The 72,089-nt window shown below is 37.3% G+C and overlaps 2 protein-coding genes across 2 annotated transcripts; both read left to right on the forward strand.

The window, feature by feature from the left end:
* Positions 1-11,903: 11,903 nt before the first annotated feature.
* On the forward strand, positions 11,904-13,336 carry LOC120430475 (uncharacterized). Its single transcript, XM_039595572.1, has 2 exons — positions 11,904-12,971; positions 13,100-13,336. Exons 1-2 carry the CDS (start codon positions 11,904-11,906, stop codon positions 13,334-13,336), a joined length of 1,305 nt encoding a protein of 434 aa, XP_039451506.1.
* A 9,301-nt stretch (positions 13,337-22,637) lies between these two features.
* LOC120430476 (general odorant-binding protein 45-like) lies at positions 22,638-23,678 on the forward strand. The gene has a single exon (XM_039595573.1). The coding sequence runs from the start codon at positions 22,638-22,640 to the stop codon at positions 23,676-23,678; it is 1,041 nt and encodes a 346-aa protein (XP_039451507.1).
* Positions 23,679-72,089: the final 48,411 nt, after the last annotated feature.

Genomic DNA, 72,089 nt, shown 5'->3' on the forward strand with positions numbered 1-72,089 from the left:
TTTTATTTTTAAAACCACTGCAACTTCACAAGGATTGGACTTAGGACAGTGATCAATATGGATTTTTGTACGAAAAAAACATATCCCCAAACATACTTTATAATATTAACAATATACGGATTTTGGGGAATTCAAATTTAATAAATCAGCAATTTTCCCTTTACCATTTTTTTCTGATTAGTCCTCATCAATACTTGCAAGTTTGCCAATGACACCAAACCGATCAGCAAATTCCTTCAAAAGATACAGATTTTCAAATATTTACTATCTTTTTTTCGCTTTCAAATTTGTATGGAGAGTGACTAACAATGTTTTATTTTGTCATTGAGAAAGCCCTCCAAAAGAATGATCTAATTGAAAAATATATAAATGAAATCAATTTCCGGTTTTGGTGGAGAATTGCTCATGTCAAAGTGAGTTATCGTCCCGCCCGTGTGGATCAATCGGACCGCGCACTAGACTCACAATCCAGAGGTTGCTGGTTCGAATCCCGCGGCGGGTGCTCTAAAATTCTTAGTGTAAATATGGGTATCCGGCGACGTCGCTCCGTGCCGTACTCAAATACTTAGGAGCCCAGGGCGGCGAAGTTTTTGTAGTAAAAAGGCAGGCACTAGTGGTTGGTACTAGCAATAGTGGCCGACAGCTATAAAGTCAACTTCGTTTTTTAAAGTGAGATAGACCCTAACAAGGTAGAGATTTTACTCACACAAAATCACAATATACACCCAAAGGAAAAATATATCTCAAAATCTGCAACAGTGGATTTGCTGCAGAAAATGTCATATTCCTAGATCATTTTTGCCCGCGTGTAAACATTTCAGCGATCTGCAGTTCTCACCAACACATATAACGCTGGCCCGTCCCTTAGCAACACTCCAAACAGAATCATATGTTGGTGCTCTTTCACTTACCTTTCATCAAGCGTCCATGGCGCGGTGGTAGTGTGTCGGATCAATAACCAAGAAGTTAGTGGTTCAATCCTCGTTCTGTTAAGGGTTTTTTTTTGTGAAATACAACCAAAAAGCCGTTGGTAATGTCGATAATTGTCGGTAACGGGCAAAAATGTCATACCCCTATATCGCAAAAAATGCATGAGGACAGTTTTCATGCAGATTCTGATATACTTTCATACCGCCATGCATCACAATCATGCGACCGCCGTTTGGGTGTAGCAGAAGGTTACTACGGTGTAAAGGTAGAAAAAGTATTTTTATCTGTTGCATTGCAACTGTTAACATTAATTTAATTAAATTTAACAAATGAATTTCAACAAAGCCCAAATGCCATCAGCATTTTGGCCATAATCCTTCCATCAATAGACTGCCAGAGGACATGACTTTCTGAAACTGGAAAAATGATGATGAATGTGCGCTACCCTTCGGAAACACGCACTTCATAACGCACCACCCCCTCCCGACCGCCCCATCCCCCTCCTACATAGGAAAGTGTGATAATATCCGAGAAAATCGGATTATGGTCGAGGGAAAGCCAGGTCTGAGAAAACAAAACAAAAAAGATTGACTTGGGTATGGCTTTTGCTCGCAAGTTATGCGAGATGGAATTGCTGGGAAAAAGAAAATAACGTTGGTTTGGCTAAGGAGGGGATCATCTGGAGTGGAATTAAAGATTTCTGCAAACCGAGAGGAATTGTTTGTTTATTCAAGATGTTATTTTAGGAAATGATACTGTGTGGGATATTTCTGGAGATTGATCTTCTGGGAAAAGTTCATTGTAAGAAATTCATTCTTTTATGGTATGGATGGAACATGTTCCGGATATTATTTTTTATTTAAAATAGAAAAAAAAACTGCAATTTTGTTGGTGTTGCTCTATGAAATGTCAGATTCTGCCAATCTGAGCACATTATCTTGTGCAAACAAATTGATCAAATCTATGTCAGCAAATATTTTTTGTTTTTTGTTCAGTCGTGTGCACCAAACAAATCAAACCGATGCAATCACATAAATTCCTTTCAATGTGAAATCGACCATAAGTTCCACAAACCAGAATATCGTTGACTGCGAAAAAAAAAACCGTATGAATCGTCCAGGCGCAATATGGGGTTTGTCAATTCAGCGTTGAAATATTTGGTAAAGTGACAGGCCTCGGTGTTGTGGTGGCATGCATATTTTTTCCGCTTCAATTTCTACCAGATATAACCCATCAAAGTCAAATGAACCTTTTCTTGGGTAAATTTATGGATTTATTTTTTAACAAATTTTCAAAGTGTTTTTTATAACTGTAAAACATTTTGAGCATCATATGGGAAGATTAATAAAAATAATGTGATCTGATTGTCTATGATCAAATCAATCCAAATACGAAGATAAAAAAGCTACTCTATAATCTCGTAAAGCTGCAAAACTCATGGGCAAATAAATTTGCACCCAAATATCGACTTTTTTCCGCCAACTCAACCCGCTGGGGAGTGGGGAAATATTTGCGGTGCTTTCCAACTTTCCCAGCAAAAATATAGTTTTCGTGTTTCCGGTTCCAGTGTCCTGGAAAACAGATGTTGCGCTTTCATTGCCACTCAAACTGGGGGAGTAAAAAAAAACAACAATTGAACCTGTTTTTCCTAGTGTCGCAAAAGTGATGCTTGCACAAAAAACAACTGCAATCGAGGGGTTTTCCACAACGAGCTTTTTTACTTTAATTGTTACCAGTTCAGGGAACTGTTTTGTGACCGCGTCGTGTTTGCACAATCGAAACCAGTCACTAATTTATGAGCGGTTTTACAGTGCCTCTGGGAAAATTGCTCTCCCACTACCACACCTGCTCCTCCCGAATGTAGGCAACATGTCATGTGGAATTGTTTCAAAATTTTCGATTGAGTTTGAAAAGGGGAATTGTACGAAAGTGCACTCTATTCATCGATTGATGAACCTTAGTGGATTCGAGTTTTGAAAATACATGATCGTTGAATTAAATTGATTTTACCACAAAAATGAGTTAGTACAAAAGAGAAGTAATTTCTACAAACAACACAAAACTGATTCGAAACCGATCTGCAGAAAAGTACTGTCGTATTTTTTTAATAAAATGTTTAAAACCTGTAATTATTGAGCATATTTTTTCTTACTTCGAATAGCTCAACAGCTGCTGTTTACAGCTAAAGTGACAAATATCTTTTTTTTCACTACTGAATACTTCAGTGTCTTGTAGTTCTTCTGCTATATTTGCACTAAAAGACATTGACTAATTTCCAGTGAAAAATTGAAAAGACAAGTTGTTTCCAGCGAACAAGCCTGAGTTTTATTTATAAATATTGCGGAAACGTTAGCAGCTACAAAAGATTGGTGTTGGAAAAGTGAAAAATGCAATGCAATGATTATTCAAAACATAACTATTTTCAATAGCAACATGCTTATCACTAAGCTTCTCATGTTCAACTAAAAGTTTTATCGTGCAATTTTCATTTGAAAAATATCATCAACTCAGCCTACTCAAATCTCATCAATATTGAATCCCCTTCTACAATCCAGTCTAACCTTATTATCCTTTCAGTAGAACCCAATAAAATCTGCTTTATGTCCTAACAATAAACCTCAATTTCTCAATTTGTGCTATCCCTACCGGAAAACAAAACTATTTTCAGCCCGTATTCCATCCCCTCTGGAAATAAAGATCTTCACAATTTTCCTCCCAGGCAGAAGATCCAACGATGACCCTCCAAAACCCAATTATGACAAACCGACGCAATCAAAAACGTCGTCTTTGCCGTTTTCCTTCTGGCGATGACAATAAATCTCATCAATGAGTGTGTGCGAGGAGAGAGTGTGGCGTGTCATAAAAATAACACACACACCACACAATTTTGGCTTGAGGTGTCCGGATCAACCGTCGGGAGTTTTTCCCCAGGAGAGATTTTATTTTCCTGGGGCGGACAGGTCCATATGCTGAGGTGGCTGCATTTTTCCTATTTTTATGGACTCAGTTTAATAGAGTGGAAGTGAAGACAGGAGGATTGTTCGAGTATTGAGAGTGTCCATGAGAATAAAAAAAATCATTGAAAAAGAACGCAGCATTTTACTTTCATTCAAAGACATCTTTTCATTCCATTAGCTTTTCATTGCTACTCAACATAAACTTATCACCTCCGAAGTGGTTTAGTAGGAAATTATGAAATAGCTATTAAATACCTGAAAGAAAAGGAAAAAATTCCGTTGAGTTACGATTTTAATAACCAATAGGTAGGATTTATAAAAAAAATAGTATTCACTGCAGAACCACTTGCAAAAGATGATGTGTTCAGCACGAGTGGTTATAGGGGAAATATACCCATTTTAATCATTCTAAGCCGTGCGACCAATTCTCATCACTTTTGCCATTTTCCGCTATTGAATTAACATTTTCAGATGTATCAACCATGGAGAGCTGCTTGCTCACTTTTATTTTAGCTATTTATTACTTTGGAACAGTCAAAAACACTTTATGAAAACTGTAATTCATGATCAAAGTGCTGATAGGCCGATAATAGAAATAGGCTGAAAAGGATATAGTTCCCCTAGCACCTATATGGTTTTTGAGGAAAAGTAGGTGTATAATACGCGATCGAATAAAACACCGAGTTAGAATCAACAACGAATAACATTTATTGCACTATTTACAATGCACGGGGCACAGCATCGAGCTGTCCCCGTGGAGAGATGTTCTCTCTGCGACGGTTGAAACGATCTGAATCAGCTGTAGCAGATCAGCTGATTCTGTTCCTCTGACGATACGGTGCGAAACAGAGGAGAAACCCTCGGAGACGCAAAGTATTGTCTCGGGCTTCAATACAGCAGACGATCATACTGCTGTTCATCGTGATCTCCACTTTCTTCCTAAATCGTCAATATGTGCAACACTATGGGCAAGGGTCAAGTACATAAATGGTCAAATATACAAACAGTTAACATAGGCGTTAACATACTCCCCGCCGAATTCATAATGAATTCAAATCGCATTAACATGGTTCTTCGTATCTGTTGCAGAATCGCCCCGTCTTAACTTGGCAGGAACAATGTGGTCGTTCGGAGATGTGTTGGATGTTATTCTCGTGAAGTCTTCGTCGTCCTGAACACGTGCACACGATGTGCCACGTAGACCTCTTGAGATGACGTCATGGTTGGTAGTACGAATTTCGATCGGCTTGTTGACTGCGAGAAGACCTACCCGCCATGACACGTGCGCCGACGTGCCACGTGAATGTGGATCTTGGCCGGGATCTCCCCGCCGTGCTGGCCGGAACAGGTGGTGATGATGATGGTTAGCCACTCCGAGGTGAATAGCCTTCAGCGGTCCGGGGTCGTCGAGATGAGCTGTGAAAAGAGCAACCTGTACATGTTGCGAATAAAGGAACAAAAGGGTACTTAACTTTGGTCAAGTCCCAGCCGCGGGGTTCGAGGAACCCACACGGCGAGGCCTTGTTCCTCTTTACAGGTGCTCCAGGAACTGCTCGATTCCCTCGAGCTTGGGCCAGGAGTCCCTCGACTGGCGTGTTTCCTCCGGAAAATGGCGACTGCGCTGGACTTGCGACTCCATTTTGATCGCAGAGAAAGGGGATGTGGCCGATTCCGTGATGCAATCGTCTCTCGGACGAGGTCGGTTGAATCGGTGCGTGCGGTTGACCGGAAGGCTGCCGAATTCCACTTTTCCGCCGTATTCTTTCGGCATGTCCACCGAATCGGCCTTCGGCGGTCCAAAAGAGCGACTTGTAGGAGGGAGTGGAAGATCAATCCGCTGGTTCTCTCGATGAAAATGGCGATTCCAGGCACAGTTGACTTGGCGATTGACGATGGCGCACGGACTGGTTGTCCCGCTGTCAGACTCGGACGAACGGAACCATCCGGGCCAGGAACTTCACTGCGCGGCACTCGCTCACCCGTCTTGAACTGCTTCATCGGCTACTGGTTGTTGGTTGGCGGGAAACGCACCCTCAGCTGCTCGAATCCCTGGCGCGGATTGCAGCTGACCAACGCACTTGGCTCGTCGTCGGCGGTGTCGAAAACTGCTACGTTCCCTCGTTGGCAAAATGGAGCGATCTCCATTACAGTTCCACAGATCCAGGAAGCGATGGCGCTCGCGAATTGTTCTCGCTCACAATTGTTGGTTTGGACTGTATCACATTCTGGCACTGATTCGTTGCTATCCGGTTCGATCGGATCAAAAATGTATAATACGCGATCGAATAAAACACCGAGTTAGAATCAACAACGAATAACATTTATTGCACTATTTACAATGCACGGGGCACAGCATCGAGCTGTCCCCGTGGAGAGATGTTCTCTCTGCGACGGTTGAAACGATCTGAATCAGCTGTAGCAGATCAGCTGATTCTGTTCCTCTGACGATACGGTGCGAAACAGAGGAGAAACCCTCGGAGACGCAAAGTATTGTCTCGGGCTTCAATACAGCAGACGATCATACTGCTGTTCATCGTGATCTCCACTTTCTTTTTAATTCGTCGAGATGTGCAACACTATGGGTAAGGGTCAAGTACATAAATGGTCAAATATACAAACAGTTAACATAGGCGTTAACAGTAGGCCTTAACGCCACACTAGATCTAGAAATGTCCTTAAAATGGTTTTAGTCGTCTAATGTTTCTTATTTTCATAACGAAAATTTGGTTCCCAAAAATGAACACTGAACAGATTTTCTCCTATTTTTTTTATTGGTTTATGTACATTTTCCGAAAACGGTAAACTGTTCACAAATTTTCACATCTTGTTCGGAATTCTTTTAATGAACTACTATCATTTTTATGTATGGTATGTAAATTTGTGTGAGTTCGAATCCCTCCTGATTCTTGAAGGTTTTTTTTGATCATATTCAAAGTTCAATTCCTGATTCCAAATTTCAAGGGAACCGACCGGGATTTGATTCCTGAACCATCTGCTTTCGAGGCAGAAGCCGCAACCATTAAGCCACGGAGCCGGTTCTTATTTTTGATTGAAAAAGATATTGACCATTTTCAGATTTTTTTTTTAAATATTTGGGACAAACCTCCTCCCATGTTTAATTTTTGTTTTTTTTTATTTCATATGGAATTGCTGTATATTTACTGTGAGGCTCTTCTTACATCCTCCATGAATTCATAATTTTAGGAAAAATATTTTTAAAGAAAGAGATATGAAATTTGTAAATTTTGACAGCAAGCTGAGAAAACGCAAGGCAAGTTTGTGCATAGTAAAGCTACGTGTTAAGTTTTCGCGACAAAAAAAAACTGGATTTCCTTCTGATTTTTAGAACAAAGTACTGGATGTTGTAGGCTTTTCTGAAAAAATACCATCACAGATAAGCCATTTAAAGTTAGCAATTCATAGACATATTTTTTGTTGCTATGATTCTTACTAAAACAATAACTCGCCTTCAAGGTATCGATACCACTTACTTCAAACCTGCCATCCTGATCCTTTCCGGAGAAGCAAAAGACTTGAGCAAGAAAAAATGGCTCAATTTCCTAAGGCTTTGTTAGCAAAGTAGAATCAAAATTCCACAAAAGTGATATTGAAAAGTCTCCTTTTCCCCAGACAACCTCAGAATAACAAAGGAGACCGAAACCCTCCTCTGATACCGTATTAGCATGAAATCGGCCTTCCCTCCGTGGGTGGCTGGTGGTCCTTGCCAAGCTCAATAACGCACAGCAGTTTTTCCCACATCGATTGAGTGGCCACTTGAGGTGCAGCACACACACGCACGCACACACTATCACATCTGGGAAAAGTCAATCAAAAAGGAATTTTGCTCGAGCCTGTGATCCTACTCTGGGAGAAAAACCCCCTGGCCAAAACGAAAAGCGATCTTGAAACAACAAGTGAAGGCGGGGGGACAAGACAATATTGTTGTATGAGCGATTTTCTTTGGACACATCGCCTCCCCGTCCTCGACCTCCGTCCTGCTGGGACCAAATAAAAAGAGAAGTTAAATGTGACCCTTGGGAGGGCGGGAGCCAACCACCAACCGAGAGCCAAATAAGCTGGAAGTGACTTCAAACAGTGCCATCATATTTGTTCGGTTTTTCCGGCAAATGCTTCTTTTTCCCACAATTTTGCCCTCCCCCCCCATTTCATTCCACCTTCAATAGGAGTGTCGAGAGTGATTTTATTTCCTCGCCAAACGAGGGGACATTTAGACTTTTTTTTTGACAGCTGTATTGGGGGGTTCAAACGGCTTCACTGGAAAAGGACTTAAACATCAGGAAGAGGTCGGATGAAGATGATGATGTTATTGCCCGCAGCTGGTCAGTATTAAGCGGCAATAACATTGGAGAAATGGACTGCCACGTGTCGTTGACCGTTTTGTACGGTTTTGATCAACTTGTTTATCCGGGTTGGAATGATTAAAAAAAAGTGGGTTTGGTTTTATCATTTGTTAATTTATATGATTCAAAACACCTGTATAATATGATTTAATAAGGAAAATCCTTGAATTGAAGAGTAGTAAAAAAAAAATACAGTTTTATACACCCAACCGGCGGTCGCATGATTGTGATGCATGGCGGCATGAAAGTAGATCAGAATCTGCATGAAATCTGTCCTCATGCATTTTTTGCGATATAGGGGTATGACATTTTTGCCCGTTACCGACAATTATCGACATTACCGACGGCAGATTGTTTGTATTGCAGAAAAAAATCTTAACAGAACGAGGATTGAACCATCAACTTCTGGGTTGCTGATCCGACACGGTGAGTGACAGAACGCGAACATAATGTTCTCTCTAGAGTGTTGCTCGGGGACGCGCCAGCATTCTATGTGTTGGTGAGAACTGCAGATCGCTGACGTGTTTACACGCGGGCAAAAATGATTCATGGGCTTGCTGCAAAAAATGTAATAAAATATAACATTTTCTGCAGCAAATCCACTGTTGCAGATTTTGAGATATATTTTTCGTTTGGGTGTATAAGATCGCTAGACCATTAAAAATCGACTCACAAGAGAATTACAAGGAAAATTACTGTAAAACAGATATAAAGTGCAAAGAAGATTTCGGAAGCCATTCAACTTGGTTATGCCATAACAATTTGAAAATTTCTCCTACAAGCAGAGAAATCTGATGTAATATATGTTTTTAAACATTGAATGTTTCAAAAACTGTCAACATTATTTTCTCGTTTGGGAAACAATATTCTCAATTTTGTCGAAAACTTACATCGAAATAAAAAAAAATATCCCAGTTTGCAAGCATTTCAATGATTATTAATTCAACAACGCAGAGTTACCCGATTACTATCAGTGTATGTAGTGCGTCCATCCCGGGACGGTTTTTCCAAAACCGGGAATTCCCGAATCCCGGGATTTTTTATATTTTGTCCCGGGAATTCCCGAAATTGAAAAAAAAAACAAATTTTGGTCTGGAATTCAGTTTTGATTGTGGAAATATATGAAAAGTTGAATACTTGGTAATCGATAAGAATGTTAAAGCATTTCAATTTGTACTTGGAATATATCAGCATTAATTTGGCTTATTAGGGAAATTTGTTAAAATTTTAGATTACAGATCCGCAAAATGCTTAGCGCTATAAATATTTTCTATTTAATTTTATTTTTAAAGACTTGGTATTATATTTGCGTTGTTGTTGTTATTAATTCATTTATTGCTGGCAGCTTTAACCTTCTTGGTCATTCGCTGTCCTATATTAACGTATATTTAAAAATATATCATGTTTAATATTTTTTTGCAAAACACCGGCATCTGGAGCAAATCAAAACAAAAATATCGAATTAAAACAGCGGTTTAAGTATTTGAATGTTTAGCATGATTTTTTTTAATTGATTTCAGACAAAACAGGAACAGATCAAAACAATTAAAACACCGATTTTCAAATTTATTGTTATAAAATCTCCTGTACTTATTCAGACTGAAGTTCCGATTTCCCCAGTTGGCGGTAGTGACCTAAAAATAAAATATGTTTTATGTAAAACATGAGATTCAAAACTTTTCAAAAATTTTAAAGTTAAAAATTCTTGTTTTTTTATAGACAGTTCCAAAGGAATATTTGAGGAATGTTTTAAGCTTTTGTAGTCATGTCATTTAAAAAAAAAAAACATACATATCAATACGAAACTAATTTAAGTTTAATCACACTGGAATAAAAAAATGTGGTTTATTTAAAATCCAAAGCAGAACAACGATCAACAAAAAAAAATTCATGTATTTTAAGCTATTAGAAAACTGCTGTCCTTGTTCAAATGGAAGTGCAGATTATCACCAAATAACAGTATTGAGCGAATTCTATGATGTTATGCTTGAAAACATACCAAATAGAATGAAAACATAGATTTTATTTCTGTTTCCCAAAATTTCCCGGGATCCCGGGAATTCCCGGGATTCGATAAATATTTTTCCCGTTTCCCGGGAATTTCTAAACCCGGGAAAATTGGACGCCCTAAGTGTATGACTATAACAATCAGATGTGTTTGACTATTACCTCTAAATATCTGCACCAAAACCAGAAATACCTGCTTATATTATTATTCGTAACTTATAAGCAGCATGATATCAACCACGCTTTCTCACAAATCAATCAATTTTCCTCGTTGGTCACACTTTCTTTCATGCAAGAGTTTCCGGTGACACCTCCGTAACACCACCACCTTGACCTTCACCGGAACTGCAAGGGGAGGTCTCGGTCTCGTCACCAACGGTGACATCGTCGTTCGGGGCAGAATCCCCGTCGTCGTGTCGTCCACCGGGAGACCGGTTAATATATTCTGAGGACGTATTTTCTCCCGGAAATCGTTGAGGATGTGGACGTGTGAGGATGGGTTGTTTGTGTTTGTGTTTGGTTGTAAATCGTGGCCCCAGTAGTGGTGCCAGCTTCAATGAAGTTGAGGTCTGTTTTATGAAATTTCCCTATACACTTTGTTGTTCTCGACGGAGGTTCAGACTTTGATGGGCCACATAAAAGGAAAGTGTTGGCTTGGGTGATGTTAATGTTGTAGAAACTCTATTTTTTTCTTATCTTCCAGCAAACTCATGAAAGCTAGTTTGTTGTGGCAAATGTCTGGTTGTGATTAGTAGAATGGACTCTAAAAGATGGTTCGAAAGTGTCAAAGTGATAAATTTGGAGTGCACTGAGTCAAAGTAACACACATTGTATAATCTACTACATTGCCTCTAGCTGTGTAGTTTCACGTTTCTTGAAAATAAATCTATAATTTTGCCAGCTGTAAAAGGTTTAGGTACGTTTTTGGCCAAAAATGACCTCTAGAGAAATCAACATATTGTTAAAATATATGTTGGAAAAACTTCAAATGTCAATACGACTAACAAGTAACACTGAAGCGTGATTAAAACTTAAACGTGTTCTTAAGTTTAAATCATTGTATTATTCTGCATTAGATAAAGAAGCGAAAAATAACAACAAGTCAGTCTTACGCCTCATTTTTCCTTATTATGGGGCACTTGTGATCCATCCATCCAGTGCCTGGAGGACATTTTTCTTACAACCTGTTAGATTAACAGTAGAAAGGACAAGCAAAAACAGGTGAGTCAAGGCCGTTCCCTTTTAAAATTATAGTATTTTATTGCAAAATAAAAATTGCAAACAGTTGTCCGATCCCAGGATTGTTGAATAATGTATTTCTTAAGATCGATTGACGTTGATCTATCAAATGCAGGAAGGACATTTTCCAGGAGTGATTTAGATGACATGGCATTTTTGTAAATTATAGTATTGATAGCGAAATTAAAACTGACACCATGATTGAAGTCTTGCTCTTTGCTGTCTAATTATGGGACACTTCTAATCTATCTTTCAAATCCAAGGAGGACATTTTTCCGGCAGCGATTGAGGTGATTTAATAGCGAAATAACAAATCGCGTTTTCTATCGAAAAACAGTTGCAAAATCCCAGGGTTGGATGAATAATGAATTTCTGAAGATTTCTGAGCTTCAGTCTAACTCAAGCCACGATGAGTTACAAACGTTTCGCGACTAGGCTCTGGCTCTGGTGCAAGTCTCGGGTGACCGCCTATCATGGTGTGTTGACCAAAGACTTTAATTACTCTTCGGATTTCTTCTTTGGAATGGACTTTCTGATGGTGACGGCCGGAATACGATTTCGCTCGGACAATGTGAACCTCCAACGCTGCTGGAACATCTACCGTTGGCTCATCTATTTCCCATTGATTGTCGCTCTTTGGAATACGTATCTCGGCGTAAAACGTGGGGAAAGCTTCGTAAATTTGCTGAACAGCATGCAAGCAATTCTTAGCGTAGTGATCAGTTCAGTGCGATGGGCTCTCATTGTTTGGCAATACGAACCGTTAATGGAGATCAAGCGATACTTGAATGGGATGCATTCCGGAAGGAATCTGGAGCAGTCGCTTGGAATCCGCAGTGCAGTTTTTTACAATATTCGAAAAATAGTGATTGGGGCAATTGGGTTCATGTGTGCATTCACTGGCACTATTCCAGCTCTTGACATTTCAAATCATCACTATTTGAAGTTGCCGTTTGATGTTCGGGAGAGTTTTCCGAGCGTTCAGTTCATATTTGAGAAGTCATATTTCATATGGATTTTCGGATTACTAATGTTGATTGTACTAGTGTATCTACTCTTCTTCATGATCCTTACAGCACTGACAGCGGAAGCAAAAATAACTGCATTGGCGTTTTCAGCAGTATTTGACAGCACCAGGAAAAGAGTTGATTTGAAACTGCAATTGGAACCCGGCAACTCTCGCCAATTTGAATCAAAGACAAAGTACTACTTCTGGAAGTTTCTCCAAGAAGAAGTAGGCAAATGTGTCCAGCAGCACGTTGAGTTCCTCGCGATGAAAAACAAAATTAAACTGTTGCTAAATGCCAGCTTCTTGGTAATTTACTACTTGACCACGCTCAGCCTAGCCAGTGGAGCAATTTATCTGTCCCAGATGACATCCGTTACGGTCTTCTCGCTGCATACGTTATCCTACTGTCTCTGGATTGCCTTCGAATGTGGTACATTGACGCAATTAGTGGATCTGTTGACTGATGCGGTAAGTTTTGCATTGATTCCTTCTTCCATGCAAAGTGTTTTATTATGGTTATGTTCATTGCATAACCTCAATAACTTAAAAATAAATCGATTTCCAGAGCAAATTCTCTTTTTCCAAACACTAAACAGAACGAATCCATCGGATGGGCGGTGTACGAACTCGCATGGCCTACGGAACTGCAGTACGACGAGCGGTTCCAGGTGGAATGTCGGTCCGTGCGCGAAGCAATGGCGATCGTCATGACGGTTTCCCAACAACCGTTGGGATTGGACTGCTTCGGGTTGTTTGAATTTAACCTAGAACAGTTCTACGAGCTGCTCAATATGGCGTACAGTTTTTACACGTTCCTGAGGGATTTTGTGTGAACAGTGAGGAGTAATGAATTTTGTGTAAATATAAGTTTGATTAAAACTTTTCAATTTTGAGGATATTGTTAACTTAGTTTAAAATTCACAGTTGACTTAACGTAAGTAAATTTAAGAGACAAAAATCTATTTAGTTCATGTCAAATGTCTTTTAAGGCGTGGTAAAGACTTGACAACATTTATAAATAAGATACAAGACACAAGATACAATTAAGTTAGTTTGCAAATACTAGTTTTATGGTAACAAAAATGTAAAAAAATTGCACTGTGAATACAATTCAAACCAATGCACTCGTGTGGTAGGGCCTTAGGCCGAGTAAAAAAAGTCGTGTGATGATTTCAGATGACATCATACCTTGATAGATTTTTTTTTAAATCAACGGCAACGAATCATTGCAATGCTCAAGTTTTAAGTATTTTTTATTTTTGTTATCAAACATTTTCTACGATGAAGTTTAAACAGTAATTTATCCCGCCCGTATGGATCAACCGGACCGCGCACTGGACTCACAACCCAGAGGTTGCGGGTTAGAATCCAGCGGCGGGCGCTCTAAAATTCTAAGTGTAAATATGGGTATCCGGCGCCGTCGCTCCGTGCCGTACTCAAACACTTATAAGGAGCCCAGGGCGGCGAAGTCCTTGTAGTTAAAAGGAATACACTAGTGGTTGGTACTTGCAATGGTGGCCGACAGTTATAAAGTCAACGTCTTTTTTTATATTGTTTGCAAGAAATCAATATTTTCTTACAAAATGTGGATGGCAGTATTTGAGAATGGATTTGTTAAGGTTTTTTTTTAAATTTTCTGTAGATTCATTTTTGGCCCAGATACTAGTGCACTTCACATTTCTATTGTTTAAAGAATTAGACAGATTTGAGTCATTTGACTAACAGTTATGATGAAATTTAACCGTTGTTGATTTTGGCAGATGGTTTACTGATCTAAGTAGGGGAGCTGGGGGTAAGATGGCCAGGCGGGGTAAGACGGCCACCTCACCGATTTAATAAGTATACTAATGAATATTACTAAAATGTTTAATATGTTTGGCAAAGGTGACTCCATATGCATTTTTTAGCATGAGGAACAGTATTCCTCATGCTAAAAAATGCATATGGAGTCACCTTTGCCAAACATATTGTTTGAAATAGTATGAAAATAGCTCAAAATAAACAAATAATTTTTGAACTTGAAACTGGATGTAATTTTCATGAATAACAACTTAGGCATTTTTGTTAGATAACAATATGTTTTCCTGTCTTCAATATTTTTTCATGTTAAATTGAAGTTTTCCCTAGATTATGTCTCTCGGAAAAGTTTAAAAATTGCGATGAGCTATTTGTAAAAAATGTTTTAAAAAATAATGTATTTGGGGGCAAGACGGCCACCTCCTCCGGGGGTAAGACGGCCATCCGTAATTTGTAAATTTTTATTTGATATAGGTTATATTTTTGAATATCAAGTCATATTTGTAGATAAGGAAAAGCATTTTCAATGAAACTATCCATTTTTGATCAAAATGCTGTTAACTACCGTTTGGACAACATTCTTTACTGTGATAAAGCAAAACTCATTGAATAGTATGAAATCCTATCAAACTTTTCATAAAAATTGCTAATTTAATATTGTTAACATAATTTTGATTTACTTATTCTAATCGAAATACACAAACTAATTATTTTGCATCAAATAGTGTTTGTTTTATAGTAAAAATTCACCTTTTTCATAAAATGTGGTCGCAATAATATGAAATTCACTGAGCCAAAATATATATTTTTTTAAACAGCATTTTTCTTCACATTTGAAACTTGATTTTTTTCAACCAAAATAGTTATGATGTTCAGAGAAGTCTGTTAAACCAACCATGTAGGTATTTGGATGGATTTAGCAAAGTTATTAAGTTAATTTATAGCACTGGCCGTCTTACCCCACATGGGTGGCCGTCTTACCCCGCGTATTTCATATAAATATACGATTTCAATTATTTTTTTAAAATTGCTGAAAAGTATTGAAAATTGGTTTTTAGACCATCTGATTTATGTCATTTCTATAATGGACTACTAGTAGTACAATATGTACGTAATTTGAGATCAAAATAATATGTTGTGTTAATTTTATGAGACTTCTTCCTTAGGGTGGCCGTCTTACCCCCACCTCCCCTAAAGTGATTTTGAACTATTTTCTATTTACTAACATCGGTGCAAAAGGTGCACGTCATACGTTGGCTTGTCTCCTAGGAAGATCATGGGATCTGACGATCGGGATCAGATTTGGCTATGATTTTTGAAAATTTAGCTGTTTGTTGAAGATGTTCTTTTTCTGTGTGAGTGCTTTCCATCATTTGCTGATGATTATATTTCCCTGTATTATTATATTATAAACCACTCTCCTATCCCTTTTCCCCTTTCCCATTTTCAATCCCAATTTCCCGAATTGCCCTTCCCACAAAAAATTTAGTTATTTGTCAAATTAACACTTACACACCACACCTAACTGATTCCGAGCGCTTAGTACGGTATGTCCACGCATCCTTCCTTCATAAATGATTCTGTGAAATGTGGTCTGCTTACCGAATCTATCTTAGCTGTTAATACTACGCAGTAGGCCTGATTGCTTTGATTTTTGCTATACATTTCCTGGCCTCGAATGTACTGCAAGCATTAATATTGACAAGAAAAGACTTTGGGCGTAATCTAACCGCACGTTCTTCCAGGATGCTTTCTTTGTACTGGCTGCGCTTGAAAGACAAAGATGACAGACACTTTAACAACCGAATATAGGCAAACAGAATTGGGTAAAAGTCCAGTTATACCAAAAACCAACAATTTTCAATTAATTTTGTTAAATTTTTATATCTTATCGTTTTTTCGGTATACTTATGTTATGCCAGTGAATCGGTTGCTTTGGGAGACCTCAGCCTGACTGAGTAATTTAAGCTCTTACTTCATTTTACAAAGATCAAAGAAATGAAAGGAAAACATAATACCATTGTGGGCAACAACATACGATGCATCAACAACTTTGACTTTTAAAGTTGGTTTGAATTTCAATATTTCTGTCGACAAACTTTTTCCTGAGTTCTATTACAATGTAAACTCAAGGAAGATTACTTCAAACGAGCAAATTGAGCTTCACGCTTCGTTACACCTGAAGGAGGCAGCCATTTGAGGATTTAACGGCGGTTAAGTTGCAGCATGCAGCTCAGTCTGTACGGCAAGCAAAGAGCTGAGCTCTAAGATGTACCTTAAGCTTTCAAAGAATATGCTTTACTAAGAGTTCAGGTGAATTGGTTATGTAGCGCGGCAAGACTAAATTGATCTTAAAATGGAACAAGCAGAAACTTGTTTCGAGTGGTACCTGAAATTTAACAGGTTTATTTTTTTTCTCTAAGCTTTAATCCAATTTCTATGTACAATTATTTTGTACATCACATGTGTGATAAACTCTACCACTACTCGTTTATTAATTATGTACTCACAGCTAAACTTAATCCTTCTCACGTTAGTCTTTTATAAGCAGCAAACATCAGCAAGATCCTCCTCAACCAGCCAAAAGTGCAAAGTTGCTTCTGGGTTGAGAGCAAACATCAGCTTAATTTAAAGTTGTTAGCAGCAGCAGCAGAGGAGACGAATTTTCCGAGCAAACACGAGAGCTCAGTAGAAAGAAGATCCAGCTCGTCACGGAAAGTGCACAGTTTCAGCTTAGGAGAAAAGAAGAAGAAAGAAGCTTGCCAGTACTTTGCCCGTGGGCAAGCTTAGTTTGCCGAGTTCCATCATTAATTCATCCTTCGTTAATTACTCTCACTATCACATTCCACCTCACTCTCTGACGCACCCACGAGTGACGTATCTTGGAACAGTTTGGAAATTCTGTGAAATGGGATGACTTCGTAACGTAATCGGAAGTGTGCACGGTGCATAGCTTTGGATTCCGATGAATTTCAGACGCAGTCTACCTCCAGGCGTAATGCTAGCTAGTGGCGTAATCTGTTGCCGAAAATTGCACAAATCTCCTCTCTTTGACGGTAGCTGCTGCAAGTGCAAGGAAAACTTTACTTTCGCAGCTTGGATTGCACTCGCTTTGGCTTGATCTATTGTGCAGTTTAATTGAAATCTTGGTTTTTGCTCGCGCGCTGCGTTTTAATTCTAGAAAGCCAACAGACTCTCGAATGAATGAATGCAACTTCCCAACAAAGCCGGAAGAGTCTGGCGCCTGTGGTGGAATTGTTTGGTGTGTGTCTTATCAACGCTGCCACGTGGGGCAATGGAGGGGGACACGTGGCACGTTTGAGGTCACAGAGCGGAGTGCAGTGATAGAAGCTGACACAGGGTAGATGGGGTGGTGCTGGGCGTAAACGGGATTGTGCTGGACGAAGGATAATTACTGACCGGGCTGATTTATGGTTCGGTTGCCAGTATTATACGGGGAACATGTTATGTTGGACCGGAAGTGGAACCGCTTGTTAGATGACCGTTGGCGGCCTGCTCAGTTGCGCAGTTTGAAAGTAAATTAGAATGATGCGTTGAAGTGAATAATATCAGGTTGTGCTGGTATGGTAGATGTAAATGAGTGCAAATTTCACCATAACAAAAATCTTGTTAATGCCGAATTAGTTCGAATCAAAGATTTAAAATTTGGTTTTAGAATATATTTTAACAGGTGTTTTTAACCTGCAGATTATTGTGTCTAAGTTGTCTTTAAACTATTTTTTTTGCATCCCAAAAAGATTGCGCTGGCACATCATTTTTTGAATTCCAAAGTGACTTTGATAGTAAGTTACGATAGTTTAACGTAACTAGAATTAAAAATTTCTAGTAATGTTTCATTTTAACTTAGTTTTTAACTATGCATAAATTAAATAAAATATCAAATATATTGACATAAGAAACGTTTCAGAAGCATGACTCAACAAATTTTCACATTAACTATGAAAAAAGTTGTAATGAAAATGCCAAGAAATTTAACGATACCTACATTTGAATGCTGTTTCTAAAACAATTTATTCTTTGAATAAAAAGATAATGAAATTTCACAAGCTTCGTTAAAATTGTTCAATGAAATAAAAAAAAGAAAGCTGTCTCTAAAAAGAAAATCGTGACACTTTCAGATTATTTCCATGATCCTACCAAGCAAACGTAGACCAATACAACTGGTGATCTTTTCCCTTCTGGAATCGATTGCTTAGTAAAGGGAAGGTAGTGAATCGTCACAAACTGGACCTTATCAAGACACCTTAGAAAGACAACCTATGGAATGTTAACATCAACCTTAACATGTTAACATTAAGTTGATTAATAAACTGTCACTGAATTCGCTTTGTAAATGCCGGCCCCGATACTCTTCACGGGTGTTCCCCCACACAGCAAAAAATCCGATGGTAAAATCGCATGCAAAAGCATGCACATCACCTTCGTCAAAATAAACACTTAATATTACACACTGCATGTACAATTTTTGCAAACACACAAAAAAGTTGCAACCGACGGGATTCAAACCCAGCACCAACAGTTAGGACTGGCGCCTTAGCCCACTCGGCCATTAGACCGATGTAAAGCTGTAAGGATAAACGCATATATGAGCTTGACATTTCGGTCAAGTAGGTTTCCCATACTGATGGGCTACATATTTCAGGATGTAATATTACACAGAATTTCATAAAATAATGCAACATTTATTTTACACCCAGGCCTTTTACACGCAGCTGGATTACTACTTTTTTAGCTGTGCAGGAACAGGGAAAAAATTACTTTTTACCAAGCAAAGTTTTCTCAATTTTTTGTTAACAAACCTATAACATTTTACAACATTTATTAATAAAATACTCCTTGAGGAACTGTGGTCATCTTCTCTGAAAAGATCATTTTAATTCTTGGCCATTCTGTTTATTTTTATTTCGTATGCTGTACTTTGCAAAAAAAAATCTGAATTTTAACTTGAATATTTAGACAAATTTAATTATTTGAACAAAATAAAACCCACGTTATTCTCTTTTGAATAACAGAATTTATTATTTAACTGCACAGTTCAAGCAAAAAAAAATGTTTTGTTTAATTTACGAGAGAAAACCTGTAAATTACATTCAACTGTGTTTGACATTTTTGGTAAAATTTCAAAAAGTCTGATTTTTTTGAATATTTATGCAAATCTCTACCTTGTTCTTCAATCATATTTTTAATTTCGCTGCCATTTTCCATTAGTCAACTCTCAAAATTGTGAGACATGTCATTTTATGAGGGATTAAATGTTCTTTTTGAATCTGCAATAACCCAGATAAGTTTTTTTTTCATTTAGAAAAAAATAAATAAAAATTACGTGTTTTTTGTGAACTTGACGGGTTACTTTTTAGGGGGTACCATTGTTCTACAAAGTTGTAGAGCACAATAACAAAAATTTTGGTGTTTAAAAATAAGGGGTATGAATGAATTCTTCACGAGTTATCTGAATTTTACAGAAAGGTTTTTTGAAAAAGTGATAAATTTTACCATTTTTAACCAGTTTTTTTACTTTTTCACCGCTAAAATTCAAACGAGTGCTTTTGAAAGTATTTTTCCGAAAAGTTCAGCAAATTTTGTACAAGAATGACCCTTTAGACGTTTGTTGTGGCTCGTGCATCACTCGTGCACTGCATTGTTTTGTCCATTGTAACGCTTCCAAAACATCAGCTGTCGTCTTCATTACAAGTATTTTTTGAATGATTTTATGGTGTTTTATTATCTACTTGCCATTTTAATTGATAATTTTTTTCACAGATAATGAAATATCAACACTTGATGTTATGTGTCCTCTTCCCTTGCTAAGGTTGACAGTGTTATCTAGCAAACCAGTCACCGTAACTAAACTTTATCAACTTTCAGCAGTAACAACTTCAAACAACATCTGGTGATGATGTAGTCGCCACTTTTTCACTCTGCCACAACATTAACATACTGTTTATGCTAACGAATTCAGCTCCAGTGTCCTTTCAACTCCCCACGTGTGCACTATTGCGATTTTTTTCTGTTTTCACTGCCACGTGCATGCTCTTTGTGTTCGTGCTTCAAATTTGCATAGTTAATAGCCTTTGCAGACACCTTCGCTTTGTTATGCTGAAGGCGAAAAAGTAGCCATTTAAAATTACAACCCGAGTAAAAATGTCCAACATTGGCTCCAGTTATTAGTCGAAATTGTCTCAATTTGTCCACCCGTTTCACACCAGCACCAGGTCGTCCGTCAAAACCATTGCCATAAATCTCCCCAGCAATGGGAGACATTTTCCTTCCACCAACCTCCCTCCCCCCTACGTAAATGTAATTCCAGATTTATGGTGTTGAATTGTTCACGGCGTCCTCCCGCCACCCAAATATAAAAGGACACACTCACAACTGGAAAGGAATCCTGACGGTGACGAGGTGTAATAAATTAGAGAGCAGGTCGTAATTTCTCAGCTGGAAAATGTTCCCGTTTTGTCACACGCGAATTGGCGGTTGGACCAGGACAGGTGGTTAAATGGACGGTTTTCAGGTGGTGGCTTTTTGACAAAGGGAAAACTTTATCCTTTTCTGACTAACCAACCAACCACAGTTTCACAGGTTGCGGATGAACGAATGATTTGGGTGGGGAGAAAACTATTGAATGGATTCCCTTCCCTCTCCCACGTGAGACAAAGCTGCGGTTTGGAAGTTCTATCACCTGTATTCAAATCCGAACGGTATCAGAAATGTGGCATTTTTTGTGGACACTAACTCTGAAAATAATTTTCTATTCAATCAACTTTTCGATTCTTTAAGATGACCGTTTGTAGGTGTAGGTTTACCTATCTAGTAAAAACTATAGAATAATATGCTTTTTAAAGTTGTTGCTGCAGTAGGATAAAACTCTTTTCAAGTACCGTAAACCGGGGTGACTTTGATAGGATTTCAATTTGTTTTTGGAATATTTTCCAACAGGAAAGGTTTTTCTCAAGATTATTATTTCTAAAACATGTACTGGGGTACGCCACACCAAGTCCATGCACTATTTTGGAAAAAAGTTGTTTCAATAGTGTTTAGAAAAATAGTTACGTTAAAAATTCTTAGTTTAAATTCCGGGGTGACTTTGATAGTCATAGTTTTTCTTATTAAAATCATATTTAAGATGTTCAAACTTTATTTGTACGTTAAATGTACCATCACTAAAGTAGCTGATATAGTTTTAAGAAAAAAAAATCCATGTTTATATTTAGTTAACTAAGTTTATAAGCTTTTCAACAAAATACATATAAATTTTAGGTAAAATTTAGGTAAAAAGTCGGAATTTTGCCAGAAATTTGTTAAAACTAGTTTTGTTTATAAAACTATCGATTTAAATTGCATTTCATACTGAATTCGAAGCACGAATCACAAGTTTTTACATTTTACATGAAATTTGTTCAACTGAAATTGCCTATAAATTTGGAGATTTTTTTTAGTTGTGTTTCAAAACATATATTATTTACTATTTACAAACTTATTTAACCTTCTCCTAATGGATGATTGTCCAAAGAATCCTAAAATGCATTCCGCTGGCCAATTCAAAATTATGTTCATTGAGAAAATCATGACACTTCGAGAAGTTTAAAATAATGACTTTCATCAACATTTTCTTAACTATAGTTAACTAACTTTTTAAACTTTCCAAAATTTTATGAAAAGTTCTTTTTGAGGTACTTTGAACACTTCTCTACCACGGTCAGTATGATTCTAAACCATTCCGTACGTATTTAAATTGTACTCTTCATTTTGCGGAAAAATCGCAAACCTATCAAAGTCACCCCGGCTATCAAAGTCACCCCGTTTTACGGTACTCTTCCAAACTCCTGATTGAGTCTAGCAGAGAATTGCATAATGCCACGGTAAAACTGCTTGCTCAAAAGTAATTGAATGCAATTGAATTGAAAATTGCACAAAATATCACAAAATTATTCACAACTTAGAAAATGTGGTTCAATCAAGTGTGCTTTTTCCAGATTTTCTCGATTTCTCAACTTAAACGGCTACACTGCATTCTTCTGATAGTTCTGTTATAAAACTAAAACTTTACGCAACACACTGAATCGACCAATAACCCTTAGCGAAAGCTGGTTGAACCATTACTTTGACAAAAATTAGTGTTTGGTATATTTACGAAACGATCAAGTTACACTGATACCGGGAAGTTTAAAAGAAATCATTTTTATAATACGGAAGAAGCCTATTTAAACCCAAAACATCAACCAATCACGCACACACTAAACTTCCGCAGCACTATAAACTCTCCCATTCCCATAACCACCGTCAGTTGTGCACCACACGCCACAGTTACATGGGGCTATGACTTGGTTGGTCGTACTGCCATGCCTAGCGGTCGTCACTGCACTTGGCGTACGGCACAACGCAGTGTTCAAAAGCATCCACCAGGCAAACTTGGAGTGTCAGCGATACCTGAACGGCACCAACAACGAGACTTGCGGGTCACGCTGTGAACTGCTCGTTTTGCGCGGCTGGAGTGACGAAACCGGACTGGTGTGTGATTCCTACCAGCGCTACTTCCGGCCCACCTGTGACGACACGGATTTCAAGAACCGAACGCGCAGCTGCATTGCGAGTGGTTGGAGCACCGCGGGGGATGTGTGCGATTGTGCGGAAGTTGCGGCTCGTTGCTGTCGCGAGCAGTACGGTTTCCTGGAGTCGCGGAGTCCCAAGATCTTGCGGATGCCCGAGGTGCTGGTGACGAGCAGCTTGATGCAGTGTGCGCGGATTTTGGGTGTTGCGGCTGAGGAGTTGAGGCTGTATCGGGGCGTTTGGTTTCAGTTTCCGGAGAAGGCGAGGCGTCTGCTGCGATGCTTGGTGTTGCGTCAGGGTATCTTTGCTGATGATCATGGGTTGGACGTTGACGGAGCGTTTTTTCAGTATGAACATAGTATTGAGAAAGAAGAGTTAGAGGGAAGTTTTGGGAGGTGTGCAAACAGAGTTCTAGCGAAACAGTACAAGGACAGAAGTCGTTGGGTAGCCCGGACTATGTTTCAGTGTATTCCACGGAATGTTTCTTTCAAAATCGACTCGGTTGATCTGATACCTACGAAGTTACACCCAGTGGAATGCATGAAAGTTTTCAAATCCAAGTGTCAAGAGGGTTGTAGTCGCGAGACTATCGCCGAACAGTGCCATGATCCTGCTTTCAAGATATCAACGGATTTGTTAAATGACTTACTGCAGCAACTGGAGGTCAGCGAGGAGGGTCTGTTGCTACCTTCGATTACCCTAATTGATCTTCTACCAAAGGTAATCGACGAATGTGTTAGTACTCGGCTCAACGACTGTCTTGAAGACTGTTCGCATCAGGGAATCCAAGTGATATGTAGTCCTCCTTAACTTTAGGTTTGAATACAACTTTAATCTAACCTTCAAACAATTCAACTCCAACTAGTACTATAATAAACAGCAAATGTTTACGACATGAAGTCGAGGCACTAAGTAGAGAAAACTCGTTGAAAAAATGCACATTCAGCTGCAGCTGCACTCTTCGAGGTCACACCTTCGTGACGGAAAAAAGTAGCACGAGTTGCATGCCCCAGCTGGCAGTAAATATTTACCCACCCAGCTGGGCAATGCAACAATTGAAAGTCCGATAAACAGCTCCGAGGAATCGGTCACGCATTTGACCGGTCCTACGAGGAAACAGGAAACTTAACGCGAAATGCACTCCCTGGATGGCTGCTTTGCGAATAGGGTTGTTCGATTCTCTTTTGAGGTTCTTTACGATCAGTTATTTAATACAAGATAAACAAACCACCCTAGAGGGAAGCAAATTCTTCGAATGGAACCGATAACGATGCGGTGGAAATGGTTTCCTACTCGGAGTGGTACACTGCTGCACTACATCGGGCAAGGTCGATGCGGACTAATAGCTGATATCATCAGATCGTTGGGTATTATTCACTGTTTAATCCGATTATCACGGGGTAAATTTAAACAAATCCTCATCTCTGGTAACTTTGCTTATTATGAATTGCAAGGATATCAGATATTCAAATACACTCTTTACTACCCAATCAAACTTACCAAAGAAAATTGATTATTGAGATTGTTTCAAGGCAAAAGCCCAAGTTGTTCGGAAATATATTTTTTTACAGGATAAAAACAGTCCAACAATAAACTGCCACTCCACTTTATACTGTACTAAGTAGCATTACATCCTGAACCCATTCACCGACTCAATGACTCGCAGCCGAGGTTAATGGTGCCATGATATCCCGCTGCTGTTGCTCGTTTAATTCACTATCTTACACACCCAGTTGTACACCATCAGCACTTTGAATCCCTGCACACCGCCCCCGGAAGAGCAAAAAGCCAAGTGCTAATGAAAATGACACTCGCCACCCCAACCCCCCTTCAACCACTTTAATGAGTCTGAAGGCGGCTCATTAAAAATTAACACTCTTGCTGGGTAAGTTGCTTTCTTTCCCGATGAATCGCCACTTTGAACATTGCGGTTTTGTGGGCTAATGGACTAATGGGTTATACTGTTTTATGCCATCAGAAGTGAGTTTGCAATAACTTTGACTCCAAGATTTGGTTGAATGGGACAATGGCATGAGTTGTAGGATCTTGTTTAGTTTAAGATTGGTTTGACGGGTCAAAACCCTCTTTAAAGCCCAAATAGGACGGTGATGCCTCTTCGATCAAATTGCCGGGAACGTTTTTGGGCCAAAGCTGCAAACACAAATTAATAATGCATCGTTCCTCCCCGTTGAGGGGGCGCAGAACATCCTCCGAGGATTCTCCGAGCAAAGCAATAGCACCTTCATGTATTATTCAACGGCCGGCACTGCCTTCTTCTCGGCGTCGACGTTGGTCAATTTGTGCCCACACTCGAGGTTTGTCCCAGGACAGCGGAATGTGAGAGGAGAGACATATCGATACGGGATGACCGGTGCAGGTCCATGTCGGAGTGGTGCCAACAACCGGTCTTTGTTGGCGTCCCGGATGGTATTCGCTGGAGTTGGGAAAGTAGTACAGGGACGTTAAAGGGGAGTGTTGTTGAGAGTTTTGAGCTTGCGGTTCATTGAAGTTTATTGAATAATCGGGGTTCCTTGAGGTTTGCGGGTTCATCCGGGTAAGAGTTTTTAACTCATTGCTGTTCTTGAAGTTAATTGAGATATTTTGAAATCTTGGGAGTTCATTACGATCTTAATGTTTTCAATAGTACAGTCGAATATCCAGTTTTTGGTCCATGCTTTCTCGAAAAACTTTCCTATTTTAATGAATGATGTGGAACAAAAGTTCTTCGGTCATTTTGTTTGCGAACTCGTTATCTCCCTTTTCGATGGTTCTATCAATATGGAGGAGAAAAAAAGACTCACAACAAAAATTTTAAACTAGGATCCTTGACAGGTATGGGGTGGTCGTGGATAATTTGAGGGTGCAGTTAAGAATTACAAAAATGTGTCCACGTGGTTTATGGATGTTTCCTGGTGTGTTTGTAATAGAGGAGAAAAGCAACTCGCGACAAAATTTTGAGGCTAGGAATTTTGACAGGTAAGATTTTCATAAAGTATTCGCCTCCTTTTCTCTCCCACAGAAATCCTGGGAACGAGGTAGCTGTCAAACTTGGCCAAAATGTTAAAGTCACTCAAAAATGAACTTTGAGTGATTTGAGTTCATTTCTGACGTCACATATCTGGTGGTGGTGGTGATTTTCTCCTCTATAGAGGAGAAAATCGTGACGTCAGAAATGAACTCAAATCACTCAAAGTTCATTTTGTGAGTGACTTTAACATTTTGGCTTAGTTTGACAGCTACATTGTCCCCAGTTTTTTTGTGGGAGAGAAAAGGAGGCAAATACTTTATGAAAATCATACCTGTCAAAATTCCTAGCCTCAAAATGTTGTCGCGAGTTGCTTTTCTCCTCTATAGAGGAGAAAATCGTGACGTCAGAAATGAACTCAAATCACTCAAAGTTCATTTTGTGAGTGACTTTAACATTTTGGCCTAGTTTGACAGCTACATTGTCCTAAGTTTTCTGTGGGAGAGAAAAGGAGGCGAATACTTTAGAAAATCATACCTGTCAAAATTCCTAGCCTCAACATTTTGTCGCGAGTTGCTTTTCTCCTCTATAGAAGAGAAAATCAATAGAGAAGAAAAGCAACTCGCGACAAAATTTTGAGGCTAGGAATTTTGACAGGTATGATTTTCATAAAATATTCGCCTCCTTTTCTCTCCCACGGAAAACGTGGGACAGTGTAGCTGTCAATCGGTTAAAGTCACTCACAAAATGAATTTGAGTTCTTTAAGTTCATTTGTGCCGTCACAATTTTCAAAGAAGAAAATGTTGGAGCCTACCCTCAAAAGGAAATTCTAGAGTTTTTTAAGGTTTTACAGGCTGTGGAATTCTCTTTGAACTTATTGAAGTTTGACAGCTGTCATGGCTTAGGTGTTAGATTTTTTAACAATGTCGAATCAAGCTTCTATCACAAGTTTTATGTCCAATAACTTTGTTATACAATCGTAGAACTCACAAAGGAAAACAAGGTTAATGGAAAGTCCCTGGAAAATAGCAACGGCAGCTTCCAAATCGCTCAAAAGTTGTCAACAAAATAAACTCAACAAATTTAATGTTTATTTTGTGAGTTATTTTTGAATGGTTTAACAGCTGCCATTGCAAATTCAGAGTCCTTGACTGCAGCAATTCTTCATGTAAACTAATGTCAAAAACATAAACAATGACTTTTAAATCCCACCGTTTGGCATGCATGATTTTTAAAACCTGCCAAACAAATCGAAGCAAACTGGGGGTTGCTGGGGGAAAATTGTTAAAGTATGAATGTTTTGTTTTCTTTTGAAACGGTGGTGTTTTTGGGGTCCGGTTTTATAACAGAAACGGATTAGGTCAGGTGAAAACTGGACAACTTTCTTTATGAATCCCGATCTCCAATATATCGTCATGGCGAATAGCTCAAAAAAAATGATTTTGCGGTTCCGGACACACATCTGGAATCATGGAAAGTGAAGTGAAGCTTTCGGCGGACGGTGGAGTTGAAACGAAACAAATGTTCATTAAAATTTTTAAAGTGAAGCTGAAGCACCTGAAGACTTACTATGTATAATTTGTTATTTATGTGTAATTTATAAATTTGCAAGTGAAATAAATATGTTGCAAAAATGCATCAATTATCTTAATGGACATAACATCCAAAGTGTCAACTTCGGCTAATTGATGAAGTTCACTGGTGCTGAACCAGGGAGGAAGTTTCAGAATCATTTTCAGAATTTTGTTCTGAATCCTCTGATGTTTTTTCTTCCTGGTTAAACAACAGCTTGTCCAGATCGGCACAGCATAAAGCATGGCAGGTCTGAAAATTTGTTTATAAATTAACAGTTTATTCTTGAGACAAAGTCTAGAATTCCTGTTTATAAGTGGATACAAACATTTAATATATTTGTTACATTTAACCTGTATACTTTCAATGTGATCCTTGTAAGTAAGGTTTTTGTCAAAAGCAAGTCCAAGATAGTTCACTTGATCCTCCCACTTTAAATTTACCTCATTCATCTTTATAATGTGATGACTTTTTGGTTTAAGAAAATCAGCCCTTGGTTTGTGAGGGAAAATAATTAGTTGAGTTTTTGCAGCATTTGGAGTAATTTTCCATTCTTTCAAATAAGAATTGAAAATATCCAAGCTTTTTTGTAATCTTCTTGTGATGACACGAAGGCGTTCTACCTTTGGCGGAGATGCTTGTATCATCAGCAAAAAGTGATTTCTGACATCCTGGGGGCAAATCAGGCAAGTCAGAAGTAAAAATATTGTATAAAATTGGACCCAAAATGCTTCCTTGAGGGACGCCGGCACGTACAGGTAGTTGATCAGCTATTCTGATAACATACCTGCAGAGTACGATCCGTCAAATAATTTTGAATAATTTTCACGATATAAATCGGAAAATTAAACCTTTCTAATTTCGCAATCAAACCTTTATGCCAAACACTGTCAAATGCTTTTTCTATGTCTAGAAGAGCAGCGCCAGTAGAATAGCCTTCAGATTTGTTGCTTCGAATTAAATTTGAAACTCTCAACAACTGATGAGTAGTTGAATGCCCAAGGCGAAATCCAAACTGCTCATCAGCGAAAATTGAATTTTCATTAATGTGTGTCATCATTCTATTAAGAATTATTCTTTCGAATAATTTACTAATAGATGAAAGCAAACTAATGGGCCGATAGCTTGAGGCTTCAGCAGGATTTTTATCCGGTTTCAAAATCGGAATTACTTTGGCATTTTTCCAACTACTGGGAAAATATGCCAAATCAAAACATTTGTTGCAAATTTTGACCAAGCTACTTAAAGTTGCTTCTGGTAATTTTTTAATTAAAATGTAAAAAATGCCATCCTCACCAGGGGCTTTCATATTTTTAAATTTTTTGATAATAGATTTTATTTCATTCAGATCCGTATTAAAAACATCATCTGATGAAAACTCTTGTTCAACAATATTCTGAAATTCTATTGAAATTTGATCTTCAATAGGACTCAAAACATTTAAGTTGAAATTATGAGCACTCTCAAACTGCTGAGCAAGTTTTTGAGCTTTCTCCCCATTAGTTAATAGAATATTATCACCATCTTTTAAAGAAGGGATTGGTTTTTGAGGTTTCTTAAGAACCTTTGAAAGTTTCCAAAAAGGTTTGGAATAAGGTTTAATTTGTTCGACATCTCTTGCGAACTTTTCATTTCGCAGGAGAGTGATTCTGTGGTCAATAACCTTTTGCAAATCTTTTTGAATTCGCTTCAGTGCAGGATCACGAGAACGTTGATACTGTCTTCGGCGAACATTTTTCAGACGAATCAGAAGCTGAAGATCGTCATCAATAATGGGAGAATCAAATTTGACTTGGACTTTAGGAATAGCAATATTCCTAGCATCCAAAATTGCATTAGTTAAAGATTCCAAGGCTGAATCAATATCAGCTTTGGTTTCTAAAACAAAATCATGATTTAAATTATTCCCAATATGATGCTGATACCTGTCCCAATTAGCTTTGTGGTAATTAAACACAGAACTATTGGGTCTGGTAACTGCTTCATGAGAAAGTGAAAAAGTTACTGGAAGGTGATGAGAATCAAAATCAGCATGAGTCACTAAAGGACCACAATACTGACTTTGATTTGTCAAAACCAAATCAATTGTTGATGGATTTCTAACAGAAGAAAAGCAAGTTGGCCCATTCGGATATAAAACCGAATAAAGACCAGAAGTACAATCTCTGAATAGAATTTTACCATTGGAATTTACTTTTGAATTATTCCAAGATTGGTGTTTGGCATTAAAATCACCGATGATCAAAACTCGAGATCTATGCCGAGTAAGTTTATTCAAATCCCCTTTGAAATAATTTTTATTTTCCCCAGTGCATTGGAAAGGCAAATATGCAGCTGCAATCATAATTTTCCCAAATGAAGTTTCAAGTTCAATGCCCAAACTTTCAATAACTTTTAATTTAAAGTCACGTAACGTGCTATAAGTCATACTACGGTGGATAACTATTGCAACTCCACCGCCATTTCGATTCATCCTGTTATTGGTTATAACTTTATAATCTGGATCACTTTTCAAATAAGTGCCAGTTTTTAAAAATGTTTCGGTTATAACAGCAACATGCACGTTATGAACTCGTAAAAAGTTGAAAAATTCATTTTCTTTCGCTTTTAAAGAGCGAGCATTAAAATTCATAATATTGATGGAATTACTTAGATCCATGATTAAACTTCAGGGTAAGAACAACATCATTCGCAAATTTTAATCCAATCTGGATAGCTTCCATCATGGATGTAGCATTACTCATTGTTTGAATCAAACCAAACAGTGAGTTTTGCAAAAAAGTCATTTTTTCAAACGTAACATCGCCGAGATCAGAAGATCCCAAAGCGTTGCCAGCAGAAAAATTTTCAAATGAAATTTGAGGTACCTGCCCAATTTCAGGAAGATTGGTAGAGGATTTAAAATTCGTGGATGAACCCGAACCCGAAACGACGTTGGCATAAGAAATATGTACCATTAGTGTTACCTAACTTTTCCACGGTAGGGGTATTTCTAGCATTGTTCGAGTGAGACAGCACGAACGTTTGATTTAAAGATGCAGGTACAACCTGACTTTGAGAAAATTTCGGTTTGGATTTCGGCTGATGCTTAGCACGAGAATCCAAAACCTTTTTTCTGATGGAGCAATCCCAGAAATTTGATTTGTGATTTCCACCACAATTTGCACATTTAAATTGGGTGACTTCTTTCACGGGACAATTGTCCTTGTCGTGAGAAGAATCCCCGCAAACCATGCATTTTGGAACCATGGCGCAATGACTAGTACCGTGACCGAATGCCTGGCAACGCCGGCACTGGGTCAGATTCTGGCCATTACCGCCATGTTTCTTAAAATGCTCCCACTTTACCCGTACATGGAACAAAAACTGTACTTTGTCCAAAAGTTTCAAATTGTTGATTTCATTTCTGTTGAAATGAATCAGATAAAATTGTGAAGTCAACCCAAAGCGAGAAATATTCCCGTTTGATTTTTTCTTAATTGGTATTACTTGGGATGGGGCAAAGCCAAGCAACACCTTAAGTTCGTTTTTGATCTCATCCACCGACAAGTCGTTGGAGAGACCTTTCAGGACCGCCTTGAATGGACGAGCATTCTTGGTCTCATACGTGTAGAAATTGTGTTTGTGGTTTTTCAAATAACCAACAAAAGTTTGATGATCTTGTAAAGATTCCGTCAACAAGCGACATTCTCCTCTTCGACCAAGCTGGAACGAAACTTTCAAATTGCAAGTTTCCTTGCAATTCTTCAGTTGCGTTCGAAAGCTGGCCAAATAGGAGACGGAAGTCACTACAATTGGCGGAGCCTTTACTCGTTTCTCGACGGCAGAAGGCTCAGTACGAGGAGAAGGATCCTTGTCAACAGTTTCGGATAAAACACCGAAACCGTTTGCCAATGGAATTGGAGGATTGACCTCACTTTCAGAATCAGAATCAGACCTCGGATGAGGCTGTTTTCTTTTTCTGTTTCCGTTAGCCGGTTTAGCGTTCAAATGCTTCACCGACGTAACGATCAAATCTTCAGAAGATTTGCGTTTACCTTTGTTTTGACGCATTTTGCAAGCAAAGTTCTCTTAAAAAGATGGCTTCGTTTGTAAAATACAACAAAATTTCAGGTGGGGTTAGTCTTGAAAAGACTGTTTAGAATTTTGGAAAATAACTCAGGTAGTCTTTAAAAAGACTGTGAATTTTGTTTGAAATAACTCTGAGCTTAGGTAGTAAAAAATACCGCAGCTCTAGTGTCCGTTCACCACGAAGGTTCGCAAGACACTGTTGTTGAAGAGTGTGTAAAATTGGAAATTGTATCGTATTTGATAAACCGTATTTTTTATATGTCGATCTTGGAATCATAAAATATGAAACAAAAAAAGGTTAAAAAATAGCAATTCCCTTCCTCTAGAATCTTCCATTGCTATCGTTTACTCCAGGGGCAAGAATAACAGTAAGCAAACAAGTCATAAGGAAAAACACCTCCGTTTCAAAAGAAAACAGAAAAGTTTTGACAAGGATTTTCCCCCCAGCAACCCCCAGTGCAGAGTGGGCGAAATGGAACCCAAAATCGGACTTAATTGAACGCGGCTGGTTCTCTGGTATGAAAAATAGTGTTTCTTATGTAAAAAAATCCGGGGAATCGATTGGTGATGGTTTCATCCACCGCACAAAATGGCAAAGGGTCCATTTTGCCCCAATTCCCCATTTTTTACATTTTTTTCTTGAAAATCGGTCTGTATTTAGAGCGGAGGCTTTATGCGGCCATCCAAAATGCACTTAACTTATGTGAAAATGTCCCAGGAATCCAGTAAAAATAACCACTTGCACCGCAAAAATCATCTAGGGTCTATTTAACCCCAATTCCGCTATAAAAGCATTGTTGGCCGTTTTCAAATGTTAGGTCAGATTTTAAAAATCTGAAAATATTTTTATCGTAAAGATCAGACAATTTTACACAAGAATGACGATTTGCACTTGATTGTTTGATACATTTATGTTGACATAGAAATTAAACTAAATAAAAAGATTGAAGAATCAGTTTTGGGCCTATTTTCCCATACGCAGAATAAACTGCCTTTTACATAATTTTATTTTTATCAACATAAATGTGTCAAACAATCAAGTGCAAATCGTCATTCTTGTGTAAAATTGTCTGATCTTTACGATAAAAATATTTTCAGATTTTTAAAATCTGACCTAACATTTGAAAACGGCCAAAAATGCTTTTATAGTGGAATCGGGGTTAAATGGACCCTAGATGATTTTTGCGGTGCAAGTGGTTATTTTTACTGGATTCCTGGGACATTTTCACATAAGTTAAGTGCATTTTGGATGGCCGCATAAAGCCTCCGCTCTAAATACAGACCGATTTTCAAGAAAAAGATGTAAAAAATGGGGAATTGGAGCAAAATGGACCCTTTGCCGCTTTGTGCGGTGGATGAAACCAATCGATTCCCCGGATTTTTTTACATAAGAAACACTATTTTTCATACCAGGGAACCAACCGCGTTCAATTAAGTCCGATTTTCGGTTCCATTTCGCCCACTGTGCAGTGTGCTGCGATTTGTTTGGCGGGTTTTAAAAATCATGCATGTCAAATGGCGGGGTTTAAAAGTCATTGTTTATGTTTTTGACATTAGTTTACATGAAGAATAGAAGAGAAAAGCAACTCGCGACAAAATTTTGAGGCTAGGAATTTTGACAGGTATGATTTTCATAAAGTATTCGCTTCCTTTTCTCTCCCACATAAAAAATGGGGACAAGGTAGCTGTCAAACTAGGCCAAAATGTTAAAGTCACTCACAAAATGAACTTTGAGTGATTTGAGTTCATTTCTGACGTCACGATTTTCTCCTCTATAGGCAAGAAAACCGTGACGTAGCAAATGAACTCAAAGAACTCAGTATTCATTTTGTGAGTGCCATTTGAGTGGTTTGACAGGTGTCAAATCGGGACTTAGCATTTTTTTGAATTTGAATTTGCTTCCGATAGAGGAGAAAATCGTGACGTCAGAAATGAACTCAAATCACTCAAAGTTCATTTTGTGAGTGACTTTAACATTTTGGCCTAGTTTGACAGCTACCTCGTTCCCAGGTTTTCTGTGGGAGAATAGAGGAGAAAATCGTGACGTCAGAAATGAACTCAAATCACTCAAAGTTCATTTTGTGAGTGACTTTAACATTTTGGCCTAGTTTGACAGCTACCTCGTTCCCAGGATTTCCCATATTATTGCCCTTGTGCTTGTGCTTCTGGCCGTCTTCGTGTACGTGCACCTGACCACGTAGGTGCCTGTTCCTGGTCGTTCTTGTGGCCTTGCTCTAGGCCGTGTCCTTGTCCGGACTCCTGACCGTGTTCGTGTCCAAGCTTCTGGCCGTTTTCGTGTCCCTGGCCGTGTAGGTGCCTACTCCTGGCCATTCCCGTGACCGTGTACTTGTCGTGCTCCCGACCGTGTTTGTCTCCATGCGAAACGGAACAACTGTAAAAAAATATAATTTTAAATGGAAAGTCCCGGAACTGACACCTGTCAAAAAAGTTCATTTGGTTTGTTTACCTTTGAGGTTAAGTTCCGAGCTTTTCTCCTTTATAGAGGAGAAAATCGTGACGTCAGAAATGAACAGAAAAAGAGGCGAATAAAGGAGAAAAGCAACTCGCGACAAAATTTTGAGGCTAGGAATTTTGACAGGTATGATTTTCATAAAGTATTCGCCTCCTTTTCTCTCCCACAGAAAATCTGGGAACGAGGTAGCTGTCAAACTAGGCCAAAATGTTAAGTCACTCACAAAATGAACTTTGAGTGATTTGAGTTCATTTCTGACGTCACGATTTTCTCCTCTATACTTTGTAATTGAATTGTAATTGATTGTTTATTTGTGACGAGAGCCGGTTAGTTTAATAATACCTGTCAAAATTCCTAGCCTCAAAATTTTGTCGCGAGTTGATTTTCTCCTCTATAACTAAATCTTTCCCAGTCCCTAAGGGGAACTTCTTTGAAGAGTATCGGGGCCGGCATTTACAAAGCGGACTCAGTGGCAGTTTTGAACTCAAATAATGTTAACATTCCATAGGTCGCCTTCCTAAGGTGTCGTTGATAAGGTCCAGCTTGTGACTTGTTACTAAGCAATCAAATCCAGAAGGCAACGGCATCTGTCAAACCCACGGTGTATTTTTCCGAGAGCTTAAAGATCAAAAATGCGATATGTCTGATATTTGGAACCGTGAAAAAAGGGCTCTTTCCCGACATTTTGCGCGGTGTACCGGAATATTTCGTCGGGGTGTCTAGAGCAACTTTTTTTTAAAGAGATTTTTTGAAGATTTTATGGGATATTTATTCCGAAAAGTTGCCGGAATGAATCCGGTTCAAGGCAAGACCAGGGGCCTCGGATCGTCTTGCACCCTTCGGAGGAATTGTTCCCCAGACCATCCCCTAGGACCCCATGGTATGCAAAGGTCGTCATTTGTTAACGGCTGACTTGTACAGAGCAATTTACTTAAATGCTCCAGTTTTACGGGTTAATTCACATTTAAACTTGTTCCTGCTCAAGGCAAGCCAGTTTTCAACCAAATGGGCTGAAATTTTGGCCTGCGCCTCCATTTTGAGTACTCTTTCGGGCAATCTCATATAATTTTTGATTTGAGCAACTTTAATTTTTTTGACCAGGGCTAATGTTGATATGATAGTGTCGACGATCAAAGACTCATTTTTACACAACCGTGATTCCCAATTTCATGAACCCTTTTCTCCGTGTAGTGAAAGCATTCGGGAAAGATTGGAAAGCTGTGCTTGTTGATGTTATTCAAAATATAGGTTTTGGTAGTTCATTAGGAGTCCTAGGAAGTTTATGGGATCGACGTAACACCTTATACACCATATTCTTTGTTTAAGTCACCTTTTTTTAAACGATTCTCGATTTACACAACTTTTTTTAAGTCCGTGACTTAAGTCATGACTTAAAATGAGAATGTCTATGACTTAAATTGAGAATATGACTTAAATTAAGAATCATTGGGATTTCGTAATTTGTCGGAGAATTTTCAAAATGTATCAATTGTATTTTGTTTAGTTATGTTATAAAAACATTTTAGCATGGTTTTGGAACACCTGGGATGTTCTAGTCCATCCGAAACTTCCGGAAATTTTGTGCAACAGGCTTACCAAAGAATCAAGTCGAAACTTCAAAATTTTGACCACGGATCCTACCCAGACTACTTCAGTGAGTGTGGTAGGCTACAGTACATTGTTCTAACAACTTATTGGGATGATCTGGGTCATCCAAGGACTCCCTGGAGTTAAGATCTGTGGGTCTACCGCCGTAACAAGCCAGAGGTCGACGGTTTTTGACCCCGGAACATATCCGCATAGCTTCAGTGAGTATGGTAGACTACTTTTCTGATGAGTTGGGATGTCCTGGGTCATCCAAGGACTCACTGGAGTTAAGATCTGTGGGTCTACCGCCGTAACAAGCAAGAGTTCGACGGATTTTTAACCCCGGAACATACCCGCATAGCTCCAGTGAGTATGGTAGACTACTTTGCTGATATGTTGTGATGTCCTGGGTCATCCAAGGACTCCCTAGAGTTAAGATCTGTGGGTCTACCACCGTAACAAGCAAGAGGTCGACGGATTTTGACCCCGGAACATATCCGCATAGCTTCAGTGAGTATGGTAGACTACTTTGCTGATATTTTAGGATGTCCTGGGTCATCCAAGGACTCCCTGGAGTAAAGATCTGAGGGTCTACCGCCGTATCAAGCCAGAGGTCAACGGTTTTTGACCACGAAACATTTCCGTATAGCTTCAGTGAGTATGGTAGACTACTTTGCTGATGTGTTGTGATGTCCTGGGTCATCCAAGGACTCCCTGGAGTAAAGATCTGTTGGTCTACCTCCGTAAAAAGCCAGAGGTCGACGGTTTTTTACCCGGAACATACCCGCATAACTTCAGTGAGTATGATAGATTAATTTGCTGATGTGTTGGGCTGACTTGGGTCATCCAAGGACTCCCTGGAGTTAAGATCTTAGGGTCTACCGCCGTAACAAGCCAGAAGTCGACGGTTTTTGATCCCGGAACATACCCGCATAGCTTCAGTGAGTATGGTAGACTACTTTGCTGATGTGTTGGGCTGACTTGGGTCATCCAAGGACTCTGACACTTAAGATCTGGTGGTCTATCATATCTCCAGAGAGTCCTTGGATGACCCAGAACATCTCAACACATCAGCCAATTAGTCTATCATACTCACTGAAGCTATGAGAGTGAGTCCTGAGGTCAAAAACCGTCCACCTCTGGCTTGTTACGGCGGTAGACCCTCATATGTTAACTCCAGGGAGTCCTTGGATGACTCAAGTCAGCCCAACACATCAGCAAAGTAGTCTACCATACTCACTGAAGCTATGCGGGTATATTCCAGGGTCAAAATCTGTCGACCTCTGGCTTGTTACGGCGGTAGACACACAGATATTAACTCCAGTGAGTCCTTGGATGACCCAGGACATCCCAACACATCAGCAAAATAGTCTACCATACTTACTGAAGCTATGCGGATATGTTCTGGGGTCAAAATCCGTCGAACTCTGGCTTGTTACGGCGGTAGACCCACAGATCTTAACTCCAGGGAGTCCTTGGATGACCCAGATCATCCCAATAAGATGATACAACAATGCACTGTAGCCTACCGCACTCACTGAAGCAGTCTGAGTAGGATCCGTTGTCAAAATTTTGAAGTTTCAACTTGTTTCTTTGGTTAGCCTGCTGCACAAAATTTCCGGATGTTTCGGATGGACTAGAACATCCCAGGTGTTTCAAAACCATGCTATAATGTTTTTATGACATAACTTAACAAAATACAATTGATACATTTTGAAAAAGCTCCGAAAAATTACGGAATCCCAAAGATTCTTAATTTAAGTCATATTCTCAATTTGAGTCACGGAAATTCTTTTTTTAAACGATTCTCGATTTAAACACCCCCATTTCGTTGTGTAAATCAAGAATCTGGTGTAATGTGGCACTCTTAAACCTTGCGGTTTCGTCAACGGATCCACAGGCGTGTATCGTTCTTTTTGCGACAAGACTCCGCCTCCCGGGTCTCCTAAGTGTGAAGGTATGGCACGGGGAGAGGGCACCGAATACCTATATTAACACTTAGAATTTTTGCGTCTGCCTCGGGATTCGAACTGGCGACCTCTGGATTGTGAGTCAAGTGCGCGGTCCGATTGATCCACACAGGCCGCCTAGGAAGTTTATAAGGAGTTTATTGTTGTTCTTGGTTTGTATCGAAATTCTTTGAATTCTTGGGAGTTCATCGGATTTTTGGTTGCTTGAAAGCCTTTGGTGTTCTTGAAGTTTAGGATTCTTGCAGCTTGCAACTTGTGGGTTGATCAACACATCAACATGTTTGAAATCTTGAAGATCATTGGGATTCTTTCAGCTCTTTAGATTCATTAGAGTTCTTAAAACTCATCGGCTTTAATTAGGATTCTTTGGGTCCTTGAATTTCTTTGGGTCTTTAAGTTATTTTTATTTACTTTCTGATGTTCTTTTAGTTAATCGGGATTCATTGAGTACTAGGGTTCTTGAAACTCATTAGGTGTTTTAAGCTTATTAGTATTCTTCGAAGTCTTTTGATCATGGATTTCATTAAAAATCATAAAAATGTAAAATTAATACATTTGTACACAAATCATTTTTTTAAACATTTTTGCCCCCCTTGAAACGCCTCCTTTCCCACCGCAAAACAGTCAACAGCCTCCCAACAGGGGACCCACAGCCAGCGGTCGGGAATGGGCTCAACGATCCGCGTGACACCACCGGAAAACCGAACAGGCAAACAGACTTCCGCCCTGCGACCTTTCGCCGGAACGGAGACTGTGTCGGCAACACGTTGGCTGTGTTATGTTCTGGCGGGTCAGTATCAGCCGTTCCGATGGCCGGGTTGCTCGGTGTAATCGAGCTTGTTAGTTTGCACACACACACACACACCCAGCGTGGGGTGGTCCGTGTGGAGGTGCCGGAAGTGGCATCGGAACTTACACGAGCTTCGTCAACTGCCGACACACTCACCACAGGAGGGGAAACGGTTCGCTGGCGAGGTTTTTCCTGTGATGAAAAAGGAAGACACTGGCTGTGCATTTTAAGCAGGTTGGTTGGCCATTTTTTTTTGTTAGATAAGAAGGTGGCAAAATTTGAAGACAAAAGTTCTGATAGAGTTGAGTTAGGAGAAGTGAATTTAATGGACTTAATTTCTGAGGTCCGAAATCTCCCACAAACTCATGTTTTCTTTAAATGTCATGAATTATAACAATATTAAGTCCAATAAATTTGAAAAACTTAGCACGTATTCACTGAAATTTTGTATCTGACATCTTTTTCAACCGTCAAATGTTCCTAAAAACGCTCGACAATGCTTAAGGACCTGTACATTGTACGATTTGCAACGGCCATTTCTCTTTTTGTTTGTTTCGACCAAACCTGGCCGGGAAGTTCTGTGGCTCATTCCATGGCCCATAAATTTGCAGCTCAAGAAATGGCCAACCATCACAGAGAGTGGGTGGAAAAATGACACTCCGTTCACCGTTGGCTAACCGAGGTACTTTTTTATTGTCTTTGTGGAACTTCCAACTTGAAAGCATGAAAGCACAAAAAAAGGGATCCTCTGAACAAACACACAGGTGAGTTATTCTTCTGGTTGGGTTTTATGGAGGATTATGAAAATCAAGAAAAATTTGTCCCAACTCTTCTGACGGCTGCTGGTTGAGTATATTACTAGGGTTGGGGTTTTTTACGACCCGTGGCTGTGTCTTACGAGTTGTTTTATAGAGGAGAAAGCGGAGTTCGAGTCTTGTGTGGTTTTACCGTTCTTGAGGGTTACATTAAATAAAACCACCAAAGTTAGTCGTGCAGAACATTGAACTAACCGGTTTTTCGATTTGCATCTTTTCAATTTATATTCGCTATGCTGTTTTTTCCAGAACAAAGTCACCCATTTCAACGGTTCAAGCAAGGAGTTTACTCAGTTACTTCGCACGGTTTCCAGGTCTCAGATTCTCAGGTGTGGGTCGGTTATGGACTATAATGAGTTACGGTGTATGACCCTGCGGAAGTTGGCTGCTGTTGATGATGAATAATGATGGGTAATAATGCACTCTTCCTTCTTGGAAACTTGTTCCACAGTGTGAGTGTGTAATGTCGTAAGTGTTGTTAATGTCTTGTCATATTTTGAAACGAGATGGAGGCAGTTTCTTTCAAGAGAAGGAAATAGTTGTGAAGAGAGTATTGACAGCCATTTTAAATGTGTTTTGAAGGCTATATCAGGAAAAACTGGTGATGTTATTTATTTGATGTCCCTGGATATCGTGTAGTTATTTGAATGTAGGGTAGAGTAGTCATCAATGAGACACGGGGAACAATGATAAAATGGCTCTCACAAGTCGTAGTTTCAACCAATCAGGCTCATATTTTGGGGAATGGTGTGTCTACAGGATACACGTCTGCCATAATAGTGGCTTTGGTTATGGACGCTCCCTTGCAAAGTTATTCATAAATGTTTGATTCTGGGGTGTAAAAGTAAATTATGACTGAAAATTACATTTTCGCTCATAGGCTGCCAATAATACAAAAAATAATATTTTTTCAAATTTCTTTCGTCATTTCATAGGGCATGAGTTGGGCTACAATGGCCTTTCATTAGATTTGACCAAAATTAAAAATATACCTAGAATCCAGGGCTGTCTCATTGTTCCCCACTCTTTTCAGCCCATGGGTAACAATGAGACACTTTGATTTTTCTTCATTAAACTTTTCAAAATCTAGGGAAATCCTTCAAAACATGAATTGGAAGTGATTTTTGGAATATTTATTGAGTTTTGACTCCATTTAGCAAAAAATATAAAGTTTTTTGGTATAAATAAATGGATTTAACTAAATATAAATACTTTTTAGTATAACTTTTGTTAATTAAAGTTTCAAGTTGGCAAAATTGCTTTAAAATGTTCAAGGTAAGTCACCTGCAATGGAACAATACAAACACATGAAGTTTTACTAGAAAAGTATTGATTTTCGTAGAGTGTCTCATTGTTCCCCACCTGTCTCATTGTTCCTGCCAAGTGCGTCTACAATGAGACAGTTGGATAGCTCGGACTGTAGAGGTCGGATCGATCTCATATTTTGGTCAATGTTAGAACACATTAAAAAAAAGAAAATGCTACAAAAAGCTCATTAAAACATGCTGATGAAAAAAATACAAAAATCGTTGAAAGTTAAAAACCAAAAGTGTCTCATTGATGACTACCCTACCCTATTAAAATATAGGTTGCCTTATACTCTTATAAACTAATTTTATTACAGAGTTGCTTATTTTTATATAATGAAAAAAATTTTTTGATAATGCAAATAAGATTTTTTTGTTTATTTCTTTCAACATTACAATTGTTGTTTCTTTCTTTCAACTGAGTTCTATTTTATGAATTGTTTATCAAAACTACTGCATTGTAAAGTTAAAAAAAAAGTATTCAATTATTCACAACATAAATGGCAGAGATGTTTTCGTATATTGAGTACAAAATGTTTTTGTTTTTTTTTTTCAAAATTTGCTCTGCTACTTCAATTTATATTTTATTTCACTTCGAACATTTTAATTGAGATCAATCAGTTATCTAAATTTGCGTTGAAGTCTGCTCTCTCAATCTATGCAAACTAGCCTGAAATTTTACTCAGAATAAATACTCTGCAATCAGCGCTCACTTTTTTTTATGAGCAATTCCATCTTAAATCAGGAATTTTTCTGGTACTTTTGTACACGACCCTCTCCGATTTCAATGAAACTTTTTAGACATGTTATCCTAGGCCAATATAAGCCATTTTTGTGTATATGGAGCACAATTGTACTCGAAAATGACATTTGAGAAGGGCGTAAGATATTTAGATATTTTTGTATTCTGTAATTTAAAAATGACTGTATCTCGAAGCCGTTGCATCGTACCAAAAAGTGGTCAAAGACAAACTTGTAAGAAATTGGACGGGCTTTCTGAAAAAAATACACTGAAAGAAAAATACACGCCACTTCTATGAGATTTTTCAGTTTTTACGTTTAAAATTTAAATTTTAAGGTGAAGTCACGATTCGTTCAAAATTTCAAAGCCTAAAATGTTACAAAAAGAATCACGAAAAATGCAGGATGGTATGTCTCTCCTAAAAAAATACAAAAATCATTTACTGAAACTGTCCAATTTCCCATAAGATTGCCTTTAACAGCTTTTCAATTTGACTCGTTTTAATATTTACGTAAGATGTTTTACTATCCAGATTTCTACCACACTGAAAAAATATTCTGTTTTCAGTTATGAGTAATGTAATTAAGCTTATATTTGTAAACCCATACATCCAATTGAAAAGCTGTCAAAGGCAAACTTATAGGAAATTGGACGAGCTTTCCGGTAAAAATATAGAAAATGCCAAAAACCACCAAAAAAGCTGTTTTTTCAACATTTCTATTTTTAAAACCGCTGTAACTTCGTAAGGGTTGGACTTAGGGCAATGGTCTATATAAAGACTTTTATGTAAAATTGTCTGGAAAATCGATTCCCACTATCGGTTTTCGAAAATTTTGACGTTTAGACCACTTTTCAAAAACACAGTTTTCAGTTGCAAAATAACCGCCGACAATACAAGTCGCATTCTCAACACCAGTCCGCAGTTTGTGTGCGCGTCGCCGCTTTTTCAAAATGTGCACCGTAGACAAAAACAGTGTGGTTCTGGATTTTTGTCAACTCCAAAACCAACCAAGCCCAAAGCTTGTAAAAAAACTTCTCGCAGACCTTCAAATAAACCAAGAAAACTTGCGAGCATTGCAATTATGCAATAGAAGAAGAATAGCCGTGCTGCAGTTCGCCGACTCAGAAATGGCCTCGTCCATCATAGACAAACCTCTGGTATATCAGGGTTGCAAAATCCCGATTTACCTGGACAACAACGCTACGGAAGTTCGTGTGCTTGACCTACCTCTAGGCATAAGCAATGATGACGTAGTCAAAGTGATGAGTAAATACGGCGAAATTTTGACCATCACCAACGACCGCTGGATTAACTTCTTCCCAGGGATCCCAAAGGGAGTTCGGATCCTGCGGATGTTGCTGAAACAGCCAACGCCGAAATCAATCACTGTAAACAACGCTGCTGCAGCAGTGACGATTATAGGCAAAAAATCGCTTTGCAAACTCAAAGCAAAGAACAAAAAATGTGGGGATTCGAGTAAAAAGGTGAACCAAAAAAGCAGTACACCACCGACTGAACCTGAGCCAAGCAGCAGCAGCAGCAGCAGAAAAAGCAACAACAGTAAACCAGACCAAAATGCAATGGAAACAAGTGAAATTGCCGAAGAATCTAACGATGGATTCGAGACCGTGCTTTCTAAGCACACTCGCAAATCCCGGAAGCGCTTACAAGCATATTTGGACGCGGATTACGACTTAAGAACAAAACGAAGAGAGATGGCTGAAGAAGAAACAACAGATGAAGAAGATGAATATGCCATACAAGCAAAATATTATTTAAATAAGTGTTATGAGTTAACGGTTAAATCCTCGAAGGAAGAGGACGAAGAAAAAAGTGAAGAACTTGATAATTTAAGATCCAAATTTGCCCGTAAATATTTGAAACTAAGACAGAAATCGTTAGAAAAAGGCATGGTATCAATTATTGAAATATAGCCAGACAAGTGATCAAAAACTTTGTAAACTTTCCTCTTCTACTATCCACCTTGAAGAGACGAATGCACAATGGTGTAAAATCTCTATAATAAATCAAAAAAAAAAAAAAAAAAAAACAGTTTTAGTAAATGATTTTTGTATTTGTTTAGGAGTGACATAACATCCTGCATTTTTCGAGAGTCTTTTTGTAACATTTTATGCTATTCTTACAAAAATTTTGAACGAAAAAAAATCGTGACATCACCTTAAAATTTAACTTTTAAACTTAAAAATTGAAAAATCTCATAAAATTGGCGTGTATTTTTCTTTCAGTGTATTTTTTTTCAGAAAGCCCATCAAATTTCCTACAAGTTTGTCTTTGACCACTTTTTGGTACGATGCAACGGCTTCGAGATACAGTAATATTTAAATTACAAAATACAAAAAATATTAAAATTACTTACGCCCTTCTCAAATGTTATTTTCGAGTACACTTGGCTCCATATACACAAAAATGGCTTAAATTGGCCTAGGATAACATGTCTACAAAGTTTCATTGAAATCGGAGAGGGTCAGGTACAAAAGTACCAGAAAAATTCCTGATTTGAGATGGAATTGCTCTTATTTAAAAGAAGCAAAAAAAAAAATCTCGCCCACTTAACGAGAAAAATCAACAACCGGAATTGGAGTCTCGCTACTGTGTGCACAAGAAAACCCCGCTCCGTTAGAGTGAAGTTCCACAGCGCATTCCGACCAGTAATCTCAACGCAAGCATTTAAATGCAAATTGCTTGTAAGAAAAATATTAGCTCAAAATTGTGTAATCATCTTGGGTGATAGTGCGCTCCCCTCCGTTCTCCGTCAACTAGTGACTGTTTACCGTTGATTGGGATTGAGTTGAACTTAAAATATTATTGTTTCATTATTTTTTCAAGTTTTAATTTAATCATGCGGATTGCATAAATCGAGGCGTTATTTTAGAAATAAACATGAACAGAAACTAATTTGAGTTATGAATTTATACGAAAATGTATAAAATTTTAAGAGTGGTCGTAAAAATCTAGTTTTTATAACCTTCCCAATTATAGTCTTTGAACACTACATGCATGCAAAAGATAAAATCGTCGTCTTTCCCGCACGGAGAAAAAAGAGTTTCTAAAATCGTGAACAAGCGTTCATGAAAATATTATTTCCAGTTGACAACGGAACGGTACGGTACTTTTAGGTACTCTGTCTGTCTGGCGCCGGAAAAGCATTTTCTTAGTGCATCTTAAGTGCATCGTGAAAGGAGTAGTGGGAAAGCCAAATCAGCTGTGCGTCAACAATTCCGCTTTCCGGAGTTATTTCAATTACCCTTGGAAAACTCGGAATCCTGCTCCTTTCCATGATAGCATTGCAGATGGCGTTAGTCTAGGAAGATCAGTAGGGGAATGTGACAATATGATTTATAAATGAACACATAATAATTGGAATTCCAAATTTTTACACTATCTGAGGTTAAACATAACTTATTCCATTAAATAAAAGTTCTTTGCTCCACATAATTTGCATGTAAAAGTGACACAAAAGCCTCTCCATCGTAGTTAGCTAATACAATTATTCCAAAACCGTTCAAACTTTGTCTTTGCTGAGTAGAAAATCCCACTCAACACCAGTCCATGCCAGGGTGGGCAGCTTGCTTACCAAACCACACTCACATTCTAATGTTAGAATTTTACCGGGAAACCCCTTTTGCAGGAGTGCTCCTTTCTCGTGCGGTGGCGGTAGCGTCGTTATTCAAATCAAGTTACGATGGCACCTTCCGGGAATCCAGCGCCAACCAGCGGAGACTAGCGGCACTACTCATTAATTATGTATTCCCGACGCTAAAGTGTTGCAGGAGAGCCATTCCTCACCCCCGGGGACCTGGGTTTGCCAGGTTTCTGGATTACAAATGTGCATTTTTATGGATAGTTTTTCTTGAGGGGATACCGTGAGGTGGGGGAGTTTGGTAATTATGCTGATTTTGCTTAAATAATAAGATTTTGATAAGATACCTTTTATGTACTTTTACAACCATAACAGCCATCGCTTGTGGGCAATCTTGTGACAACGAGCATTCCGCACTCAAAGTGGAAATCGCTTTTTTAATATTTGGTTGTAAACATATCCAAAACTTAGAACGAGGAGTTAAACTTTTTTAAACAACTATCTTAAAAAACTTCAAACTTTTTCAATGTTTTCGTTATGCCAAAACAAGCCATTTTAAACCGTTTCTTTTTCGATACAAGTCTTCAAACAATGTTTATGAGAAGAGATTTTCTGATCTATTTGTCGTATTCGACAAAATTGTAAGTAATTTGAACTTTTTCTCTACCACTTTTGAGAAAAAAATAAACGCGATTTTTATTTTATTTCAGGGCAATAAAAAAAGCACTTCATATCTCAAAAATAATTCTTCATTTTCAAGTTAATTGCAAAAAAATGGAAATGTTTCAGTTTTTTTGCAAATTAAAAAAAACTCAATAAAGGCCACTGAAAAAAGTCCGTAGCAAGGTTACTATATATATTTCAAAAGTTTTCAATTGAAGAACGTGATATTTACCTTTGAACTCTTGAGTTTATTTCTTCAAATTAAAAAGTAAAACAAAAATTTTCATAAAATTGTTACAACATGTAATTCCCAAATTTAATTCAAAGCGGCATTTTAAAGTTTCATTCGACCTTTGCAAATGCTGGACTGTAATTTTAACTCGGTTTAAATAGCGTGGAGTTATGATTTTTTGAAAAATGCGATTTATGCAAAAAATGACGAAAATTGAAATTTTTGGGACTGCCCTAACACTGTGGCCAAATAAAAAAAATACGGTTCTAATTAAGGAGCCCCTAGAAATTTTTGAGCCCGATCGGAGAACTTTTTTTTCGGATTATGCTCTTTTCAAATGGAATTACTGTTTATATTTATAAAAGATTGCTGAAATGAAATGAGGTCGTTGCATTTTTTATACATTTTCAAACTACAAAAACTTCACTTTAAAAAAATGGGTAATTCTCTACCAACTCACACGAAATCGGGAAAAGTTGCCCCGACCCCTCTTCGATTTGCGTGAAACTTTGTCCTAACGGGTAACGTTTGTCCCTGATCACGAATCCGAGGTCCATTTTTTGATATCTCGTGACGGAGGGGCGGTACGACCCCTTCCATTTTTGAACATGCGAAAAAAGAGGTGTTTTTCAATAATTTGCAGCCTGAAACGGTGAGGAGATAGAAATTTGGTATCAAAGGGACTTTTATGTAAAATTAGACGCCCGAATTAATGGCGTACTCAGAATTCCGAAAAAACGTATTTTTCATCGAAAAAAACACTAAAAAAGTTTTAAAAATTCTCCCATTTTCCGTTACTCGACTGTAAAAATTTTTGGAACGTGTCATTTTATGGGAAATTTAATGTACTTTTCGAATCTACATTGTCCCAGAAGGGTCATTTTTTCATTTAGAACAAAAATTTCATTTTAAAATTTCGTGTTTTTTCTAACTTTGCAGGGTTATTTTTTAGAGTGTTACAATGTTCTACAAAGTTGTAGAACAGACAATTACAAAAATTTTGATTTATAGACATAAGGGGTTTGCTTATAAACATCACGAGTTATCGCGATTTTACGAAAAAAAGTTTTGAAAAGGTAACGCGTGCGTGCGTTTCTCTGTTTCGTCGTCCGTGTCTGTCGCGGGTGACCATGAACGGCCATGATCAACGACGACCAACTTTTTCAAAACTTTTTTTTCGTAAAATCGCAATAACTCGTGATGTTTATAAGCAAACCCCTTATGTCTATATATTAAAATTTTTGTAATTGTCTGTTCTACAACTTTGTAGAACATTGTTACACTCTAAAAAATAACCCTGCAAAGTTAGAAAAAACACGAAATTTAAAAATGATAAATTTTGTTCTAAATTAAAAAAATGACCCTTCTGGGTCAATGTAGATTTGAAAAGTACATTAAATTTCCCATAAAATAACATGTTCCAAAAATTTTTACAGTCGAGTAACGGAAAATGGGAGAATTTTAAAACTTTTTTAGTGTTTTTTTCGATGAAAAATACGTTTTTTTCGGAATTCTGAGTACGCCATCAAATCGGGCGTCTAATTTTACATAAAAGTCCTTTTGACACCAAATTTCTATCTCATCACCGTTTCAGGCAGCAAATTATTGAAAAACACGTCTTTTTTCGAATGTTGAAAAATGGAAGGGGTCGTACTGCCCCTCCGTCACAAGATATTAAAAAACGGACCTCGGATTCGTGATCAGGGACAAAAGTTACCCCTTAGGACAAAGTTTCACGCAAATCGAAGAGGGGTCGGGGCAACTGCTGTGTGAGTTGGCGGAGAATTACCCAAATGCTTTTCCCTGCTTGTATAATCATTTGGATTTCTTACTCTTGTCTATTCCATAGTTATAAGTAAATTTTTTTCTATTGAATTACGATGTAAAACACAGCTGAAAGGAACACCAAAACTCTGTTATATACCTAAATGAACTCATTGTAACTTGGATTATTCACAAATAAAACCGAATTGAATTGAATTGAATTGAATAATCATTTGTTGGGCTTGCTTAAAAATATTTGGATTATTCTTGAAAACTGTTTTGAATATCATCGAAAAAAATCAAACATTTTTGTAATGCAGTTCATACTCGATTATCCAAAGCCTCGATTATCCGAAGTTTAGATTATTATATTCTTCTTACCTTGAACATCATATTTAAATTCTTGACCTCATTTAAGTCAAATTTGCCTTAAGGTGAAGCCGTTGATCATTTTCGAAGAAAATTGATCATCACTATAAAATATTCTGTATTAAATTCAATTTAACGAATTTCAGCACCAAAAGGAATCAGTATGTGCTGGTTGTTGCCTTCTTGAAGCCTCTGAAGGAATTTTTGATCTAAATCAATTGTGCTTGAAAATTTATATGATTTTGTGGCACAGTCATTGACGTCCTAATTGGCAATCATTGATTAATGACGATTTCCATAACTTTACAAGGAATGGGATAATCGTTACCAAAAGGAATCAGCATGTGTAGGGCACTATTCGAAACAACTTGTAGAAGGAATTTTGTCAAAATATTGAAAGCAACGCAAAATTTATATCTTTGAACGAAAAATCATGACGATGATGGAAGTCTTCACGTTAACAACTACCAAATGCATTTTTTCAATATTTCATCACTGCCATTTTGGCCGCCATCTTAGATGATAAAATTCTAAATCACTTTAAAGTAGTTAAGAGGTCATACTTTAGCTCGACAATCAAAAGTAAAACGACGAAATAGTATACTAGTTTATGCAACAAGTTGAAAAAAAAAGATATTTTCAGAATGTGTCGCACATTTATCCTACGAAGTTCACCGAGTTGTATAAATACGACGAGTGCTGAAAAAGTCAAGATTTGCAACGAGTTCCATACAACATTTTTTGCTATTCCGAAAACACCCTTTGAATAGAATTGTAAGTAAAATTTCTATGCATTTAGTCAATCCACTGTTTAAATCAAAACAATGTTGAAAAGCATTACTTTTCGAAACAAGAGTTCAACTTTTCAGCATCCATTTCAGTGCTGAAAAGTAGAACTTTTCAGCATTTGTTTTGAAAAGTGTTTCTATTCGAATCTGTTATTTTTGGAAGAGAAAAGTAGGCTGTTTCGTCATTAAAAAATGACAGTGAAAGTAAGTAATTTCACGACGGAATTTCAAAAAAAAAATGTTTTTTCGTGATTCGACTATCCGAATTGAAATTTTTCCAATGCCTTCGGATAATGCCTCCTGTTAAAATAACAAAAAAATTATGTAATGTTCTTGAAAAAATCCATTTTTGCATAAGGGTTTGATAACAGTTTATGTTATCATAACAAAAATTGTTATCAGTCTGATATTGGTTGAAAGCCAAAACAACTTTGGAATAACATTTTTTGTTGTGGAAGAATACCGCCAACTGTTATTGGGATGATCGGATTAGTTGTTAAAATAACAAAAATAATAACAAAGATTTGTTCGAAGAATAGCTAAAAATGTTATTAGTCTGTTATTACAATAACGATCCAATAACAAAAAAATCATACCGATGAATAACAAATCTTGTTATAAATAACATAAAATGTTATTGGCCTAGTATTTTCAAATATCAAAAAATGTTATTCCCAAGTTATTTCCGTCTGCTCGGGCTTGCTTGAAAAAAATTCCGTGTAATAATTCGACTATCATATTAATTCTAAGTTAGAATTTTAAAAGAAAATTTAAGATTCAATCTGCGTTTATTCAAGACTACATAAGGCTTCAAAATGTTTTTTTTACACCCAAAGGAAAAATATATATCAAAATCTGCAACAGTTGATTTGCTGCAGAAAATGTTACATTTTAAAACATTTTTTGCAGCAAGTCCGTAGATCATTTTTGCCCGTGTGTAAACATGTCAGCGATCTGCAATTCTCACCTACTCCACAATATTTTTGTAAACAATAAATATTGAAAATAACATTTTTTAGCGTGAAACATCACTAAGCCAATACATAACCAACCAATGGATAGCTTCCAAAAAAACGTAGCATTACAATCGCTCTCAGCGCAAAACTCCAAACAATTAGTGAAATGAATATTCACCAGCTATACAGTGATCGACTGCCCTAGTATATGTGTTCAACATCAACAACACTTCCTCGGCCAAACATTTTCCGTTTTCCTCATTTTCCCAACAGAGTTTCAGCTCCCTCACAGAATGTGTTCCACTGCTGGCTCCAGACAATTTCCTGAATAAATCAAAACCACTGCTCTGGCCTCCCAAGTTTGGCCTGCCCAGAATGAATCTAGACCGGTTGGGTGCATCATTCTTCTGCAATTTACGGCCAGCGAGTTTGGATGCTGGTGCGGCTGGTGGTGGAAAGTGGGAAAACTTTTCCCAGCCTCCGGCAGCAGAGCCGACCGTCACGTGAAGGTGAAGGTGAAATTCTTTCACTCTCGGGGGCTTGGAAGAAAAAAAAAACACTGACCCTGCTCGACTTAACTTTCGCCTTCAAAACTGACAATGTTGACTATAGAGAGCCTGGGATGGCTGATGGGCAAAGTTTGACCAGGGTGGGTCATCATTCGAGGACATAATAATCTTTGCTTTTTCAGAGAGGGTTGTTTATTTACCAAGAAGGAAATTGGTGTATACATTAAAAAGTTTGCCGATGAAAAGGGTCTGTTTGAAATGCAAACACTTTTGAAAGCGCAAAAGTCAAGGAAGTTATTAGTTTGCGTAGTAAGGTAAGGACAAATTTTGATTGGCATTCTTTGGTGAAGTTATTTCCTTTGATTTGAGAATTTATCAATTGAAAATATTGGATTAATCTTATGATGATAGGAATCGAGCAGCTTTTTTTTTAGTTCACTTTGCAATCATAAAGGAAAACACTTCAACTAGTACCTGAGAACCTGAGAACTTACGAATTGATTCGAACCATGGCACCGTGCCTTATTGATTTGTCATGAAAGTTCGACACAGCGCAGAAAGAATCAGAGAAGGAAATTTAATTTTCTCCAGACAAAATTGATGTTGAAATGAAAGATAATGGTGAGATTTCAAAACAATTAAAATCTTTGAAATATTTATTTTGTGAAATGAACTTTTTACAAAAACAAAATAATTCTTAGAAAAATCAGTTATTATAGAGAAGTAAAAATGAAAGATAATGGTGAGATTTCAAAACAATTAAAATCTTTGAAATATTTATTTTGTGAAATGAACTTTTTACAAAAACAAAATAATTCTTAGAAAAATCAGTTATTATAGAGAAGTAACTATTTAGTATGATTATTAATTATAACAGCTTTCAAAACTGCATGCAAGAACAAATTGTGCAAAAAACATCACTCCAAATTTAGGCTAAATCCTTAAGTATGAATAAAATTTAGTTATGATATTCGTAGAAAGTTTCTCAAGTTATTTGAATACTGAAAGGTTTGGTTTTTTATTGTGAAAGTTCTTTGTTAAAATTTGAGCGAATGATTTTAACATTGAGAATGATTTTAACATGAGAGTTGTAAAGATGTTGTACTGATTGAATCGCATAATCGGGAAATGTGAGGCATCGCCAACAATTTCATTCCAATGGTTGTGGAAAACAAACTAAATCTCACTAGAATGCCAACTTTTCCTCCCCCACCCCTCCTCCGCGCTCACCTCACCACCTCACCAGCCGTGGCAAAGTGAGAAAATGCAATTTTAGCTGGCGCTTTATTTGATTCGCTTTTCAACTTTTTCCCGCGTGCATTTCCTGGTCGCACCGTTCGGCGGAGCTTTTCTTCACCAAGGTAGGACTATTTGTGTTCCGCAGCGTCGGAGGGTGCAAAGTTTGCAATTGATTTTTCTTTTTGTTTTGCACGTGGATTTTTCATTTAATCGAATAACCCGTGGAAGGTGGAAAATGGAATCAGCTTAACCAGGTGAAAAGTTAAGCTGAGGTGTTGCTACTCTTTTTCTCAAATTTGATTTGAGGAAATTTAAAAAATATTAAAATTTAGTCATATTTACCATCTACCCCCCAACGTGTACTCATATTAAACCCAAACATAGTTTTCAACCCACCACCAACCAGCAACCACTTCTGAAATAACATTTTGCTGCTGCTGCTGGCTGGAGTTGAAATATTTTATGGAAAACAGCAGACAGCAATAACTGCATTACAACAGGATTAGCATGGTTTTGGGTTTGAAAGCAGCAGCATGCAGGCATGCCTGTGCGTTATCTACGCCGAAATTGTTCCGGAATGTAGGGTTTCCGCTCAGTAACAGACGTCAACAATGTGAGTGAAAACTGTGAAATTCAATTGGATTAACGGACTGTTGCCATATTTGTTTTGTTTCGATTTATTCATATAATTCATAAGCAATGCAAAAAAGTTGATTTCGTGGAAAATACAACCAGCAACTACAATGCCCTCAATTTATTTTTTCAGAATATTTTATGTAAATAGCTTTAAGTTTGAATAAATTGCTTTGGTTTTGGCTTCCGTGAATATTTTCATATGAAAAGTGTCAAATCAGCAAGGTCTCAATGAAACGTGTATTATTTGTTTAAGAAAAAAAAAAAACATTTGGCCCTGAAAAATTCAAAATGCACGTTTCTGGGAAGCCCAAACTTCATGCATCCTCTCGAGTTGAGCCTGCTTAGACATTTTTGACAATTTTGATAGGTCAGTGTTTTCAATGTTAAAAAACATGAAACTTTTGCGAAATTATATCTTGACTTTTTTTTGATAAGGTCCTATAAACAAATGTAAACATTGAGTGTATCCCGCTTACTCCGATGGACTTTGACATAAGGTGTGAAAGGGATACACTCAATGTTTACATTTGTTTATAGGACCTTATCAAAAAAAAGTCAAGATATGACCTTTTCAATAAAAATTATGATTTGGCTTGAAAAAATAAACGTGGACTAATTATCAAGCCGTCGACCAGCAGATCCAACAGTTCCTACAGGAGTCAAACTGGGGTGACCTCGGACCCCATGATCGATTGGCAACGCTCACAGCTCGGTAAGGCAACTAGTTGGAAGCAACTCAAAGACGACAACAGTTGTGGTGAAGCTGAAAAGTGATTGCTGTCCCTGGTACAACTTCGATGTTTGGAAGCTTGGCAAGATACGGGACAACGTACTCCGTAGATGCAAACTCAACCGACACGACCAGAGACTGCAGGATCTCCTTGATCATGCTAATCGAAGGCTAAAGGACGCGAAAAAAAGAGCAAAGACTGAGTACTACAATGGCATCTCCAGCTCCACAAATCCGAAGGTTCTTTGGAGAAGGATTAACGAGTTACTGGGATGCAAAACTAAGGAGTGTCCGGCCCTCACGCTCCATGTGAACGGCATGGACGTGAATGCGCCTGGGCCAGTAGCTGCAAAACTCAACGAACACTTTACGAGCGTTGGAGTCAACCTGGCTAGCGGTCTCAATTCGGACGGTGACATCAACAAGTTCAACACGATGAGATTCTCCAACAACACGATGTTTCTGCGACCGGCCTCCGTATCGGAAGTTTTCGACACGATCTCTGATCTGGAAACGAAAAAAGCGTGCGGTTACGATGGTTTTCCGGTCTCTGCTCTTCAAAACACCGAGCCCACCTGTCGCCTCTTTTGTGTACCTGTTTCAACGACTGCATCAGCCAAGGAACTTACCCTGATTGTCTCAAAATCGCCATAGTCACGCCAATATTCAAAGGCGGTGATTAAAAAAAAAACCCATTTAACTACAGACCAATATCAGTACTTCCGGCTATTAACAAAGTATTTGTAAAGTTACTGTTCAATCGCCTCGTAAACTTCCTGACAATGACCAAACGATTGTACAAGCACCAATTCGGGTTCAGAGAGGGTTCTTCAACAGAGGTAGCAGTTCTTGAGCTGGTAGATGACATCTCGCTTGCTCTCGATGATGGCAACTCGGCGAGTTTGTTTTTTCTTGATTTATCAAAAGCGTTCGATACGATCAACCACGAAATGCTGATGAAAAAAATGGATGCGTGCGGAGTAAGAGGTCTACCAAAGGCCCTCTTCTTTAGCTACTTAACTGGTCGCTCTCAGCAAGTAGTTGTTTCAGGAGTACGGAGTAGCATGCGGACGATTAGTGCTGGTGTGCCACAGGGAAGCAACTTAGGTCCTTTGCTGTTCCTGATCTACGTGAATGACCTGCCTAAACTCCAGTTGAAAGGGGAGTCCATTTTGTTTGCGGATGACACTGCCATTTCCTACTCCGGCCCTACTCCCACTCAAGTAATTCAGCACATGAAGGACGACATGAACTATCTGGAAAACAATCTTCTCGCATTGAATCTGGGGAAATCCAAAATGATGATGTTCCGGCTTAAGAAACTCCCTGCGCATCCAGAACTGCAAGTTGGTGAGCAAATCATCGAAGAAGTTTCAACCTTCAAGTACCTTGGGGTGCATCTGGACAACCGCCTCTCCTGGGACGCACACGTGCGTGAAATTGTGGCTAACTGTGCATCACTCTGCGGTGTACTAAGAAAATTGTGCAAGACTGTTCCTCAACACGTCCTGCTCAAGATCTACTACGCTTTTATTCAAAGTCGTTACCGGTATGGAATAGCCGCTTGGGGGAGTGCACACAAAACGGTCATCAAGGAAATTCAAGTTCAACAAAATCGATGTCTGAAGGCAATCTACAAGCTACCCTACCTACACCCAACGCACGAGCTGTATCGCTTACAGAACAACATCCTGCCAATCCTAGGAATGTACACACAGAGAATTGCAGTCTTAATGTATAAGATCCTGAACAACCAAAATTTGCATCACAATTGGCATTTCAGCACAGCTAAACACCAACATGACACCAGATCGTCGAACCAAATCCAACGGCAGCGGTTCCGGACGGAATTAGGTCGAAAAAGATTCCCGATTTGTGGCCCGAAAGTCTTCAACAGATTACCTGGAAATATCAAGGAAGCAACAACGCTGACTAAACTCAAGCAAGAAATGGTACTGAAAATTCGCAGTGAAATTAACAACTTTCTACCCCGTTAATGTAATTTTAAAGTTTTGAATCGCATTATCTCACTCCCATTTAAAAGAACAAAAGTTCATTAGGGTAGTGTAAGCCGAATGTAAAGATTAGATTAAATTCCATAAAGTAATGTTATTCATAAAAAAAAGTTTAGAATATTTTATCCCTTTGAGGAAAACTTTCAAAAAGAAGAGTTGAATGTGAAAAATTAATCAAAAATTAAATTGACTGAAATTCCATTCTAACTTCAGATCAAAACTGGAGTAACTAAACCTTAACCAAATGAGCTCAAATTTTCAGACTAGCTTCTGGGGTCACAGTACTTTAGAATTGCGGTTAATGCGTTCGAAATGTCAACACTTATGGCTTTTTCATATATCCGTGAACCACACAATTATTGATACATTGATACTTTCGATTTCCAGTGAAAAAAATATTTTTGGAATAAATATATGAAATGCCATGTAATGGTTTTAACTATTCAAAGGATTAATTAAATCAAACTTGTTTAAAATATTATAGAATATTACGGATATCTTATATCATTTATCTTAAAGGTCTTAACAATAAAATTATGAGCTTTTTTAGTTTCATGTTTATCTTGAATAATAAACATGCATTTTGTTGAGTTTGGCTTAAAATAAAAACTTTTTTTATGAATAAAACCTTAACTTGAGTATCTCTTGGTAGCTCACTTGCAATCAACGATACGGCGATCTAATTCGACAAATTTCTTCTTAATATTCAAATAAACCCGGTGATATATGACCTATCCACCCCAATTTGCTTCCCACGAAAGCAGTACGAATCCCCCAAACAATCCTCTTCGACTCCCAGTTTGGCGGAACACGGTTAGATTTCACACCAAAGTGCAAAAAGGGTTGGGAAATTGGAAACCTCCTTTTCCTTGGATAAAAATTTCATATCACTTTGAATGGTGGCCTTGGTGTGTGACTGGTTTTTGTTGGAGGAAACTGGTTATATATTTCTAACTTTTGACTGAAAGGGATTTTAAGTCAAAAAAAAAAAACGAAAATTGTAAATTTGTAGCCAAAATCACCCTGAAACCTCAGTTTTCTCAAAGCGTCAAGGTCGCTATTTTCCCGTTCGAGTAGCTCGCGGTTATCGAATCCTTCTAGGAAGCCTATTCCTTTTGTTGCCTTTCGGTGACGGGACCCTTTTCATTTTTCCTCCGAGCTGGCTTTCAGACCTCGGAAGATTTGTTTGGATCGGGTTTGTCCCGATGTGGATGTTACCTTTTTGTTATTTGCCCACGGGTTTTTCTCACACAAAGAGAAAGGAAGAGTTTCAGGGCTACAGGATTTCCACTTTCATCTTTGGTGCCAGGACATGCAATCAGATTTTTTTTCCCCAGGGTGGACGAATCTTCTCAAGTGGGTGTCAAGATTTTGTTGAAGTTTGCTTCCAACTGACACCTGTTTAGTTGTTGTACAACTAGAAGTATTTACCTGGAATTAGAAAAAAGAAAAATGAAACCAGTCAGTAAGTGTAATAGCAAATATTTTTATTTTAGTTTTTTTTTTCAGATTATGAGTGCTTATTACGATTTTTTTTTATAAAAAAAAATATATATTTAAAACATCATGGAATATTTTCTATAAACAGTAAATTCGCGAAAATGTGTGCCAAGATCATGGAACCCACAAGTTTTTTTTTTCTCTAGCCGAAGGACACGCGTTTCCATCAATCTTCGTTACGTGGGAACAAAGTGGACTGCTCTACGGTCTACTGACGAATGTCGTTGGTAATCGAGGCTAAGGATAAAAAACCATGGCAAGAGAAGTTGTGGTCGCTTGGCAGCTTCAAATGGCAACAAATTGTTTTTGGAACCCGATAAAACTTTAACTTTAATGTAGAATTCTAATTTCCGAAAAACTGTCGGTTTTTTTCAGGATAGATGTATGTTCGTTCTTTAAAACACATATTACCTTTTGATTTTAATTTCAGTTTGCGTTGTTTTTGCAATTTTTTTTAATTTCACTTTTTTCATTATAGAATTTCTGCCGGAAAAAAATAGTTATCTATTATTATAATGAAAAAACGTCGGCGAGCTAAAATTTTAAATTTTTGTGTTATTTATTTATTTTTCAGTAAAATTACATAAATGGGATGTAAAATTACAAATGCCAATTTCGAACTTGCCGTATGATTTACTTATTTTATTGTGTAACTTAGTTTTTTGCCTTCAACCAGCACAAATCATTAATCGATAGCAATATTTCACCCATGATTCGACATAATGTTCAAAGGATATAAAACACTCTAAAAATAATCTCTCAATTCAGGTCCGTAACACACAACCACAAAGTAGATTCCCGGTCTTGACGCCTGTATTTTCTGTACGTACACAAAACACAAGCTTTTCAGTCTGTTAAAATGTCAGGAAGCACAGGAATTATGGCTCTTTTATTTCGTCCTAGCTCCCAGTGCGGCGGGCTGGTGGAAAAGGGACACAAATTGGTATTACCTAGCATTTCCCTGGGAAAACCGTTTATCGAGAACCGACAGACCAGAAGGGTGTTGATTTTATGTCTCAAAGTTGGCTCCTTTTGTTCCTTTTTTTATGTGTGCGAAAGGTGAAAGAAATCGATTGGACTCCGACAAAGTTTCGACTTTCTTCGACATTGAAAAAAAATCAGCAGATTTTAACCGTTTTAGGGTGCTGTCTTGAAAAATATGCATAACTTCTAATTAAAATGTATAACAATATATTTTAAAAGATTTTGTTAAACTAATTTCCGTGGGGTTCCATATTCTTGTGAACAGTTCTTTAAAAATAGTCAGGATTGAAAAAAAAAAGTTTTAACATGAGCACATTCCGAATTGTCCATTATGGTGCCCATTAAAAATGACCCCCTGCTCCACAAGTAGAATACTGTTCTTGGGGTTTTACAGTAATTGTGCAATTTTGAGCAAATTTGGTAAAGATCAACTCATTTATTCCCGAGTTGGCGAAAAAAATGTTTTTCATACAAAAATTACTTTTTCAAATCACTTATAACTTTTCAGGATCAAGTTGAACAGCTTTGGTTTGTTCGATAAAGTTGTAGAGCATTAAATTTTCTACTAATACTGTTAAGAATATTTGAGTTTTTCTATCGATTTTTCTCATACAAACTTCTCCCTCGATGGGCAATTTTACTCATATTTTGTTTAAGAGGCAGTATTTGTAAATATTGCTCGGTTTGTTCTAGAGGTCGTATCGAGGTGCTCCGATTTGGATGAAACTTTCAGCGTTTGTTTTTCTATACATGAGATGAACTCATGCCAAATATGAGCCCTCTACGACAAAGGGAAGTGGGGTAAAACGGGCTTTGAAGTTTGAGGTCGAAAAAACATAAAAAATCTTAAAATTGCTCGCATTTCCGTAAAACTTCATCAATTCCAACTCTCTTAGATGCATTCGAAAGGTCTTTTGAAGCACTTCAAAATGTACCATAGACATCCAGGATCGACTTTTTCTCTTAGCTTTTGCAAATTACTGTCAAAAATGGATTTTTTTAAAACCTTAATATCTTTTTGCAACAGCCTCCAACACCCATACTCCCATAGGTCAAAAGATAGGTAATTTCATATGCTATAAGCCTACGGAAATAACTTTTTGGCCAATCGCAGTTTTTCTCATAGTTTTTCGATTTTTCTATAACAAACATTTTACAACGTTAGTTTTTGCCCTGTAGGCCGCCATAGCGGCACTTTTTGGTCTCAATTTTGTCATATTCGGAATCCTCGGACAATTTCACGTAAGTTAGAAGTATTGGAGTCGTAAATTTGATTTTGAAAAATAATTAAATAAAACATTTTTGAAAAAAAGTTAGATTTGGTTTATTCTGTGATCAATACGTCAAATGCTTTATCAAGTAGGCGAATATCAGTTTTACCCCTAATCCGACAAAATGTTAGAAAATATTTTATTTCATTCTAAATGGCATTTTTTCCAATCAAATTTACAACTCCAATACTTCTAACTTACGTGAAATTGTCCGAGGATTCCGAATATGACAAAATTGAGACCAAAAAGTGCCGCTATGACGGCCTACAGGGCAAAAACTAACGTTGTAAAATGTTTGTTATAGAAAAATCGAAAAACTATGAGAAAAACTGCGATTGGCCAAAAAGTTATTTCCGTAGGCTTATAGTCTATGAAATTACCTATCTTTTGACCTATGGGAGTATGGGTGTTGGAGGCTGTTGCAAAAAGATATTAAGGTTTTAAAAAAATCCATTTTTGACAGTAATTTGCAAAAGCTAAGAGAAAAAGTCGAACCAATCCTGGATGTCTATGGCACATTTTGAAGTGCTTCAAAAGACCTTTCGAATGCATCTAAGAGAGTTGGAATTGATGAAGTTTTACGGAAATGCGAGCAATTTTAAGATTTTTTTATGTTTTTTCGACCTCAAACTTCAAAGCCCGTTTTACCCCACTTCCCTTTGTCGTAGAGGGCTCATATTTGGCATGAGTTCATCTCATGTATAGACAAACAAACGCTGAAAGTTTCATCCAAATCGGAGCACCTCGATACGACCTGTTACACATTGGTGAAAAACTCGCTCTTAAAGGCACATGATGATTAAATATTGAAGATTTTTGAATTACTGTCGTCGGAAACAAACAAATATTATTTTTTGGTATCAGTTTCCAAACAACATACTAATGATTTAATAAGACACAAATTAGCTCGATTCACTAAATCCATCGCCCCAAGTCGAATAAAGTCCTCCACAACCCATTCAAGAACTCTCCCCCACCCGGCTGGACGCGACCGGAAATTCTTAATTAAAGGATTAAAAGGCAACAAGGCCAACAGCAGCTATCCAAACGTGGCGCAGGAGCGAAACAAAAAAAACTGGGACGAGTCGGAAGAAGCCCATTCATCAGTCAACTGATGGCTCTTTCAGGTTTCAACAAGGTTAGAAAAAGCCTCCTTCGTTTTGAGTGGTGGACGGAGGAGGACGCAAAAAAACGAGGGACTTTCGCGCCAATGAAGTGTGCTCCGCCCGGAAGAAATCCGGAAGGAACTGTAATTAAAAAGTTTCTTTTTGCCCCTGGGAGAAAAGGGAGAGGGGAGCTTTTCAAGCAGTCCCTTTTTCTAGTCTAGTAGTGTGATGAAATGATTTTTTTTTGTGTGGTTAAACTTCAACAAATGGTGACGCGTGGAGTCAAAAAGTTTTGTCCCTGTGGTGAAGTTATTGCAGTTTGAGTAAAAAAAAAATACCGGGAAGTCACGTTTTTTGAGCTGGAACTGGGCAGACAAGCTTGGAATTTTAAACAGTTTCGTTTAACTGATGGTACTTTATCAAAGATTCTGAGCAAAAAAAAAACTTGCAGTTCAGCAATTTACTAATTGGACCTGGCTTCCTTGTTTCTTTTTTTTTCGTAAAAATGGTTGAGCTATGCTATTAAAATTTATTGAATTAAGTAGTACTCTAACATTCAAATCACACTTCAGAAACTATGGTGTGTGCTAATTAAGGTGATACATAGAGCAACTTTCTACGAAATCGGCCGATTTCGACCATTTTTATTTTTTGATTTGACTTAAACTTTGTGGGGGCCTTCCATATGACCAAATAAGCTATTTTGCGTCATTGGTTCACCCATACAAGTCTCCATACAATTTTGGCTGCTGTCCATACAAAAATGGTATGTAAATATTCAAACAGCTGTAACTTTTGAGTGAATTTTCTGATCAATTTGGTGTCTTCGGCAAAGTTGTAGGTATTGTTGAGGACTATTGAGAAAAAAATAGGTACACGGCACAAAAAAATTGCATATCTTTTTTATCAATTTTTTTTTCACTAAAGCTCAATTTCCCAAAATACGTATTTTTTTATTTTCGAGATTTTTTTATATGTTTTAGGGGACAAAAATCCGCAACTTTTGAGCCATAGAGAAAGTAAGTAAAAGTAAATCTTTCCCAGTTCCTGAGGGGAACACCCGTGAAGAGTATCGGGGCCGGCATTTACAAAGCGGATTCAGTGGCAATTTTCATTCTCAACTTAATGTTAACATGTTTAGGTTAATGTTAACATTCCATAGGTCGCCTCCCTAAGGTGTCGTGATAAGGTCCAGTTTGTGACGATACACTACCTTCCCTTTACTAAGCAATCGATTCCAGAAGGGAAAAGATCACCAGTTGTGTTGGTCCGAGCCGGGATTTGAACCCCGATCTACCGCTTACGAGGCGGAAGCGTTACCACTAGGCTACGTGGCTCGGTCTGCATAGAGAAACATGGTCAAAAATTCTGCCGCCGAGTTATGAATTTTTGAAAAAATAGTGAATTTTGGAAAAAATCGAAGTTTCATGCAAAAATAAGTTTTTAAAATTGAAAAACTGCAAATATTTCGCTAAAATCAAACTTTCGGTGGCTATATCTTGAAAAAAATAAAAAAAATAAAAAAATAATGTCAAACTTGTTTTTGCATGAAACTTCGATTTTTTCCAAAAATCACTATATTTTCAAAAATTTATAACTCGGCGGAAGATTTTTTCGAAAAGATCGGAATATTTCACGAATTTTTCATGTATTAACATTGAAAATCGGAACATTAGTTGCTGAGATATAATCATTAGAAAATGGTGGGTTGTTTTGGTGAGATTAAGAAAAATTCAATTTTCGTGTTTCTTTTTCTTAAAGCGGCTCTATCTCAGCAACCCGAGGTCCAATCTTCAATGCCTCCTAGACATTTTTACAGCAAATTTTCTGAACTTTTCAAAAAAAAATTTTTTTTGAAATGGTTATTCATGGTCACTATTTTTTTTAAATCAAAAAACTGCAAATAATTCGCAAAATTCAAACTTTCGGTGGCTTTATCTTGAAAATGAAGTCCTATGTTAAAAAATCTGTAAAAGTACTTTTCGATTGAAAAATTAAATTTTACATACAGTCATCCCTCATATTCGGAAAAGTTTACAGATCGGCCAATGTTCAACAAATCATATAAAATCGATAATTGAACATAATGATTTGCTTTTACCTTCATGTGAAAGCTTTTCTTGCGATCTTTCGATTGATGTATAGACCGGCTGTACATTTTAACGTTTTATATCAAGTTTTCAAAGAAAAACATTGACCCTTGAAATCCACAAATTCGGAACACTTTTTTCTTACGATGTAAACAAAACCATTTTTCTCTCCAGGAGTACATATTTTTTTACAAAATAATGACTTTGCACTCTGAAACCAATAAAACTCATGCTTAGTAATGTTTTATGAATGGTCTGATAACTTTTTTGTGAAAATATCAGTTAAATTCAGGTGTTTCACAATTGTGGGAGACACAATAACATCCCACAATCACGAAACAGGCAATTTAAAGGCAATGTTTTGATGCTCTGGATAAAATAGTCTGGAAATGCAGTTTTTGTTTAAAAAGTATTATTTTTACTGGTGAAATAGCAAGAGAGTGTCCAAATAAAGGTCCTAAAAATAGCAGGGTCGGCAGAAAACTTGCATTTTGCATTCTATTGACAAATTACGACAAAAGTGTTCCGAATTTGTGGGTGTTCCGAATATGTGGGATGGCTGTACAAAACAGGTCATTTTTTTTTGCATGAAATTTGGTTTTTTTTTTTTCAAAAAACACTATTTTTTTTTCAAATAATCATAACTCGCCGGCAGATTTTTTGACCATACTTCTCTATGGCTCAAAAGTTGTGGGTTTTCAAAAAAAAATACGTATTTTGGGAAATTGAGTTTTGTAAAAAAAAGTTAATAAAAAAAACGTAAATTTTTTCCGTGCCTATTTTTTTCTCATTAGTCCTAAACAATACCTACAACTTTACCGGAGAAACCAAATTGATTAGAAAATTCTCTCTCTGTTTGAATATTTACATACCATTTTTGTATGGACAGCAGCCAAAATTGTATGGAGACTTGTATGGGTGAACCAATGACGCAAAATAGCTTATTTGGTCATAGGGAAGGCCCCCACAAAGTTTGAGCCTAATAAAAAAATACAAATAAAATCCATTTCCGGTTTTGGTAGAGAATTGCTTAGATAAAATATTCGAAATTAAAAATGAACAGATTGAGCACCCATTGCTTGAATATAACTAAAAAAAAGTTGTTGACATTTGCTTTAAACAACTTAAAAATTGTGCAATTTCAGAAATATTTCTAGTACTCTTAAACTCGACTTTCTCCGGCATCAAAGAAACTTTGAAGACATTTTATGCTAGGTTCAATTAAGCCATTTTTGTATTTACTAGCTCCAGTTGCCAAAAACAATCTGAAACTTGATGGTGAATTTGTATTCAGTAGAACAATTCTACCAGGACCTCACTCTGTGTGTGTGTGTGTGTGTGTGTGTGTGTGTGTGTATGTGTGTGTGTGTCAATACCCGCTGGTCGGCAGCGAAATTATGGGAAAGTATAATTTGTATCAGTCTTGTGTTATGCTGATACAGGTTATCTCAGTCCCGGGTATTAGGTGGTGACAGCCCTCGCGCTGCTTCCAACGACCCGTTTCAGAATGACAGAGCTCCTTGCGGTCCTCTGCCATTGGGCACTTTCAAGGACCTCACTCTTTTACCAGTGAGCCAAAATGTTCAACTGCGTAATTTACACACTGGAAGTTTCAATTTACAGCAGGCATTTGGCAGTTATTTTCGAACGACAGGTGAAATTAATTTAAAGTGTCGTGTAAAATACGATAAAACCAAAACTTACCCCGAGGTAATCGTTCTGTAATTGATAACCTGTTGTTTTAAGCCACTTCCCAGAACGTGTGCTGCAACATTGCACTGGCCTGCGGCATTTGTCACCATCAGGGATTGAAAATTAATTTCAAATTGAAAGAGGTCAATTCATCGCGTCATGTTCGGTTCACACCGGTCTATTTTCATTTCGAAACAAATTGATTGGATCAACAACGTTTGAAAACAGTGTTGTCATTTAGCAGGCAATTTATTATCGATGCACAATTTTGCAGACTCTTTGCCGATTGCATCAAGTGGCAAAAAATTCCAAGTGGAGCCCACTTGCACAGCTCGAGGACGGCTCTTTTCCACAGTACCATTTTTAATTGAAATGGAAATATTTGCACTGATTCTCCGCTTTTCCACTTGGATAAATTGTATTGAGTAATTCTCGCTGAAAGTGGACCACTATTTACACAAGGTGCTTAAAAATCAAAAGCAATGTACTTTTCCAATAGCCCCCACCAAGTTATGAAAGAAACCATGTTTGGTTGGTTGAATTTGTCCTCACCTCGGCGCCACGAAGCTTAAACATTTTTTTTAATTGGTAATTTTTGACTTAGGTGCGTCTACAAAATTGCCAATAACTTTGCAAAACTTCTACGAACCCTTGATGTTTAGGGGTGTTTTGGAAAGGAAATGAGCAGAGCTTTCGAATGAACTTGTCAGAAAAATACCGTTCCATACATTTTTTAGCCACAAAACAGCAATGTATTTTTAAAAGTCATTTTTGAATGCCGGCGCCCCTCTTTATCGAAAAACTGACAAATCCATTCGAAAGCTGAGACGATTTTACATAAAGGACCAATAAATCTAAGGTGTATGTTCCTCCTATCTTTTTTAATCTAATTTTGATTCTGCGAGCGCAGCGCTCCGTTCGCATTTCGGGCGCCCAAAATGTTGCAATTTGCTTGCCCCATTTTAAGGTTTTGTCAAAAAAACATAGGTGCTCACTTTTTAAATGATAGTTTATTGTCCAAGGAACAAAATGCACTTTCGATAATTGACCAATATTTATGCTTTTGGGTTCTTCCAGGCAATTTAATGTCGAAAAAATGTTGTTTTTTTCCTTCTTTTATGTAAAATGCTCACTTTCAATTGGGAGGACTATTTTTTCAGTAGAACTAATGAATGTAGCATGTAGGAAATTTCACTACGAACATTTTTCTCTAAAAGAAAACGTAATTTCGATACTCCAGTGCCAAGATATTTTAGTTTAGTGAGAAAAAAAGTACCGATTTAAAAAGAATTAACAAGCACGGCCTATTATTCACATGCGGAATATGTTTTGGAGGCCAAAGTATGGTTTCTTATAGTTATTTTGGTCGCTGAATTCGTATCTGGAATCAAATTTCAGATAAACAGTTGAATTAGGAACCACGCCCAAAAGTTATTTGCGGTAATATGCTGTGATATTAATCGCTAGTGAATTCGGTATTTTTCTAACAAGTTCATTCGAAAGCTCTGCTCATTTCCTTTCCAAAACACCCCTAAACATCAAGGGTTCGTAGAAGTTTTGCAAAGTTATTGGCAATTTTGTAGACGCGCCTAAGTCAAAAATTACCAATTAAAAAAAATGTTTAAGCTTCGTGGAGCCGAGGTGAGGACAAATTCAACCAACCAAACAAGGTTTCTTTCATAACTTGGTGGGGGCTATTGGAAAAGTACATTGCTTTTGATTTTTGAGCACCTTGTGTAAATAGTGGTCCACTTTCAGCGAGAATTACTCATTGCTTCTTTTTTGCGATCCAATGTTATCGACGAAGTTTTTTCAATGTTTCAGCACATCAGTTGATACCGGATGGTGGAGTTTTATTTCGTCAATATCAAGAATAAATTGAAAGGAATGAAAAAAAAGTTTTCAATAAATAAATAATTCACAGATTGAGAGTAAAGTTGTTTTTTTTTTCTAAGGTATCTTTGGTTTGAATTTGCAACAAAATTGTGTGATGATCTAGAATAGTATAGCCTTCAACCTTTGTTCTTCAATGCATACCATAGGACAATCTTGGAAAAAAAAACAAAACATTTTATCTCTAAATTTCGTTGGAAAGAAGAACTTTTAAAATTTTAGCAAATGTTAAGGTTTGAAGATTGACTTGTTTTATCTGACCTTGCCAATATTTAAAACAAACATTATTTCTATAGGGTCAACTTTGGCTATGTTTTTCATTTATATTTCCTTTATTTTGTTAAATATGCAGTAATTTTTATAATGTCCCAGGTTATGTTTTTAAGCATGTTTTACAATTTAAATGATAATGGTATCAATCGGTGCAGTGCCATTGCTTGCCAAAAATCAACGTCAAATTTGAAACAGTTAATTTTTATGTGAAGTTTAGATTGGTTTTCGATCAACAATTTAGAAGAAAAATGTAGTTATTCTCATTTATCTAACATTTTTAATGTGTTTAAATATCTGTCGCAAGTGATCTTGCCAAGAACGGGAAGGCACTGAAGAAGAAAATGTGAAAAACAAGCAAAAATTGTAAAAGTGACTCAAAACCATGAACAAACTAGATAGGCAAAAGTTATTGATGAGAAGTGGTAGAATAAGCAAAATATTATCATAAACAAACAATAACTAACTAAAATACTAAAAATGGAACATGAAAAACATAAAACAAAAGACAGGAGTTTTTTGTAGAAAAAAAGTTTCCTCAAAATAATCTCCTGAACACGAGAAAAAATAAGGCATAAAAACTGTTATTAACTACAAACAATAAAAAAAACTTTGAAAAACTTGAATGATTCATTAAGAACGCATTGTTTATTAAAGTTGATATTGAAACATTTTGAAATCGTTACATGACGTGAAAAGTTAATATTTTAGCATTTAAAAAAAATCCAATGTACATAAGTTTCTTTCAAATATCATTTGGTTTGAAGATAATTTGTAGCCTATTTGCTGTTTACCAAAAAATTTAAGCTTTTTAAATCGCAACAAAATGTGTCTAAATCTAAAAAAAAAAACAAAATAATTCTTCAAATCATTGGCAAAGTTATATGCAACAAGTATATTCAATATATTCATCATCCATAAACCACGTGGACACCATAGGGGGGGGGGGGGTCTTGCGATTGTCCACACTCCCATACAAAATATATTTGTCACGCGGTTTTAGATGGTCCTAAATCCTATATTTTCAAAAAAAAAATACATTTTTCTTTACTAATGCTTTTGAAAGACAAAACGCTGTTTTTACTATTGTGTAGGTGCATGCAATTTCTTTAAAACACCTTCTTTCCCTAAAAATAATACTACGGAGAAGATACTTTCCGCTTTAGATACACCGTAACAGAGCAAGAAAATTGGCGATTTTAATATTAAAACAATCGTAAAATATTCTAGCTGAAACAAAAAAATATTATGCTTCTGAAGTGTTAAGAGTTATCTTCTCGTCATCAACTAACGTCAACCAAATAACTTATTAATAAGCCAATTTAATGATTGCAATTTTCCAGATTGGCTAATTAAGATTCCACGTTCAATTCACGATTGATGAAGTCTGCAGATTCAATCATCGGACTAATTCTGTTAGCTGCTGGCAAGTCGTTGAGATTCATTTCTCATCATCATGAACAATAAAACCAGCAATGCGTTTTCAACCTCTTTCTTCCTATTTGTTGGTGATCAAAGACATTTTGATCGCTCAATAAATTCAATTTTTCCTTGGCAAAAACCATCTTCCATAAAAAATCACTCATTTCCTTCCTCTACCACAATTTGTTCACCTTCTTATCCTTCCGTCCCCAAATCAATTGCTTTACTCCCGGGTGTGCAAAAGTTTATCAAAATCTTATCAAGCTCGTCTCTTCTCCTCCTTTCCGACCCGACTCTTCAACAAGCAACAGTAAGCTCGTTCGTCGTTGTCCCTATTTCACCAACATTCCAGAACGTGACTTCCTGTGTGCGTGAATGTGTGTGTGTGTTCGCCACCATCGCGTCTCGTGTTTCATGTGGAGCTATTTTACCTTCTTTTTCTCCTCTAGCTTGATATTAAATTTATTTTCCTGTGCCTCATTTCCAATTTCCTGGCGCGTCGAAAAATGTAACGAAAAGTGAAACTGATGGACGGACTTGGGATTTTGGTGGGCGGAGCGCCCAGCAGGAGGTAGGATTTTCTTCTAGGCTCGTCTTTTGAACGGAAAAATGTGAACAAAATAATAAGAAAATAAGCTTAAGCAAGTGGATGAAGTAGAACAATGGAGGCTCCGGAAATGAAAGGAAAACAAATGTGTGTTAGAGACTCGCAACCGCATGTTGATAAGCGTAATGAAATGTCGAAAGGGAATGGCAATGAATGCTACTAAGAATGCTGGACTCGCTGTTGTTTGAGAAAAATGTTGTTCTTCATGCAAAAACTAAATTTCAAATTTCAAGCCTTATTTTCGAAATTTTTCAACTAGAAGTATCACAAAAAGCTTTATACAACAGTAAAGGTACATTCAAAAAATTCAAAAACATGATTGAATTATTATAGACCGAGATACCCCATCTGAGATTTATACATAGAAAGTTGTGTTTTACCAGCATGAATCAGAATATGTATGCATCGAAATATTTTATCGGGTAAAATTACGTTTTTCATAAAAAATCAGGTTTAGATTCTTTGTAAAGACAGAATTGACATGACTTTTTTTGATAAGGTCTTAGGGTATTTTAACCATTAGTGGACCCCCTAGTAGAGCCGACGAGTATTTTTCACAACTTTTGAATATTTTAAGCACTTTTTCATTACCCTTTGTACAAAACAATGAAATCTGAAGTCTTTTGAACATGTCTTACTATTTGTTTCATCAATTATTTGATTTTGTGCAGAAAAATAGCCATTTGAAAAAAAAGTTTGTTTTTTTGATAGTTATGGTCCTACTTTTCCTATAGTGGACCCGGGGCCATAATCCAAATGTGGACCCGGGTCCACTATAGGAAAACTGTTGTTTTTTATATCAAACAAGCCTTACCCGACAAACTTCGTTCTGCCTTTTTTTTCGTTTGTTGACGTTTTTTGCTTTTTTGCTTATTCAGCCTCCTGTGATCAAATTTGATTTTACGTAACTTTTTCCATACAATTTGCCGATGCTTCGGAATCGGTTCCAGAGTGGCCAAAGTGTCAATTAGTTAGCGTATAAAACTTCCTTGGGCTTATACGAACCCAACGCAACAAAGAGCACCTCGATCCGACGCTCCGTATTGAACTGATTCGCGTTCGAACAAAACCGTTGAATTTTTTTTATTTATATAGATAGAAGATTTAACCGATATTTGATGTTTTGGTGCATGGTGTGAGTCTAATGGTAGATATAAATATTAAAAGAGGACATTTGCTAACTTTTCATTGTAAACAAATAAATTTTGTTAACAGAAATGGATTAAAACAACATCAACACCTAACAAACTATTTAACAAATTTATTTCCGAAAATATCAAAGAAAACGTGTCAAAAACCACAGTTAACATTAAAATGATTAAAAAAGTAGTCCTTATGCATTTTTTCCATATTTATTACTTAAATAGTTGACCAAAACAAAACAATAGATTTGTTTACAGTTGCTGATAAAACCACGCATGTTCATTATTTGGTTTAAAAAGTCTTTATTTGCTTTAAAATGCATAGCTAAGAGTTAAAATGGATGTTTTTTAATAAATGGCCAGAAATTCTCAATTTGTTAAGTTCATCATTGTTAAATTTCGGCAGAGGGCTCCAAATTATTTAAGACGGGCGAATTAAATATTTTTTATTTTTTAAACTTGTTCGTCGACGACTAACTTCGACTAACCTGCAGCTCAGCCCTGTAGCACTCATCGTATTTATCCTACTCCTTCTGAAAAATCTTCATTTTAAAACTTGTTCCACAACCTTAGTTATAAAAAGGGCGAAAAATTGAACATTTTTAGAAAGTTTTATTCTGCTAGTTACTGTATCTTGAATTAAGATTTTGCAACTAAACTCAAGCACTCCTCTTGACGGGCTTTTATCGTGAAAATAAATAAAAAAAAACATTTTCAAATCAATTTTGTATCTTCAAATATTTAGATTTATTGGTTTAATTTATTCTATGAGCTTTGCCAACTTACCAAAAACATTCTTTTATGTTTATAAGATTTGTACAATATCTTCTGCTTTGCTGTCAAAAAAAGTATGCAGTAAATTTATGTGTTCCAAACTGGGGTTAAAAGCAATGTGCTCCAGCTAAAAAGCTAAAGATTAAATTTTTTGGTAAAAATGCGAAAAACATTCAAAAAACAATAATAAGTGACTATAAAAATATGAAAAACTACAAAAAGGAAGCAGAAATGCACAATGAATTTTTTGAGGTAATAATTGAAAACTTTGTACGATATCATATTTTATGGAGAGTTCTTTTTGATTGAAAATTTCATTTTTAATCTCAAAATAAAATCATAAACGTATTTTGATTTTTCCGAGTTTATCAAAAATAATATTTTTTTAGAAAAATTGGCAGCACTGCCAAATGATTTTGTACAAACCTACGGTACACGTTTGTAAAGAGCTATATATTTTCATCTAAATTATATCCAAAAAAGAGATTTGCGCAAGAAGGGACATTTCCGGAAGCTAATAACTTTTTAGCAAAAAATCATAAAAGTGTGGTGTCTTCGAGAAAGTTTTTCCAAATTTAATGAAGATCTTGGTTTTTGAAATTGGTAAGGATTTAATAGTTATTGCGTCTTCTTCAGGTAAAAACTGAAGCAGTTGCTTTTCTTCATGCATTTTGACAATTTTTCCCATTAAAACTTAACGTTAAATAACAAGACTGTGAGAGGTTAAAAACAACTGAAAATAAAGTAAAAAAAGTTCAAAGATGTTTTGCTTTGAAATGTTTTCAAAAATAGGACATTTAGCAGCGGCTGACGTTAAACCTTCAAATGAAAATATTAATATGTTTTTTTTTACTTTCGTTCCGCTGTTTTTTTTACGAAAATACTCGATCAGTTTTGAATTTCTCTCTTAGTGAGTAACATGTGAAACAGATTCCTAAATTGCTGATTGTTCTGTTTAAATTATGAAATGTGAAAATGAGAACACATCTTCGCTTTGAAGTTTTCAAGCAAGTTAACCCACTGAATTATCTCCTTCGTAATTTTTAAACATCAACCCAAGCTCAACCAACCCTTTGATTTTTCCGAAGTTTATCAAAGCGACTTTCTTACCCTTTTCCCTTCAATCTTTTTCCCAGCATCGAAATAACTTCCAAACATTCCTCCATCTGAAAGCTCTTTCTTTTCTTAGAGTTCAAGAAGTCGACGATTTCCGATATTCATCAGGTTCCGAAGTTTTGCACGAAAATAAAATAAATAAAAAAACACCGGATGAAACTTCATCAAACAACGCGACGAGGAATACCATAAAAAATGACAGTAAAAAGAAGTGAAACCTGCCGGGGACACTTGGCTTAGGTTGGTTTACAGGTGGCACACGCCTGACTAACTTTTACCCTATCCTGTTCGCGGGTATGCGGTCGCGGGTGCGGTGAAGGAATTCCGGCAACAATTTTGCACATGGCTGACTGATGAACTGGTTTGAGGCCACCTCATCAACGTCCATCCGGTGCGCGCATACTCATCGCGTCATTCGTGCCGGTTGAACGGGTTCTTCTCGGGGCTCTGGGTTCCTTTTTGAGCAGGGTTGAAGTGTGGTGTGGTTTGCCTACTTAGAGGATAGTTGCCTACATTAGGGCGGGTGAGTTTTAGCAATTTCATATAAAATTATCACAATTGACTATTTTAGTGTCTCAAATCATCGTTTCAACCCTGATTTGGGACAAACAAGGTCGCCGGCGGTGGTATCTAACGGAACGCGTATGTGGGAAGCGATTATCGATGGATAAATTTACTCGCTTTCTCCACCATCATCGATTTTGAAACGTTCTCGGTGTGCTATTCATGAGCTGAGCCACTTTGATGAGGATTCCGCCTTCCTCGTTAAAGGTTGCGGTCTAGGGCTTGGCTGTGGACCTACTCGATATCTCACCAGAGGATAAAAGCTTAGGAAACCCGTAAAATCAAGAACTGTGAGCTGAATGAGATTAAAATCAAAATCATGCTTGTGGAAGTGTTCAGAACGACGAGTCTTCTTCAAGATAGAAAAAAATCTTCAAAATGAAAATCCAATCAAAGCTCTACCACGTGTACCAAAATTTGTGTCTTATTTCCAAGCTCAAAATGCTTCGATATAACTTATTCATGAGCGTTCAAAAATGAGAGATGCAGAATAAATAAATTGAGAAATAAAATTAACCCTGACTACTAAAACCTGAGCCTTGAACTGAGTGCTTCATTTTTTTTACTTTTATTTCTTAGTTCGTTTCAATTGTAACAATTTACTCTTTACTCTTTACTCTTTACTCTTTACTCTTTACTCTTTACTCTTTACTCTTTACTCTTTACTCTTTACTCTTTACTCTTTACTCTTTACTCTTTACTCTTTACTCTTTACTCTTTACTCTTTACTCTTTACTCTTTACTCTTTACTCTTTACTCTTTACTCTTTACTCTTTACTCTTTACTCTTTACTCTTTACTCTTTACTCTTTACTCTTTACTCTTTACTCTTTACTCTTTACTCTTTACTCTTTACTCTTTACTCTTTACTCTTTACTCTTTACTCTTTACTCTTTACTCTTTACTCTTTACTCTTTACTCTTTACTCTTTACTCTTTACTCTTTACTCTTTACTCTTTACTCTTTACTCTTTACTCTTTACTCTTTACTCTTTA

Source organism: Culex pipiens, unplaced genomic scaffold (genome assembly GCF_016801865.2).
Source record: "Culex pipiens pallens isolate TS unplaced genomic scaffold, TS_CPP_V2 Cpp_Un0006, whole genome shotgun sequence".
In the NCBI taxonomy this organism is placed as follows: domain Eukaryota; kingdom Metazoa; phylum Arthropoda; class Insecta; order Diptera; family Culicidae; genus Culex; species Culex pipiens.

Coding starts and splice junctions, on each gene's coding strand:
- LOC120430476 (XM_039595573.1), top strand. CDS start 22,638: ATGACTTGGTTGGTCGTACTGCCATGCCTAGCGGTCGTCACTGCACTT.
- LOC120430475 (XM_039595572.1), top strand. CDS start 11,904: ATGAGTTACAAACGTTTCGCGACTAGGCTCTGGCTCTGGTGCAAGTCT. Junction 12,972..13,099: donor TGGATCTGTTGACTGATGCG/GTAAGTTTTGCA, acceptor AACACTAAACAG/AACGAATCCATCGGATGGGC.